The 72,089-nt window shown below is 38.7% G+C and overlaps 2 protein-coding genes and 2 long non-coding RNA genes across 5 annotated transcripts; 3 read left to right on the plus strand and 1 right to left on the minus strand.

Moving 5' to 3' along the window:
- Positions 1-17,652: 17,652 nt before the first annotated feature.
- On the plus strand, positions 17,653-18,342 carry LOC141629705 (uncharacterized). Its single transcript, XR_012537329.1, has 2 exons — positions 17,653-18,075; positions 18,162-18,342. It is a non-coding gene; the product is annotated as an uncharacterized LOC141629705 (long non-coding RNA).
- Positions 17,653-19,896, minus strand: LOC141629706 (uncharacterized). The gene is made up of 2 exons (XR_012537330.1): positions 18,621-19,896; positions 17,653-18,482 (listed from the first exon to the last, which is right to left on the minus strand). It is a non-coding gene; the product is annotated as an uncharacterized LOC141629706 (long non-coding RNA).
- Positions 19,897-20,654: 758 nt separating this feature from the next.
- On the plus strand, positions 20,655-23,811 carry LOC141642778 (uncharacterized). The gene is made up of 2 exons (XM_074451707.1): positions 20,655-22,133; positions 22,404-23,811. Exons 1-2 carry the CDS (start codon positions 21,947-21,949, stop codon positions 23,528-23,530), a joined length of 1,314 nt encoding a protein of 437 aa, XP_074307808.1. The 5' UTR covers positions 20,655-21,946; the 3' UTR covers positions 23,531-23,811.
- An 8,705-nt stretch (positions 23,812-32,516) lies between these two features.
- LOC141642779 (uncharacterized) lies at positions 32,517-35,204 on the plus strand. Of its 2 annotated transcripts, XR_012543421.1 has the most exons (3): positions 32,517-33,550; positions 33,645-34,378; positions 34,456-35,204. XR_012543421.1 is itself a non-coding variant. In XM_074451708.1 (2 exons), exons 1-2 carry the CDS (start codon positions 34,340-34,342, stop codon positions 34,819-34,821), a joined length of 405 nt encoding a protein of 134 aa, XP_074307809.1. In that variant the 5' UTR covers positions 33,971-34,339; the 3' UTR covers positions 34,822-35,204. The 2 variants fall into 2 exon arrangements, 1 of the variants encoding a protein (XP_074307809.1); XM_074451708.1 differs by lacking the exon at positions 32,517-33,550 and having other exon boundaries at positions 33,971-34,378.
- The last annotated feature ends 36,885 nt before the right edge of the window (positions 35,205-72,089 follow it).

A 72,089-nucleotide genomic window follows, 5' to 3' on the forward strand; every position in this document is an offset into this window, starting at 1 on the left:
TACTTGTTTGTTTTGGAATGCAAATTCCCAAAATTGAGTTCAACAACTGAAACCGACTCATATTAGTTTGATCTTATGGGTAGTGACACTACGTCATAATCCATATTTAATAAATCAAATTCATTACTTAGATCTTTGCCACTACGATCAGATCGTAATGCTTTAGTACTTTGTTCAATTGGTTCTCTACATCATTTAGAAATTTCTCAAATTTCACAAATGCTTCACTTTATATTTGATTAAGTAAATATACCCATATCTACTTAAATAATCGGTAAAAGTGATGAAGTAGTCATAAATTCCCCTTGCGGTGATGCTTATTATGACACATACATCGACATGTATTAGTCCCAACAAATTACTTGCTCATGTCCCTTTACCACTAAAGAGAGTACAAATCGTTTTGCAAAGGAGACAAGATTCGCATATTCCATATGATTGAAAATCAAATGGTTCATTAAATCTAGTCGACACTAGCCTTTAATGCATTTCTCATTTATGTGACCTAATCGAAAAAGCTAAATGTACAAATCATTTGGATTATTAGTTATGAGTCTTTTGGATTGTATTATGAAGATATCTTTGCTTGAATTGGAAGTGTCTAAAACTTGTATATCATAAAGATAAGTGACATAGCTCATAGCCATGTCTATTTTCAACAAAATACAAATCCTTTCATGTCTGACATAGAAATGGAAATAATGTTTTAGACAAAATGGGTACATAATCACCATTATGTTGATTACAACTCAAAGTTATTAGCTAAAACAAGTACACAAGTCCCTCTTGAAGTGGCGGCTACCCTAGCTCCATTTCCTTGTCGGGGATTTATGTCACTCTTGTTTAGCTTTTCCACATTTCCAAGTCCCACTTGGAGTAATAAGTCCAACTTTCATATCTCCCAAATACTTGGGGCAATTTCGCTTCCAATGCCCCATGACATTACAATAATGACATTCTTCATAAGATCGGGCACCCTTCTTGGTCTTGGTTGTAGTAGTCCCACTATCCATTTCCAATTCATTATCAGGTTGGGTTTCTCACCCATCTTTGCCTTTTCTTTATTAATACCAATACTCCTTTCAGTTGCAAGGACACTCTTGCTAGAACTCCCACTGAATTTAATATTTCTCCTTGTTTCTTCAAACAAGGATGCCTTGGGTTTAGTGAGATTTTCTTCACAAGATTTTCTTACCAAGGTGGTGGGCATTAATATTGGAGTGGGTGGTGTGGAGGTGGTAAAGAAGCAAAAATTTCCATCCTGACCAATGCCAACGCGTAATTCTCTAATCGTATCATTGTCCTACTCGGAGCGCTTTTCATCGAATGATTGGAGCTATGAATCAATGGTTATTGGTGTAGGAGTATTAGATGAATTCATTGCAAATAAATAACTACAAAAACGGAAATGAAGGAAATAATTAACATGTATCGTTTTAATAATACTTTTAAACAAGTATTGCATTTATATAGTGACCTCTACCCAACTCTTATAAATGATTCCGAGATCCAAATTCATATTAATACGGGTACGGTGAGCCGAGTCATCCCTTATTAATATAACTCGGTGGATTAACCTCTTAAACGATTCTACTTCTAGAACTCTCAGTCGACAAAAATTACTCTAATTTTCATCTTTAGCCCGAAACACATGCGACTACGGTCATGAATACTTCCGTTGACCTCAATCCAAATTTTGATTTAATAACATTTTATTACCCACTTACCCAACGTAACAAGTTTAGTACCCCGGTGAGTCGAATCTACTTCCTTATGAAATTGGGATTCATGGTTTCTACTATTTGGTAAGGCTAATTCTCAATTATTGTAAGTGAATGGTCTTGTCAATTTATTATCTATCACGTTTTAAGTGAACTAAAGCGGTGAACTATGATAATTATAATTGACACGGTCGATGACTCGATATGAAATGCATGTGTTGTTATGGCGATTTTGGCAATGCATGTAACATATTAAAAGAAATGCAAAGCAATAATAATAAATTCCTAGTATGGCCTTCCTAAAAATAGAAAATAAACTAATCTATTAGATATTCAAAAACCAACTCCTTTGGTCCCTTGAATCTTCAAGTGGCATGCTTCCCAAGAACACCGTCTTCGTCGGATCACCTTTCCGAATGGCACCGTCTTGAAGCAATTCCATAATTACAAATAAAATACAAAACTATTCCTATTATACATTTGTAAAATGGAAAAACTAATGAAATAAAATAAAAGTGATACGAGATCACATTAAATTACAACCGAATCAATATTCCCTTTCATTACGGGTAATATCGATTAAAACTAAGGCCATACTAAGATAAAATTACATAATTCAAAATTATATAAATAAAAAGGACATTCAACAATTAAAATATGCAGCATTATAATATGTATCTATCATGACAAATTATGTGCCAAATCGCCCTATTTAACTTATATCGTTTATATTACCCGGTTTTATGGAAATGTGTGATAATAACTTCTTAAAATCACAAATTAACACTTAAATCACATATAAGCTCAAGTTAATTATCCTAACACTCTTAGGACTCAAAAATTAGTCATCACTCAATTTTTGACAATAATTCAACTTGATTTAATTTTTATGCTCATATTTGACCTTAAAATCATCATTTATATGAAATAAATCCAAATTAAATGACAATAATTTGAAATTTTGAATTTTAAATTTTTGAACATTCTGGAATAATTCCATGACACTTATAATGTCAAAAATCATGGTTAAAATTTTGGGATTAATTTTAAGAAAATATAGTTACATTTTATCGGTTTTATCTCATAAAATATCTAAAGTACCCAAAAATTAATCCAATCAATTTTATAACCTTAGATTTGATTAGTGGGATATTTATGCAACCTAAAATAATTTTCTCATGCCATGCAAATTGTTTTAGCAATTTATGCTAAAATAGTCACTATTTATGCCATTTTTACACTAAAAATTCATAAATCGTGCAAAATGAGATCATTTAATCTCGAAATTTACATACACTCTGTAAATTATTAATTTGACAACATATTAAAGTTTCATAGCCCAATTCGAAATTTAACTATTTTTAACAATTTTTCCTCTTTTAATCCATTTTTATCTCATACAAATCATAAATCATGCAATATTAATCCAATTAATACGAAATTTTACATACAATTTTTAAAATATTAATGTGAGGTCATATAAAATTTTCAAGGTCATAGAGTAATTTTAACCATTTTTAGTCATTTTAACCTACATTTATGCCATTTTTACACTAAAAATTCATAAATCATGAAATATTAATCACATTAATATGATATTTTACATGCAATACATAAAATATTCATATGAGGTCATACTAAAATACCATGGCCAGTAGTAAAGGTTAACTTATTTTAGTGAATAAAGTTCATTTTAATCATAAAAATGTAATAAAATCACTAAAAATCATTAAAATGAGCAATAAATTTCCATAAATCATAAAAATGACCTAAAAATATTTTAGGACCAGAATATATAACATGCAAAAATTTTCGTGGCTTTATCTTCATAAAACACAAATTTTTAGTTTTATATGTTAACATTTTAACTCAGAAAAACAATAACCGATTATGCATGCAACATCCTATGCTCTGATACCACTTGTTAAGTTCATATACCTATTATTAGACTCCCCTAATAGTGAACTAATTAACTTTTTAGTTATTTGTTCTTTAGATCTAGTGCATGCATAACAAAATAAAAGATTTATAAGAAAATAATGTCCCTTACATTGTTATTTTCGGACTTATGGGCACAAGTAAGGTCTCCTACTTTCACTTGTTCTTGAGCTATAATGAATATTAGGATGATCCTCCAAAATCCCAATGTAGAGATTATCCTCTTGATTTCACCCAAGATTAGCCCTTATCACTACTAAATAATATTTGCTAGATATTTAATTAGTAGTCTACCTTAAAATTGATTACCATTACTCATATATTACACTAATAATATTAGTAATTTCATTGAACAATTTGGATCATGGTTTCTCAAGTTTTTAGAGAAAGATGAATTGTTTTGTGAGAGATGAAGGTAGAGTAAAATAATAAGTAAAGAATGAATACTACACTAGTCAAAAATAGAGAACAACTTCTCTATTTAAGAAGGGTGTGTCGGCTCCATGGGGGGGCGGGGGGGAGACCAATGCATGGTGCTTCCCTGTTAGCTTTTGTTCTTCTCTAAACAATAGGTGTAAGACTAGGCAAGTCTACTCATCACATATGTCATACACTATGAACAAATACAAACAAACAAACAAAAGCCATTTGATACTACCCAAAACCGGTTTCTCCTCATAAAATGGACTACCATTTTATTTTGTCAATTTGTCATTTGTCACATAATATGTCACATGTAGTATGATACATGTTATTAATTAATTTAATGCATATTTATCAAATAAATATCATTTTATAAAATCACTTAAATTAGATTCAACAAATTGACTAGTGATACTTGATCACATAAATAAAATGGGTCATATAATTATAATTCACAACATCTTGTAATTATAATTAACCATTCATTCTTATCTCTATTGTTTCTCAAACAATAAATAATTTTAGTAATAAAGCATTTTAATTACTAAAATAAATCTTATTTAATCCCATTACAATAAGATATCAATATTCTCTCTCACAAATTGAATTGTTCAATTTTAAGGAATTGATTAACTTGTATCGTCATACAATTAATCAACTTTACTGATTAGGGCATCATCCTTTAGGTGTGACCTTAAGGGATCAACTGATCACCATCGTCCTACGATAGTAACGTCAAACTCTAGCAAGCCAATCGTTACCGATTAATGTTGATCAGTTGACTATATAAATGAATCATCCCTTACGTATTCTTAACATGAGATTTAATTGTGATATTAAATCATGTGATCGCACTATTGTTGAGGACACATATTCCAACAGAAATGTGTTCCTCCATCACTAATAATTGCTCTAGGGACTCCGAATCTTGGAAATATTACTTTCTTGAGAAGTTTAGTAACCGTTTTGGCGTCAACGGTCGGGGTAGCAATTGCTTCTACCCACTTTGATACATAATCGACAGCTACAAGAATGTACTTGTTTCCTTGAGATTATACAAACGGTCCTTGGTAGTCAATTCCCCATACATCGAAAATTTCTACCTCCAATATTCCTCATTGTGGCATCTCATTTCTCCAAGAAATATTTCCGGTTCTTTGGCAAGGGTCACAATGGAGAATAAATCCCCTAACATCTTCAAACATGGTAGGCCAAAAGAAGCCCGATTGAAGGACTTTAACAATTGTTCTTCGTGCTCCATGATGTCCTCCATATGGTGATGAATGGCATCCCTCTAAAACACATTGAACTTCCCATTGGGGTATGCATCTTCGATAAAGTCCATCATTACATTCTTTGTAAAGATTGGGATCGTCCCAAAAGTATCTCTTCACTTCAAACAAGAATCTTTTTCTTTGATTGTAGTTCAAATTTGGGGGAGGAACGCCTCCCACAATGTAATTAGGATAGTCGGCGAACCATGGTGTTGTGTGTTTCTCGAGTTGTGAATGGATGGCCATTAAAATATCATCGGGGAAAGAGTCATTGATGGGTGTCTCTCCCTCATCATCATGGAATCGAATTCTTGACAAGTGATCCGCTACCACATTCTCGGCTCCCTTCTTATCCCTTATCTCCAAATCAAATTCTTGGAGTAGCAAAATCCACCTCAACAATCTTGGTTTTCCTTCTTTCTTTATCAATATATGTCTAAGAGCACGGTGGTCCGAGAAAACAATCACTTTTGATCCAAGCAAATGGGAACGGAATTTGTCTAATGCATTGACAATGGCAAGAAGCTCCTTCTCTGTGGTGTCATAGTTTACTTGGGTGACATCAAGAGTCTTGCTTATGTAATAGATAGCATGCAAAGCCTTTCCTACCCGTTGGCCAAGAACCGCTCCAATGGCGTAGTTACTTGCATCGCACAAGATCTCAAATGGTAATTCCCAATTTGGTGGTTGGATGATTGGTGCCGAGATTAGTGCCTCTTTGATTCTATCAAAAGCTTCAACACACTCATTAGTGAATTGGAATTGGGCAACCTTAAGCAAAATTTGAGTAAGGGGTTTCCCGATTTTGGAAAAATCTTTTATAAAACGGCGATAGAACCCCGCATGACCGAGAAAGCTCTGCACCTCTCTAACATTAACGGGAGGTGGGAGTTTCTTTATCACCTCAACCTTGGCCTTGTCAACTTCGATGCCCTTTTCCGAGATTAAATGACCCAAGACAATACCTTCATTGACCATAAAATGACACTTTTCCCAATTCAAGACAAGGCTAACATCCTCACACTTTTGTAATACAAGAGAAAGGTTATGCAAACAAGAATCAAAGTCTTTTCCGTAAATGCTAAAATCATCCATAAAAACCTCCATTATGGTTTCTAGATAATAGCGATAAAACACTCATCATGCATCGTTGGAAAGTAGCGGGGGCATTACATAGCCCGAAAGGCATTCTCCTATATGCAAAAGTATCGTAGGGGCATGTGAAAGTAGTCTTGTGTTGGTCATCCGGGTGTATCGGGATTTGGAAGAATCCTGAGTACCCGTCAAGGTAGCAAAATAATTTGTTAGAGGCTAACCTCTCAAGCATTTGGTCAATGAATGGTAGGGGAAATGATCCTTTCTTGTTGCGGAATTGAATTTACGATAATCGATACACATACGCCAACCGGTGATCTTCCTTCTTGTGGGTATTAGCTCGTTCTTATCATTTGTTACCACCGTGGTACCTCCTTTCTTATGTACCACTTGAACGGGGCTAACCCACAAAGAATCCGATATAGGATAAATGATTCCCGCATCAACTAATTTCATAACCTCCGTTTTTACAACTTCTTACATGTGAGGGTTTAGTCTTCTTTGTCCTTGGATGGTAGGCCTATGGTCTTCTTGTAGATGAATTCTATACATGCAAAAATTGGGCCTTATTCCCTTAAGATCATATAGACTATAGCCTATAGCTTTTTCATGTTCTTTTAGCACATCAAGCAAAATTTTCCAATTGGTTCTCATCAAATTTTTCATTAACAATCACGGGTTTGGTTTTAGACTCATCAACGTAAGCATACTTCAAATTTGGGGGAAGGGGTTTTAGAGTTGGAGTTTGTACCTCACTTTCTACCATTGAAGGTTCACTAGGGACATCTTCCACCTCCATTACACATTCTATCCTCATGGCATATTCGACTTGTTCTTCGAACTCCTCATACCCAATGTAGTCAAATTCCTCGACATATTCGTCTTGCTCCTCAACTTGCATGGTATGATCTTTAGTTGCTTGTTCTTCTTTAGTGGATTGTGATGCTTCATCAAGAATGTTATTTATCAATATGGATTGCTCATAGGTGAGTCTTTGTAAGCTAGAGCTGCTTCAAGGAGATCTACTTCCAATGCCCAATGCTTGTTTTTGGCCTCACTTGCTTCTAAGGCTTCCAATGCTTGCAAGGGGTCATTGATGAGATTAGTGCTCACATGGTCCTCTACACAACAATCTATAGGATCCATCTTGCAAAGTACACTAAGAGAAAATGGTGAGAAGTACCTTGAGGAAATGTTCTCCCTCAAGGTAAAGAAAGACACAACTAAAAATAATTAACGAAAATCAAATCAATTGAACACCGTCCCCGACAACGGCGCCTTTTTTGGTCCGGTTCAAACTCGTCGTCAGAAGCTACCAACCAAAACAATATTTATAACTTCACAAACTACTCTTAGTAAAGAGGTAAGTAAAGGTCGGATCTCAAGAGACGGGTATTGATGTAGGATTTTCAATTGCAAGTAGCTATGTCTTAGGGTGTCACAAATTGGGTTGAGATGAGATGTGGTCTAAACTAATCAACAAGATGAATGTACATTAAGTAAAGCGAATAAAGGGGTTGTAAACAATTGATTAAAATCACTAGGGTGTCATGGGTTCATAGGGGATTCATGGAAATAGATTATACAAACATGTTCTCAAATAGATGCAAGCACTTATTGTTGTGATGGGATCGAGTTAGTGTATATCTTACAATCCCTGGGAAGATTTAGGTCACGGAGCCGAGTCGTCTAGACTGTACAACACCTACAAGTCGACTTAGTCTCCTCCTATTCAACTCTATGCATGGTCTAATGAGGCTCGAGTTGGTTTATGTCTTACAAGCCTCATTGAAAATATAAGAGATGGGTAAAAAATGCAAGGATTCATAGGCTCGCATTTCATCAAACATCACATGTGCATAAGTTGAAATCACAACAAGCAAGCAATTTAATTATGAAAACATATTAGATTAAGCATAGATCAATCCCCATGTTTATTTCCCCTAATTCCCCATGAACCCTAGCTAAAGGACTACTCACTCATGATCAAGTTTAACATGCTAATAAGGTTGTCAATCATACTAACAAAGAAAAACATGATGAATAAATGATGTAATTAACAATAATTAAACAAGGGTAAAGAAGGATTATACCTATTTGAGATGATCCAAATAATAAAGCAAAGAATAATAGAAGTACTTGATGATTGATGGAAGGTTGTCAATCCTCCAATAAACCCCAATAATCTTCTAATTACCCAAATAAAACTATGAACAATTGAGAAATTAAGGAAAGATTAAGATCTAATTAATATTGAGATGTTTATTAAAACTAAAGTAAGACTAGATTAAGATATGTTTAAGGATTGATTAAAGCTTGATTAAGAATTCATCCAAATCTAGGTAGTACAATGGGGTATTTATACTAAAATTAAGTACAAGGATTAGGGTTACTAAGGGCTTAAATGACTATTAAGACCCTAAGAGAAGCTTGAGGAATTGCAACTCCCGAGGGACATGCGCGGATCATGCTGCAACTCCCACCAGGATCCGCTCGTCCTCACCTGATGCACGGCTAGTACTGTAAGAAGATCCGCTCGGGCTGATAGTCGGGACGCCCGGATCGTGCTCTGGTATGCTCGGATCATGCTCAGGGACGCTCGGATCGTTGCTCTGATCTGCTCATCCTGAACTCGGGCCGCTCGGATCGTGGCACAAGATTCTTCTCTTGTTTGGCTCCTTAACAATCTGCGAGGTTTGTGTTGGGGATGCAAGGATCTTTTCATCATTGCCCATTTCACTTTATTTATTTTCTTAGGCCTCTAGTGTCGGTATCCTCTTCGATTCTTGGTCATTAGATGCGATCCATTTAGCTCCATTTCGCTCCATAAATGCAAGGTTATCAATCCTCTCCTACCAAGGACACAAAACCTCAAAGAATATGCAAAATGGGAAACTAAAGATAAGAAAGGACCCTAATATATGCTAGTAAGCATGGGAACGAGGTTAATTCGGGGACTAAATATGCTCAAATATGAGTCACATCATATATACAATGACTCTTCCAAATATATTTTTCTTAATGGATCTAATACTCTAATAGTCTAAGTTTTATAACTTTCTCAAAATATTTTTTTGCGTAAATGTAAAACATTGTGAGACACTTACTTTAATCATCTCTACATATCAAAATAAATATTTCAATAAATATAATGAATGCTCAATTGAAAGTATTTTTCACAATGAACGTAATTATTTACATTTTATAATTTTTATCAAAATAACTTTTTAGTAAATTTAGAATCAAATCACCGTAATTATTTACTATAATTTTATAATAAAATTTATTAAACTATAATTAATATTTTGGTAAGATTTATACAACATTTATTATGTTTATATTTAATGTTCAGCTGTAATTAATACGTGTATTTAAGGCTGGGTTAACACGTGGCGCATCCACAACGTTTCAACCTAGTTATATATATATATATATATATATATATATAAGATAGAAACATACATGTACCTCAAACCTCAATGTTAATTGAGCTTATGTGTATTTTTTTCCGAGCTTTTTAAAATTTATAAGTTACATTTTAATTTTTTGTCGTCAAATCTCAAATTTAACTAAGATTATATGTAATGTTTTGTAGTTATATTGTAATTTTTTGAGTTTAACGTTTTAGTGAATGAACTTAGAAATTTTATAGTAAAACTCAGAAACTTTAAAACAAATCGAAATGTTTATTATAACGCTCAAAAACTAAAAAACTGGTGGTAGTATATTGGATGTATAATCCACATACTAGTGTTTTGTTTGATGTTGGTTTTTTACTACCTATAAAAGGACCCTTATACCCTTGGAACTAATACATTTGATGTATTATCCACTTATTGGAGGTAGCACGAACACTCCTCTTAACTAGTTGTCCGGTGTCCGACGCCTTGTCGGACACACGCCTAAACATCTTATAGTTTAGACGAGTCGTATGAGGTTGTTTCCAATACTCGGCGGCTTGATCAAACCGAGCGTCCGCAATTTCAGAATCTCATGGTCGGATGGCTTGTTCTCCCCGGTCGGAATAGGCGGGTCAATTCCTTCCCTTAGAACCGTACGTCCGTACATGAGACTTTCCTGCCTCATATGACTCCGTAGTCAATTCTTTTGGTGTCCTTTTTTTACATATCAAAAGGAAAACAAGGAATTAGATTTCTCATAGATCTTTCCCACTCTTCGAGATAACCAAAAGAGGTTAATCAGATGAGTTTCAAACTTTCATTTTTATTTAATCAAAAATATTTTATTTATTTATTGTTTAATAATAAGTTTTTTTTTTTAGTTTTATCTTTTCTCCTACTCGCAGAAGAATAAAGTATAGGTACTTACTCCTATTGTTAGTATTTTTGCCAAGGTAACAATCTCGATTTCATATCGGAATTTATATAGAAGATGGGTTTGGGTATGAAATGAGAATTAGTTATACTCTAGGTATTTTACATTCACTTATTTAAATTTAATATCAAATAAATTACAAAATAAAATCATAAATTATTTATAACCATAAAATATACAAGTATATTTTATTAAATTTAAATGGTGTGTCCCGTGTCTTAAATTTCATGGGATGTTGTATCACGTGTCCGTATCGTGTTCGTGTCCGTTTTGGTGCTACCTAAACAGTGATGCAATGTTAATGTTTTGGAATGAGTATATTTGCATTTTACACGTTTAATTTAATTTTATAATATTTATGTTTTTGAAAAGCACATCACCTTCAATATTTTCAAGGAAAATTCACGTGGTAACCTCGAACTTTGCAATTTTACACGTGGTACCCAACTTTTTAAATTTGTGCACATTATATCCTTGGGTTTTGATTTTCAAGTACAATGTGCCCTTTTCATCGTTCTTAAAATTTTTAATTGAGCATAAATCATAGACCAGAAATCGGAATTGACTAATTTTTTTTTTTAAATTGATTACCTCTTCGAGAACTATAAATTGCTTAAACAAAAATGGTCATTCGGAAATTTAAGATCGAAGATACGATTGGTTTGAGATTTTCTTTAAAAAAACCCTATAAAATGCCAGTCGACAATTTTTTTTTCTCAAATCGTAGATTATGACGAGATAATCATTTTAGAAAAAAAATTGGTCGATTCCGAATTCCGGTCTAGGAGTTATGCACAATTGAGTTTTTTTATAGCGACAAAAAGGGTATGTTGTGCATAAAAATCAAACATGGAGGGTATCATGTACAAAAACTTAAAAATTTGGGTACCACGTGCAAAATAGCAAAGTTCAAGGGTACCACGTGAATGTTCCGATATTTTCAAATATTGAGGGTATTATGTTTGCATATAACATTTCGAATAATACAACATGATCACGATAAGGGCCTTCCCATAAGATTTAGAATAGGGCCTCCACATTTCATTGGCCGGCCTGTAGACTTGTCATTCTATCAAATCCTGACCCGACCCGTTTTATCAGGGTCAAAACCCGAAAATTTTGAGCCAGTGACCTGTTTGACCCGAATTCGAAATGACCCGTTATTTTGTGGTCGACACTCGACTTGGATGGGTCGACCCGTTGTGTCAAAAGTAAATCAAGAGTTTTATTAAAATGATATATATATATACAGAGTATCATATTTGAAAAAATAGTTGAAAAATTATTAGTTTTATTCCTTCAAATTGCAAACACAATAAAAAAGTCAATTTTATATCACTTTTATAATATTTAATAATAAAATAATTATTTAAACAACTTTATTTTAATAATTATAACAATATAATTAATATAAACATGGAATATGTAAAATATTAATTTTAAATGTGTATGTTTTAAATTTTTTTAAAAAAATTTTTTTATCAAAAAAACGTTAAAAAAGGAGTTAGAAATTATTTCTGACCCGTATTCTGACCTTAACCCGACCCGTAACTCGTCGATCCGTATTAGAACTCAACCCGTTTGACAGGTCTACTCTTCTGTTAGTGACGAAAGAAAATGAAGAGGTTGATGGAAATGGTGGAAGAAGGATAGTTGGGTGAATTTATGAGCCAAAGTAAACTAGGCTCAGTTCTTTTGGGCTTTTCTTTACTTAATTTAAGTTAAGTTCAGCAAATATAAGTAAAGTTTAGAAAAGTTCAGCAAAAATAAGTTAAGTTAACTTAACCAAACATATCCAAAAAAACAGGGCCTAAACTCACTCGTTGACAATTTTCTCAACTTAGGCAATGATTTAGATTTCCGACTTTACAGGTGAATGAATACACCGTGTATTTCAGAAAAGGAAAAGATATAACATAAAAAATCGTATAACAGAGAGATATAACCCCGTTACAATATAATTCGGGGAAGTAGTGATTGACCCCTAACTTTGTATAATTGTGAAATTAACACCTATAACCATTAATTTGAGTAATTTGGACCCATAACTTACATAATAAGGGAAATTAAATCCGTTTATCAAAATCTCACCAAAATATCATTATATACCAACAATTATACCAACACTTATACTAAAATCATACTAAAATCATACGTATTAAATATGTATGTAATTCGGTATGATTTTTTGAAAAAAAATGAACAATTTTCTGCGAATTTTTATTGAAATGTTGAAAAATAGAAAAATTTGAATATTTTTTTACCCTTTTATTATATTTTTTATTTAATGAAAATATTTTTCTCGACTTCTGATTTTAACACAACTACCTAACAAAATATTTCGTAATTGAATTTTTTTTACGAAAATTGTAAAAAAGAGTTACAAAATCTGTACTTTATATATAAATTATAAATTACTTGATTTTTGTAAAATATTTTAATTTTTTTATCTAATTTATGCTATTTTTTTATTAATTTTTTTAACCTTTTATTTTGTATTTTTCATAAAGACATAAATATTTTTACTTTTATGATATGATAAATTGAATTTCTCGTGAGATTTTGATAAAGGGGTTTAATTTCACTTATTATGTAAGTTATGTGGCCTAATAACTTCAATTGAAAGTTATGGGCAGTTAATTTGACAATTGTACAAAGTTATTAGGGTCAATCACCACTTTTACGCAATATCAATACTATATATTAATTCTAGAAACCAAGGGACTTCAATGTAATTAAATAAATCTATACAAATTAATTATACTATATAGTTTTTAACCGCTAGCGCCGTGTGATGGACCTGAACAAGGGACTTAAATGTAAATATTATATAGTTTTGGTTGAAGTATAAATTTAGAGATCACCAGAATATGATGAGTTTCCTTAAATTAACAGGCCCTACTTATGGTATGAATTAGTATGAAGATGTTAATTATTTAACATACACAAATATAATATAAGTCGTTATATTTTGGGAACTCTTAAAAGGTAAATAAATCATTTTAGATTTCCAAAAAATATAATATTCCCATAATTCATTTGATTTGTAATTTAATTTGTAAATAATAATGATTGCTCTTAAATCATATTCTAATTTATTATATCAAATTTATTTAAGTACTAGGAAGAATCCCGCGCTTCGCGCGGTAAGTTTGTATATGAGATATGTATCTTTAACTTAAAGCTTATAATTTCTAAATTATTAAAATGATAATTTATTTTCACATTCGACTTACTTTACTAAATACCTAATTGTATATAGTTTCTCAAAAAAAACTTTGTTCTTTGTGTAATAAGTTTGGATATGAGATATGTATCTTTAACTTAAACATTGTTTTTATAACTTGTTGTATTCTATAATATTATTGTTATTCCTATTTTTACTTACAAATATATTTTAAATTATTAGAACATGATAAAGTATAAAACTGCATCTTTCCATTTTTTTCAAATTACTTGCATAAAAATAAACTTCAGTTTTTTTTGTATTTATATAGTAATTAATAAATCATTTTCTATTATATTGCACATAAGGTTCAATATGTCATGAGGCTACTGCGCAATATAAATACCCAACTTCTCAATTTAACTAATTATAAATTTAATAAATTTATCAAAAATAAATAAATGCAACATATTTTTATATTCTAAAAAGGCTAATTAATTGTTAAAATGTTGAATTGTTCAAAATATTCATAATCAATTGTGTAAGTTAAACTGTTTAAAATTCATTGTTCTGATTTTAGAAAGTGTCGAATCCTTAAAAAAACACCCTTACAAATAATATAAAAGATAAACAAATAAATGAGACGAAAAGAATACTGGTTATTAATATGACAAAAATGTTAAGACTTGCACATCATTTATTTTCGAACAATTGATTGCTAGTGCATCATTACAATGAATTTACTATGTACACAATATTTGAAACGGACCCTTCAAGCTAACATTTATACATGCATCATCTCGTTTTACATTTATTTTTACGGGAAAAATATTAAAACTAAGACATTTTAAATACTCTAATAATGTCATCTAGGTACCTCCTTGACTCCTATGTCTCAATCATATATTTATCTCGATATGACTAAAATACCACTTACAAAGAAAAATAAAGTTAAATTAATAATTTCGACGAATAAGAATATTTTCAACATAAATTATAAAATGACGGTCAACTCATTCTCATGATTATATAATTGTTCTAGCTTATTTCTTATGATTTATTATAAACAAATCTCATCATAATTAAATCTAAACTAAAACCAACTTTTGCAAGGATACTTAATAGCAACTATCAACCAACATATAGACCACTGAAATAATAACAATAGTACATCTCCCTGACGCTACCATATCAAAAAAAAAATCAAGAACATAGCCTTTGTATCTTATACTCTACCACATCATCTTTTAAACAACTAATCTCGCATTTGAACTCTACTGTTCTCGCTAATAATCGCAATCTTAATCACCCCATAACTCCTTTCACTTGTTGATGTAGGACATAGCCTTCCATCTCTTATACTCGCACTATTGTAATTTAAGGAAGGTTTGTTACCTTAATAGTACTTGCCAAAACTTATGCACATTATTTTTGTATTCTAAAACAAAAGTCATTTAAAATGAATTAGGAGCATGGTTTCATTGTGTTACTGTAAAAATTATCTACACTGTACTCCTTATTTCTTTATTTTATATGTACCTACCTATACCGCACAACCTTTTTTCCATTCGACAAAAACATGAGTGTTATCATTTCGTTCCACAACATCCCAAACTATTGATACTTGACCTCTCATCGATCTTCCGAATAGAGCGTATCTTTTATGTTTGTAAACAGAGCAGTTGAAAATTTTCTCAAATTTTTATATAGCTTATCTTTTGAAAGTGTGAAGAAGAAACTAAAGTGTTGTAAGATGGTGTGTAGGGTGGAAAGAATTCTATAAATTTATAGGGTGAATGCTTTGAGAAAGAATACACCAAACATTGAATGTGTACAAACTAGTATAAGACTATGAGGCGTTGAATACTCTAAAATCAATAGAGTCCACATACATACACCTTGTTTTATGTACTAATATTTCTTGGAAATTTAATTTGCACCCTATTTGATTTTTTCTGGGGAAGCATACATAGAATTGCATAGATACTCATACATGTATCGTTGACTAATGATTGAATTCAAGTTTTATTATCTATCATGGGAGCATGAGAATAATACAATCACATTGAAAAATTGTCAGTATAACATTTAGGAAATGTAAGGGAAAAAAAAGGTAAATATCACATGTTAAATCTACACTTTTTCAACCAAGTTTTATATATAAATATAAGATATAAGATAAGATATATAAGATTGTTTGTATTGTACTGTATACATGCATTTAAATTAAAAAGTGAAGTTTTAAAATATTTCATAACATTTCATCTTTTTTGTGCAATACAAATAATTTATCTACTTCAATTCTATAGGGAACACAGATTGAGTGAGTTTAATATTTTAATAACTCTAACGAAAATTATACTCATACGAAAGCATTTTTCGCTATAAATTTAAAAATTTTAGTTTCGAAATCTTCCTTGAAATATTTTTAAAATTAGCTATATTACTTATTTAATTTAATCTAATAAATAAGTTTATTAAATTATTGTTGATGTTGATATTCATGTTACATTAATGCATGCAATTAATGACTAAATTGTCATAAATGGCTGTATTTAAGGCCGGGTTGACACGTTTCGCATCCACAGCGTTTCAACCCAGCTTATATATATATATATATATATATATATATATATATATATATATATATATATATATATATATATATATATATATAGAGATTGGATGGTGATTTTGGTTCTTATGGTGAGTTGTGAGTTGGGGGAATCTCAAATTTCTTAGATTATATTAGAGATGAGTGGCCAAGATCAAATCTTACATGTCATATAAAATCATTGCCATTTACTTATTTTCTCTTTTTTCTAATGTTACTTTTTTTTTTACTTTAATTTTTTTTCTTTCTTTTTTTACCTCGTGTTATTATGCTTCTTTTTTACCACTTTGATTTTTGTTTTCTCTCATGTTTTTCTTTAATTTACTCATTATCTTACCTTTTTTTCTTTTTCTTTTTGTACCGGATTTTTTTTTACTTGAAATTTTTTTACTCTTATTTTTTTTTACCTCGTGTTATTATGCTATTATTGTACTTTTTTTACCTGGATTTTTTTTACGACTTTGATTTTTTTTTTTTTTTTTTTTTTTTCTGTTGTTATTGTCTTTGTTATTGTTATTCCATTTGTTATTGTGATGTTATTCTGCTGTTACTTTGAATTTTTTTACGTTTGAGTTTTTCTCTCTTTTTTTTTACCATATGTTATTGTGCCGTTATTGTTATTCCGATGTTATTGTGATGTTATTCTGCTGTTACTGTGAATTTTTTTACGACTTTGATTTTTTTTCCTTTTTTTTTACCACGTGTTATTGTGTTGTTATTCTGGTGGTATTGTTATTGTGATGTTATTCCGGTGTCACTTTGATTTTTTTTACTACTTTGATTTTTTTCTCTTTTTTACCACATGTTATTGTGCTGTTATTATGATGTTATTGTGATTCTGCTATTATTGTAGTGTTATTGTTATTTTAAAAAAAAAATTCTCATTTTGTTCCTTTTTTTTCCTTTACGTGTTGTTACTCCAGTGTTATTGTGCTGTTATTGTGCTATTATTGTAGTATTATTATTATTTTTTTAAAAAAATTCTCATTTTGTTACCTTTTTTTCTTTACGTGTTCTTACTCCAGTATTATTGTGCTGTTATTTTGTTATTATTGTTGTGTTATTGTTATTTTTTTTAAAAAAATCTCGACAAGTAACCTCATATTATGATAACTTTCTTTTGACACTCAATAGACAAGTAACTTAATTTTGTTCCTGGATGATGGACAAAATCCAACAAGCATTGCAACCAAAATTTGTATTTACGCTTCAATATGAACCTTGATCTGCTTTTTCATTGATCAACCATTTCACTTCAAACTTGTCTTATTTCCCAGGATCCTCAGCTTTCTTCTTTGACCGACTTAGATGCAGAAAAACTGGCAAGGTTGCTTCCGGATATACCTCTTTGGGTCAAAAATCCCGATTTTGATCGTGTAAGCCTCATTCTTTTTATCATTTTCTTATCTTCATTAACCTTGTTTATTTAATATCTCATTTCAATTTGCTTTTCTCAACGTTGACTGGCTTAACAAGTTCATAGAGCATATGTGGCCTTATCTCAACAAGGTGCTACTTGCTCTCACCTTATTTGTATTTTCAAACACTGTCCATTTCCGACTTCATTACGACTTGCTAATCTTTATCATTTGCAGGCAATTTGTAAAACTGCAACTGATATATCCAATCCCATCATCGCTGAGCAAATTCCAAAGTACAAAATCCAGTCACTAGATTTTCAAAAACTAACATATAGATTTTTTGTTTCCATAGCCACCAAGTCCAAACGCCAGCCACCAAGTCTCAATTTTCCCCCTCCCTAATCAATTTGATCGAACATAAATAACCCACACATTTTAACACTAAATCAACCACCTTCCCTAATCAATTTGATCGAACATAAATAGCCCAGATTTCTTAGATGAACAGCCGCTAGCTCCTCGTCGTAAACTCGGAATCGAAACCAATTGAAAATTCTGCAAATAATGCAATTAAATTAAACTAACAAGAATTTAGAGAAAGAATATTGAATCCAAGTGAGATATATCATAAATTTGGTTCATAACGAACAAATATCCTAAAAATTGAAACGATTAACAGCAAATCCTAATCACCTCATATCATTGTTTCCTCTATTCATTAAGGGTAAGATATATCAAGCAGCAAGATTCAGAATTACGGCTGAATTCAATTAATTCGGTTTGGGTGATGGATTTGTCTTAAGAAAAATGGATGACAAAATGTATGCGTGGAAAAATGGAAATCAAAGAGAGAGAAAATAACAGCAGTGAGTGGGTTTTGGGAATGAGATTATTGTTTTTGCGTGTTTGTTACTTTCCGCATGTTTTATTATATTAAATCTCAGGTGTTGGTTTCTTTTGATCTAATGGCTGAGATTTTCCAAACTCACAACTCACCGTAAGAACCAAACTCACGAGATCCCGCCTCTATATATATATATATATATATATATAAGATAAAACTTTAATACAACTATATAATCATCAACTAATATGATAGTAACCACTCATGTGACTAGTAAAAGCAACAATAGTAGCAACAGTAGTGAAAGTCATACTATCAGCAACGGAAGTAGTGAACTTAACAGTAATAAATGCGGGACTAGTGGAAAAAAAATAATGACGGCAGGAGTAGTGAAAGTAATAGTAGTCACAACATATGCAATGATGTAACAATAGAAACAACAGAGAGAGTATAAAAAATTAATTAACAATTCGATTTTAGAAAAAATATTAATTTATTTAAATATATGAGTTTGACAAAACTAACGGATTAATCGTAAAAATAGTGGGAGTAGTTAAAGAAACAAACGTAACCGAAAAAGTGGTAAACGTAATAGTATTAGCAGGGGATGTAGTGAAAGTAATAATATTAACTGCGGGAGTGGTGGACGTGACTCATAATTTGTTGATAATTTTACATCTCATCATAATTTCAAAATATAAACTGTAAATGTATATGATAAGCAAATTTAGCGAATCATATTTCATAAAAAAAAATTTTAAAAGGTAAATAAAGGTAGCCCGAACATAGTCGGGCATCAAACCTATTAATTTTCTTAATCTATGATCCGCCACCATGTGCTCATGTATGTACATAAAACAAAGGAACATTACAACCTAGAGACATAATTTGGACACACAAGTGACATTGTCATTACTTAATCACTAGGTCCTTCTTGTTCAAACCCGTGAGTATGCGAGAGAAGGTGGGGGACTTGCAAACCCGTGAAACTAAAAATAAATCACTACTTAGGTACGAACGAGTAGATTTCAGAAATCAGAATGAAACAGTAATTCTAATAAATCGATATTTGGCCCTGTTCTTTTGGATTGAAACTAATCTGATCTGAACTGAATTGAACTTATAGGATCTCGAATCAATCAATCGAATCAACTTATAGGATCTCGAATCGAATCGAACTTATAGAATCTGAATCGAATCAACTTATAGGATCTCGAATCGAACTTATAGGATCTCGAATCGAATCGAATCAACTTATAGGATATGAAGTGAACTTAAATTAAGTGAGGTATAGGATCTCGAATCGAACTTATAGGATCTCGAATCGAATCGAATCAACTTATAGGATCTCGAATCAACTTATAAAATCTGAATCAATCAACTTATAGGATCTCGAATCGAATCGAATCAACTTATAGGATTTGAAGTGAACTTAAATTAGGTGACTTTAAGTCGAAAAGAACAGGGTCTTAATCATTTGGGACTTTTTATAAATTAAACTAGGTGTCTAGGCAGCCTCCCCTTTCTAGCACCGATTCAACAAATGGTATTAGAGCCGACGGTAATAATTCATAGAGATGGTAATGCTTGATGGTTGCCTCTTCTTTCTCATCGTAACAGTGATTGGATAATTCATATGACATGTCTGTTAGTAGACTGACGAGTAAAAGTTCTGAAGATTACAGCAATTGCATTATGAGTCTAAGTGAGCCACATTTATATGCTACGATTGAGATTAGGTTACTATGAGCGATTATAAACTACGAGCTTTGCTTTTGTTAATGTAAATGGGGGGAAAGGATAAAATTTCCCGAAACGTTGTAAAGAACAGTAGCACCTGCTTTTGAGCTTCATGTACTTTAACATTGGTTTTCAATTGTTCTATGCGTGCAGAGTCAAACACTTATTACTCTTTTGTTGCCGGATAAAGCAAAATGCTCATTAAATTGGTTTTATTTTTCCGCGTAGTCGAATCTTAAATAGCGGTCACTCTCTGCAATTCTCGAAACAATTTTCACCCTGAATCATACTGAAGCAGCCGTTCCCTATTCTAAATACTGGGGTAAGCAGGTTTATTTGCAGGAGCCCTTAAAGCATTAATGTAATGTTGTAATATTTCAATGTTGTCGGTGCCGAATTAGATGGACTGGCCAAATTTCACTAAAATGTGAGACAGTAATTACTGACAACTTGAGTTGAGAATCTGCCATAGAAATTGATGAATTTTGGTTTCATTCACAACGTAGAATAATGCAACAAAAATTTAGGAACAGCTGTCTGGTTTGTAGTATAGGCACTATTCGTCCTGTGTTATGAAAGAAGATAAGAATGTTCTGATTGCATTTCACTGATCTAAACTCCGGTCTTATCCTCCTCATATTTCTACTTCTACCCTTGAGGAGGTTCTAATTCTATCAACAACTGCTGAATAGTGTTGTTCATTTGTTCTTTTCTGAATCATATTTCTATTTCTATCGACAATATTACAGCAACATTACCTCAGCGTCTTAAATGGATCCCTCCTATCAAAATAGCGTTGATTAAAAAACGTAGAAAAAAATACACGTAAGCACAGTTTCTAAAAGGTCTGATGGAATAAATCAGATGGGTGTTTCTTTTTTCCGATTAATGGCGTTAACGAACTGCTACTTCACACAATAAGAAGAAACACAAACAATTGAGTCATTTTTGCTTTATTTTTCATACATGTATTATAATGTCAACAGATAATGACTCTTTTGCCTAATGGAAATGATAAAGGATAATGCAATTTTCAAAGTTCAAAATAATTCACCGTAGGATTTACAGCTTTAAGTTTGCAAACTGAGTGCACGATTATAGTTATCGCCTGTAACATCGATTCACAAACTAGTTATCAAGGTTTTGGAGATTAGCGCAATTGCATTTTGCAGGGTCGCATCACCCGGGTTTCTACCAAAAACACCGGGATCAAGCTTCGACGACCCATTCTTAGATCAAGTCTCAAACCGAGATTTAAAACCATGGGCCAATGGCCTCAGCATGAATAACACATATAGAAACCATATTTCAGGATGGGGGTTGCTCATTACCTTTTAAGCTAAGAGTCTATATATAACGTTCATCATAACCTACATAGAAAGTACCTAAAACTCTCGGCTATCTTATCAGTTAGTGTGAGGAACAACTAACTCAAATGATGAGAGGGCTCAAAACCTGCAGCCCCTTTTCACTACTGATTCTCTCACTGTCATGTTTTTTCTGCAACCTTTCCGAGGCGAGGCTTCGCGTTCAGAGGCATTCTTCTGCAGTTGTTGTTGGCACAGTTTACTGTCACACTTGCTTCCAACATGACGTGTCTAAGGGCACTGACTACATCTCAGGTTCTTAACTTTAAACTTTTTTTGTTGTTTGAATAATGAGATCGTTCGCCTTTGAGGTTCATAACTCCCATTAATTGATAACAATATAGTATCTGCTGTTCACTTGAAACAATTTAGTATATGCATTTGATTCTCTGCATGTATGTTGGTTTATGCTAGCTAACCCCAAATAACTTTGCCATCAAATCGTGTTTGGTGGTGTTGCTATCTCTTATGGAGCTGAAAAACGAAAGTATACACGGTTACACTGTCAATTTTGGTTCATTTCAGGTGCAACAGTTGCAGTTGAATGTGTACAAGGCAGCACAAGACAATCTTTCTATCAGGAAGTTAACACGGACAAACAAGGTAATTTTAAAGTGGATCTGCCATTCTCAGTAAGCAAACATGTGAGAGATATACAAGGATGCACAGTCAAGCTCGTCAAGAGCAATGAACCATATTGTGCTGTGGCTTCTACTTCCACCTCATCACAGATCCATCTCAAAGAAAGAAAAGGTGGCCAACACATTTACTCTGCAGGATTCTTCACCTTTAAGCCGCTTAAACAACCCGGTCTATGCAACCAACAGTCTAGTGAGACTAATTCCAAGCTCAACTCTCTTGGAGATACTCTCCCTGGCCTTCCGATACCTCAAATCCCAAATCTTCTAACACTTCCAATGCCTGATATCCCAACACTTCCAGTCCCTGGAATTCCAACTCTTCCTATTACAAACCCATTGACACCAACAATACCTGGCGCACCTTCGTTACCAAACGTGCCGCTTCCACCACTGCCACCTCATTCTGAAAACCCTATTGTACCAACAAAAGATTCTAAGGTGGCAAATGGGTTGGTTTCGCGGCCACAAGGCTTGTTCCCACCACTAATCCCACCAGTAATATCACCCCCATCAAGTGGGTTACCAATTCCAGACCCATTGAGCCCAGCTCCTCTTTTGCCAAACCCGCTTCAACCCCCTCCTTCACCACTCATTCCTAACCCTTTGCAGCCCCCAACACCCCCAGCCGGTATAGTCCCACAACTGCCTCCATTACCTACCCTTCCATTAGTTCCTGGGGTGCCCGGTATTCCAGGGGTTCCTGGCTTTACTCCACCCACACCCTCGCCATCTCCCATTGGTATAGTGCCAACACTACCTCCGTTGCCTACCATTCCTGTAGTACCTGGAATTCCAGGAGTTCCTGCACTAACTCCACCTACACCCTCAACATCCCCAGTTGGTATAGTGCCAACATTACCTCCGTTGCCTACCATTCCTGAAATTCCCGGAGTACCCGCCCTAACTCCACCGACACCGACGCCTCAGCCACCTGCATCTCTCCTCCCTCCATTGTTGCCACCTGGTATCCCTGGTCTTCCACCAGCTAAGCTTAAAACAGCTAATCCTTGATCAGGATTAAACAGAACTATCTAGTAATAATGCAAGTTGTACTATTATTGTTTTATTATCAACCAGCTGCCGATATGATCGCTTCCATGCATTTCTTTTCTACTGTTTATCTTTGAAGTCTATAGTTCAGATTTGTCAACACTTTCTATGAATATATGTCTTGAGAGTCGAGTGTGCTAGCTTAGCCTACTGTACGTTTTGTGTCATGATTATATGGGTGAATTACATAAATCTGCTTGTAATAATGATGTTTTATATATATATATATATTTTCAAGTGTATTAAGATTCTGTTACCCTACCATGTTCAACATTCAACAACAATGCAAATGAAGTTCTAGAGCCAAATGGAAACATTCAGTTTTTACGGGAAAACGATTGAAAGAAAAATTTCAGAAGATTTGTGAGAGATATTCTGGTACGGTCAGCCAGACCTAGTTAGAATCTTGTTGGCGACTCTAGGATTTTTGGACAATAATGAAGAGGGTGAATACCAAAACTACGGCAGGAGCTGAAGGCAGGGCCGTCTTGGATATTAAGGGGCCCCTGTGCGAAATTTAAAAATGGGGCCCTATAACTGTTTAAAAGCGAATTTTTCTAATTTTTGTGTAAATCTAAATTTTAATTACCTATCAAAGATAAAGCTTAAAATTTAAACATATTTTAAAATAAAACCTAAATTTTATTATAAAGTCAATTTAGGATACTGAATGAAATAATAAATTAAATTCATGTAAAAATATAAATTTATTATTTATTTAAATTTCGTGAGCAATATTGAAAGTCGTCTCCCACCATTTTTGGGTCTTTTTAAAGTGAAATTCTACTTTTAATAAAGAGTATTTAAAATTTGGTTGAACTCTTGAGAGATAAAAAATATTGTGCTGATATGCTCTCAACTCTCAACTCTCAACTCTCAACTCTCAATCTCATTTGCTCGTTTGACCAAAAAAAAAACTCTCAATCTCATTTGCTAGAAGTAGGGAGATATGGAAATTAAAACAATTATGTGGGACCCACTATTAAATGCAAGCAAGGAAAAAAAAACTGAACATGAATAAGAATCGAACACGGGAGCTGCAGATGGAAAGCAGAAGGCAGACCACTAGGGCACAATGTTTTCAATGCTTTTAATATGCGCTAGCTTTTATTATACTCTTCTTACCTGGGTTTTTGGGCTCAAATTTTGGGGGCCCTGTGCAGCCGCACGGGCTGCACGGGCTCAAAGACGGGCCTGGCTGAAGGCCAGGCCAATGACAATTTGGAAGGGAGCCAGGGACAGCCTAGCCATGGCCTTACACTACTAAGCCACGGCCTAGGATTGCCAGGCACTGGCCAAGCCATAGCAAGCCATAAGCAGGCCAATGCCATCCACAACAAAGAATGGTCGCCACCACATCTATCGGTCCAACCGCAATGTCAAACCCCACGCTTGACACAATGACTCAACCTTTACTTTAAACAAGAGTTTCTGAATTCTTCAGAATGCAACAGAACTTTAAATATGATTAAAAATAACAAATGGGCTGCAAAAATCATGAAATTTGGTGACAGACTAGCTAGATGAATAAATTAACTCTGACAAAAATTTCAGGGGTTTTGAAGGAATCTAAGTAATTTTGATAAATTAATTAGAATTGCCTGACAGAAGGAAACCCAGAAAGCTTGACACAGGACTGATGTTTATGACTAATTAAGGACTCAGGGATATAATTATCAACTCAAATCCCACAGAATACTCATAAGGAAACAAGTTAACAAGTTAACAATTTGGACAACTTAACCTGGAAATTATCGCAGCCTAGCACAGATAAAATCCAACTCAAGTTAACAGCAAGATCAAACAACCCACAGTCTGAACACAGGATTGAATGAACCTCACCAACAGACTTTGTTCAACACCTACAGTCTAAGCACAAGATGTTAACATGCATGACTCTTAACTACAGACTAAGTACAAGTTATAGAGATTTAAATTTGAGAGAAAACTCAGGTTTAATATTCATCAAAAGTTGCCTGAATGCAGTTGGAGTAGAGGTCCTTATATAAGCCTCACTCTTGGAAATCCGTTACAAGTTTAACCTAGAAATCTCATCCAAAGGCCAGGATTCGTTCTTAGGATATAAATAAAGTAATGGAAATATTTTACATTGATGACAAAATAATTTAAAGGAAACTGCAATAAAACAACAGAAATCTTGCACTGATAGTGACATGCTGCTTCCTAGGCTGCTGTGCTGCTTTGGCTGGGAGTATAAGGACGAATGGGTGCAGTAGGCCTTGACTTTGGCAATTAGGTAGTATCTAAAATATGGAGAGACAAGCAAAAACACCCCATCATCAGCTTCTTCATTGTTTAGCCAGAAATGGCAATATGCTTTATGCTTTATGTCCCTTTCAGCAGCTTGAATTTCTTTTGGTTGCAGTGTGAATTTGACCTGGCTCCTTAGGACTTTTCTGGTCTTAGTTGGTTAATGTTTCAGCTGGCCAGGGTGGCAGCTGGTGGTTGAGCTTGTACTGGTACTTGAGATCTCCCAAAATAGGCCCGGCAGGGGTTGTTGATAGGGTGGTAGTGAGACTGAGACTGTTGCCTGCTGCCTGATTAGTGTTGCCCTGGTCCCTGGCTCCCGCTGCAGCCTCCCCTGGTTGAGCAGGGCTTGTCCTCAAGCTGTAGCCTCCTCATCATCTGGATCGTAGTAAGGACGGAGATCTCCCACATTGAAAGTACCATGTACTCCATAATCACCTGGCAAATCCACCTTGTAGGCATTTGATCTAATCTTTTCAACAATTTCAAATGGGCCATCAGCTCTTGGCATTAACTTGTTCTTTCTCCTGGCCGGGAACCTTTCTTTCCTTAGAAGAATCCAGACCAGATCACCTGGCATGAACTCCTTCTTCCTTTGAGGGACCTTAGACTGCTTCCCGTACCTTTTATTGGCTCTCTCAATCTGCTTCTTGACTGATTCATGAAGTTTTAGCATTTGTTCAGCTCTGGCCTTAGCATCAAAGTTCATTTCCTCTCTTGGAACACTAGACAAATCTAAGGGCATGAGTGGATTAATCCCATAGACTATCTCAAATGGACTATGACCAGTTGCAGCAGATGGTGCCCTATTGAATGCAAACTCAGCTTGTGACAGTTTCAAGTCCCAATCCCTTAAGGACTTTCTAACTATACACCTCAGTATCCTTCCCAATCTCTTGTTGGTGACTTCAGTTTGGCCATCAGTTTGAGGATGGTGAGATGTACTGAACAACAGTTTTGTTTTTAGAAGCCTCCACATGGTTTTCCAGAAATAACTCATGAATTTGGTGTCCCTATCAGACACTATGGTCTTTGGTACCCCATGTAGCCTCACAATTTCCTGTAAATAGAGCTCAACAATACTGGAAGCATCCTCAGTCTTCTTGCATGCCACAAAATGAGCCATCTTGCTAAACCTATCAACAACTACCATCACATAATCCTTGCCCCTCTGAGTCATGGGTAAGGCAACAATAAAATCCATGCTTACATCTTCCCATGGCTTATCAAGCACTGGTAAAGGAGTATAAGGATCAGCCTGGAAGGAGCTTTTTGCCTGCTGACAGACTGAGCACCTCCTGAGAATGATCCGGACATTTCCCATCATCTTAGGCCAATATAGAACTGATCCTGAAAAATGTCGTCTTTTGGACTCCAAAGTGACATCCTAAGCCTCCTGAGTGTACTTCCCTTATCAGCAGATCCCTGTAAGATCCTCTAGGCACACACAGCTTGTTGCCCTGGAATAAGAATCCTCCCTGCAAGAGATACTTGCTCCCTGGAACCCTTTGTCCTTCAGTTTGTGTTATCCACTCTTCAGAAAAATCAGGATCTTCCTTGTACAATTCTTTCATAAATTCAAACCCAAGGACTTTGTTCCCCATGACTGACAGTGAGGAGTGCCTCCTTGACAATGCATCTGCCACTACATTTTGCTTCCCCTCCTTGTATTTGCTGGAAAAAGTGAATGATTGTAAGAATTCTACCCACTTAGCATGCCCGTGACTCAATTTGTGTTGACCAGTGATATATTTTAGTGCCTCATGGTCTGAATGCAACACAAATGGTTTAGGCTTCAGGTAGTGATTCCAGTGCATCAGGGCTCTGATGATAGCATAAAACTCTTTATCATAGGTAGAGTATTTCAGTTTAGCTCCATTTAGCTTCTCACTGAAATAGGCTACTGGTTTCTGAGCCTGAATCAAGACTGCTCCAATGCCAACTCCACTGGCATCACACTCCACTTCAAATAGCCGATCAAAATCGCAGCTTCAGGGATAGGGGTTTCACACATCAACTTCTTAATTCTTTCAAAGGACTGCTGAGCATTGTCAGTCCATTGAAACTCTCCCTTCTTCATGCACTCAGTGATTGGTGCTACAATTGAGCTGAAGTTTTTAATGAATCTCCTATAGAAGGAAGCCAATCCATGGAATCCCCTAACTTCAGTGATTGTTTTAGGGACTGGCCAGGATTGGATTGCTGAGATTTTCTCCTGGTCCACTGATATTCCCCTTTCAGAGACAATGTACCCTAGAAAGGTCACCTCTTCAACCAGGAAGGTGCACTTTTCTAGCTTGCCAAACAGCTTCTACTGCCTGAGAATCTTAAAAACCACTTCAAGATGCCTGATATGTTCTTCCTTGCTGCTGCTGTACACCAGTATGTCATCAAAGTACACTATAACAAACTGACCTAGGCATGGCCTCAACACTTCAGTCATCAATCTCATGAAAGTGCTAGGTGCATTTGAGAGGCCAAATGGCATAACAAGCCACTCATATAACCCATGCTTTGTTTTGAAGGCAGTCTTCCATTCATCCCCCTATCTGATTCTCACCTGATGGTACCCTTGCCTGTGATCAATTTTGGAAAAAACTTTGGAACCACTCAGTTCATCAAGCATGTCATCTAACATTGGAATTGGGAATCTATACTTGACAGTAATATTGTTGATGGCTCTATTGTCAGTACACATTCTCCATGTTCCATCTTTCTTAAGAACAAGCAATGCAGGGACTGCACAAGGACTTAGAGACTCCCTAAGAAAGCCCTTGCTCATAAGCTCCTCAATTTGGTGTTGTAACTCCTTGGTGGCTGCTGGATCACTCCTGTAAGCAGGCCTGTTAGGCAGTACAATACCTGGTACAAGGTCAATATGGTGCTCAATTCCCCTCAAGGGCGGCAGTCCACTAGGTAGTTCCTTTGGGAAAACATCCCTGAACTTATGGATCAAATGTTCAATTTCTACAAGCAACTCTGAACCTTCTCTTTTAATCACTTCCTTGGACAGCAGGATCAACACAGGTTGTTCCTGTTTTATTTCCGAGATCATGGCAGCCTTAGATAAGAATAGTACACCACTGATCTCTTCTGGCATGCTTGGGCTCCCATAGTTCTTTGATTTGGTGGTAAGGGGGACAGGGTGACCTTATTACCTTCATGCTTGAAGCTGTAAACATTATCCTTTCCCTGATGAGTTTTATTCCTGTCAAACTCCCATGGCCTCCCTAATAGCAGGTGGCAAGCATCCATGGGTACAACATCACACAGTACCTCATCCTTGTACACTTTCCCAATGAAGAATGGAACTAGACATTGTTTGTCAACCTTATCCTCTGCTCCTTTGTTTAACCATCTGAGTTTGTAAGGATTTGGGTGATCGTGAGTCACCAGATTTAGCTTGTTGACCGTGGTGATGGAAGCCATATTGGTATAGCTCCCTCCATTTATGATCAAGTTACAAACCCTTCCCTGAATTGTGCATCTACTTCTGAAGATCAGGGATCTCTGGTCAGCTTCTAAGGGTGCCTGTTGTGAATGCATAACTCTCCACAAGACCAAGCTGTGCCCTGTGTCAGGGTGAGCTACAACCTAATCTTGGCCTGATTCCTCCTCAGCTTCCATTTTCTCCAACACTAGGCTCTCATCCTTCTCATACTCACCCAATCCTTCCCTTTCCCACTCTTCTACTTCCATTGTTTTCAGTGCCCTCTTAGAAGGACAATCCTTCCTGAAGTGGCCATATCCCTGACATTGAAAGCACTTGATCTTTCCCTCAGTCACAGGTGGGTTGATTTTCTGGTTCATGGGGGCTTTCCCTTTATCTAGTGTAGGTGGTGCAGCTGGTTTTGGTGTACTACCAATCCTGACACCAGTAAATGGTCTGAATACAGGTCTAGTGGTAGTTTTAGACACTACAGGCTTAGCCTTTCCCATTTTTTCAACTCTTAAGGACATGTTAACCACATCATCATAAGACTACAGGGGTTGCATCCTAACCTTTGTAGCAATATTCTTTTCAAGACCCTCCAGAAACATAGCTATCCTCTGCTCAGTTTTTTCATTAATCTCACATTGCAGGGTTAACTGTTCAAACTCCCTCGGGTAGGTCTCAACTGGTCTCTCATCTTGCATAAGTTTGGACAGTTTAATAAAGAGATCTTGAGTGTAATCCTTAGCGACAAATTTACTCAACATCTTTTTTCTTAAGCTTAGACCAAGACCTAAGTGGTTCTTTTCCTTCTCTAATCCTTTGGTGTTTCAGGTTATCATACCAAAGAGAAGCATATCCTTTTAGTTTCCAGATAGCAACTTTAAAGGCTTTAACATCAGTGTAACCTTTATACTCAAAAATTTTCTCAACATCCCTAATCCATTCTAACAGATCATCAGGATTTAGGCTACCAGAAAATTCAGGGATTTCTACCTTTAAATGCTTGTCTGTGTGCTCAGGAACCTCTTCTTGTGTTCTAATGTTTTCCTCAGAGTCTAATTCGTACTCAGGTGGTCGTTGTCCTCTCCCTGCTCCCACAAAGAAGCCTCTGCCTCTACCTCTTCCTCTGGGAGGCGGTTGTCTTCTTGGATCATGGTTTAGAAACCTCTCCATCACTACATGGACATCATTGAGTAGTGTGTCCACATTTCCAGCAAGAGTTTCTGTTAGGATTCATTAATTCCATTTCTATACATTTCATACAAATGTGATTATTTAGTCATAAAATAATAACTAGATCTTATGCATGCAAACTAAAAACAAGATTAGAGAAGAAATCGTCAATCTTACTTTGGGATTTCGGATCAAAGGGCACCAACAAATTCACCTATTTGTTAGTTCTTGAGCTTCCTTATAATGGATGAACAAAGGTTCAAATTAGAACCTCTCCCAAAATCTTATACCCAAGGTGTTACTCTTAATAATTAATAATATTATGAACTAGTAATATTATTAATCTAGCTTAAAAATGACCCAAAATATTATTTTTGTCTCTCTTGTTTCGATAAGGAGAGGGAGGAATTATAGAGTATTTTCTCTCTTAAACTTCTCTAAGTTTTTATGTGTATGGAATGAATAATAATGCACTACATTATAGTGGTATATTTAGGAAGAATAAGAGTGAAAACCCTTGGCTTCCTCTCTTGTCCAAAACCGGGTGGTGTGGGAATCACAAGGCCAATGCATGACCATTGCTTCTACCAACAAAATGTAGGCATGTAAGGCTATATAAAAATGTAATCATTGTGTTTGATTTAAAATAAAACACAATAAAACCCTACTACTCACCTATTATTTCGGTACACTTATATAAAATGGAGGAGTCCATTTTATTTTGTAATTTTGTCAATATGTCACATGTAACATATTACATGACATCATATATATAAAATGTATTTTTAACAATTAAAAATCAACATATTAATAAAAATATGTCATATACAAAAATCGACTAGTAATTCGTAATTACTTGTACCAAAACGGTTTATCAATTATAAATCACAACATCTTGTATTTATAATAAAATATTCATTCAGTTTCAATTGTTTCGTAAACAATAATTTAATCTAAGTAATGAAACAATTTGATTACTTAGACCGTATCTTATTTAATCGAATTATAATAAGACACGTCAGTTATACTCACAAAATCGTCCGTCAATTTTAAGCAATTTAATCAACCCGTATCGACATAAGATTTATTAAATAATCAATTAAGAGCGTCACCCTTTAGGTATGACCTAAGGGGATCAACTGATAACCACCGTTGCACGACAGTAATGTCAAACTCTAGTAAGCCAATTATTACAGATATGTGTGGACCAGTTGACTGTAAAATATTACTTCCCACATGTATTCTTAAATATGAGATTGAAACATGTGATCATTATGATCGACAGTTGTGATCGCATTATTGTCGGAGGACACTTATTCCAACAGTTTCTGTTTTAGCAGGATTTTCCCTGAAAGGATCCAGCTTATTTATTACGTGATCAGGGTATCTAGTTCTATAAATTAGAAGTAAAAGTATGAACGGATGATGGAAGAGAATATAATATAAATTGTGTTATTGTGTTTTTAATATAGGCTAAATACAAACAATGTGTATAAACTCAAATACTAGAGAGAAGACAGAGAGTAATTTGTGATATATATTAATTAATTTGTAAAAATTGGATGATCCTTTACAATTGTTTTATCATTCTATTTATACTCCTCAAATGATAACGTTGGATGCTGTCCAACGTTCCTCTTAGCCGTTGGCAGCTACTTCTTGATAAATAGCGCACACCTCCTATTAATCCGCTTGACTAAGTCCTCTTCAATGAACATTGGCTCCTTCTCTTTTAGACGATCAGTTATGTGGGAATAAGATGCTTTTGGAATTGGACTTGGTCTTCCATGAAAATAGGGCATGATCATTTCCCTTTATATAACAATCACATTGTCTGGTAATTCAATACAGCCCGCCCGAGAGCTCTGCCAGGCTATTCTATGCTTTCCTTCCTTACCAGCAGGCTTTTCTTCCAAGGTTTAATAGATTGCTTGCCCCGGAGTATGCTTTACCTGTCAAACAATTGTTAGATTTGCCCGGACCTTGGTTGCCCCAATCAGCCTAATTTTGTCAGGCTAGACTAAGGTCCGTCCAGGCTAATTTGGGCTCAACAATTGCCCCTTGACATTTCATCCATGCTGGATCCGGCCAGGGGTGAGATGTCAATTTACGGGGTTAAAAAATAAAAAAGAATCATGGTTATTTGATGACTCTTGGACTTCTTGTGACCGTTAAACACGACAACGGCTAGCTTAGTGATGTCATGCTGACAGTTTTGCAATTTCTAGGGTTTTTAAACCGTTGAACCTCTCCTCCCTTTCTATAAATACGCGGTTGAGGATGAGTTCAACAATTACTAAAATTCTTCTTCCTTATTTGCTATATTATCTCTAAAGATTCTTCCCAATTTCTCAGAAATAAACCCTAATTTATTTCCTGTAATTCTACATAGAACTTCTCTCAATTATAAACATATTTACTTAAGAAATTTGAATAATATGGGAGCCAAAAAATGTCCTGCTTCTCAGAGAGCTGCAGCCAGTCCTGAACCGACAGAAGCCCATGAGGAGGAGGTAGTTGAGGTAGATCCTCCTGCCCGCGCTATAGCTTTTAGGTACCAAGATTCTACCTTTACAGCTCTCCGATCACTTGAGTCTTCTTTTTCTGAGGAGAATCAATTAAAGATAAATTATGATGGGATTTTAAGAGAGAAAAAATTAATCCCTGATTCGGCTGAAGTTTGGATCTCTGAGTCTTATCCTATTGAGCCAATTGGACATCACCAGGCTGGTTCTGCATTTATGAATGGGCTTTCAAGGCTGGTTGGAGTTTGCCCTTCACTCCTCTGATGATTGACACCATTTGGGCCATGGAGGTGTCTCCTTTCCAGATTATGCCGATGGTTTGGAAGCTGGTTCATTCTGTTGAGAATTTATGTGCCAAGCATAATCTTACAATTACTGTGAATGATATCAAGGTTGTGTATCATTTAAAAAATCTTTCTGTTGGTCGCTTTAATTTGCGGATCAGATCAAAGATGTCTCAGTTAATCACCAACCTGGACTCGGGCGATGATAAAGGCTGGGCGAAAACTTACCTTTTCATCCGGACCGAGAGTTTGGGGTCTGGCTTGGACTACTTAAGATATCCTGCCTTGGAGAGTGGTAAGTGTCCTACATATTTTGATTTATATGTACTTTATTTTGCGTAAATTTGAAGTATGTAAATTTTACCTGAGTGTTTTGGGGGTATTTGCAGCTCCTGACTGGAGTTTTGATCCTCTTGATGAGGAGTCTATTACTAGGATAAATGCTTTCCTGGCTCTTCCTAAAAAAGAGAGAACTTGGCCTGGCAGTTTTGGCAGGGACTTACTGTCCCGGTACATGAGGCCCAAGCTGAGTGGTATTAAGGCGCCTAAAGGCAAGCTTACCTCTTCTGCTCTTTCCTGTATGTCTTCTTTATTCTCTCATGCTGATGATTTCCTTTCTCTTGTTGGTCCCCTGCAATTTATACATGTTTGTTTTGTTTATCTAGTATATAGATCTTCTGCTAGGCTGGCTAACTTTAGTGCTGCTGATTTGAAGGTTGGGGTTGCCAAAATTTCCGAGCAGTCTAGGATTCAGGAGGCTACTGCTAGTGGGAGTGATAAAACTCTCAATATTCTGGTCTCTAATGCTCAGGTTCAAAGAGATCCGACTTAACTTGCGTCTCCTAAGGTCCTTCAGGCGGCCAAAAGGATAAGAGAGGCTGTCGTGGCCGAAAAGGTAGGGGGAGATGAGGAGCCTATTCAGGCCCAGACAATTAGGAGCGTCATGGGAGTGTCTGCCCAGTTTAGCGACATAGAAGCTGCTTGAGCACGGATAAATGATTTTTCTGCTAACATCGACAGCCAGCTGTTAACTGGTGATGCTGTTGACTCTTCTACCAGGGTTGTGGCTCTCCTGACCTCTCTTATGACGAGTGCTGCTGCCGTTGCCTCCCAAGCCAAAGAGGTTGGTTATAATGGAGTTTTCTTTCTATTGACTTTTGCTTAAGATTTAGTAAATAAGCTTTCCTTTCTTCTTTTCAGGGTTTGGATGCTCGGTTGATTAGTGCTTGCCAGCTGAGAGACGCCCGGGCCAAGATTAGAAGCTTGGAAGAAAGGTTGGATAGGGTTAACCACGAGTTACATTTGTCCAGGGGTAATGAAATGGTACTTCAGTCCCAACTTGGATCAATCAGGGAAGCGTGCAAGGCTGCACAGGTTTATGAGGTGGCAGCCAAAAATGCTGAGAAAGCGGCCGGGAAAGAGCTTGAAGCCGTGAGAGGGGAGCTTGAAGCTGTAAAATGTGAGCTGGTTGTTGAACGACAGGCTATGCAGTATCAGTTGAAGAAAAGTGAAGAACTTGGTGCTGAAAAGGAATTGGTTGAGGCGCGGTTTGCTGATGCTGCCTAATATTTCTTTGGCAAAGGTCGGGTTGATGCCATGAGAGATCCTGAGTTTGATAGGGCTAGGTGGGAACCAGATCGGGACGAGACAGCTCTGGACGCCAAATACCCTGACTTGGCTAACTTGGAACAGGAAGAGGAAGTGGACTCTCCTCCTTCCAAGGAGAGGTCTCCTGCTCAGGAAATGGTAGAAGGCTGTGGGTCAGTTTCTAACTCGAAACCAGTTTAGATTTTTCCTTTGGTTTGACCCATCCAGGGGGGATGTCCTTGGAATGAATATTTATTTTTCCTTTTTAATGTAGTTTGGTAAGTAGATCTCGTCCAGGGGGAAGTCCCTGGTTTGAATATTTTGGTGATTGGTTTTGAATAATTAATGTTTTTATTTTTTGTTGTTTTTGGGATGTGTTTGGGTGAGGTCATAATTTTTGTAATGTTTGTATTCATACTGGATCAGGCCAGTTAGTCTACTGGATCGGGCCAGTCTCTTTGCGCTAGATCTGACCAGACTTTCGTGGTGGATCTGGCCAGGGTTTTGTGTTATAGGTAAGGTATTTTCCTATCTGGAGGGCTTACAACTCATGCCTGTCTGGAGGGCTTATGACCCATTTATGACAAGCGAATCAGGGAGAGTATCCCCTAGCCTATTTATTTAGACTGAGCTCAGTATTTTTAAAGCCTGTATTGAGAATTTTGCAAATAAAAGTTGGATAATTTTCATTTATGTGTAGTGTGAATGCTAGTGGAGTGGCCCTCAATCTTAAAAATTTGTTTAAGTAGAGTGTGTACTAAATGAATGCACTGTGTAAGTAAACAAGTATTTAAGATTTAGTAAAAGTTAAAGAGTAAAGAGAATAATCAGTTATATAGCAAGACAAAAGACATGTAGGATATATTTATTCACGTAACACCAAGTATCATACACGTAGTTGGATATCCGGCCAGGCAAAAAAAGGTAAAATGAAGATTTTTACCTGGGCTGAGGAGTACATTTTATATGTGAAATCATTTTAAGTGTGTAACGTTCCAGGCTCTGGGAATCATCTCACCATCTAGGGTCTATAGCCTGTAGACGCCCTGACCGACGATTGAGCCAATCAGGTAAGGACCTTCCCAGGTTGGAGCCAGTTTGCCTGCATTTTCCTCTTTAGTGTTTAGGAAAACTCTTCTGAGAACAAGGTCTCCTATTCTGAATACTCTGGCCTTGAAACTTTTATTGTAACTTTTGGCCACTGTTTGCTGGTAGGGTGCTAATCTGATGTTGGCTGCATCTCTTAATCCTTCAGTTAAGTCCAGACTGTCCTCCATCAGGGGAGTGTTGTCTGCTCCTGTATTCAGGCTACATCTGGCTGATGGAATATCAATTTCTGCTAGAATCACTGCTTCACATCCGTAGACCAGGGAATACAGGGTTTGGCCTGTGGCCGTTTTGGGCGTAGTCCGGTCAGCCTAGAGGACTAATGGTAGTTCTTCAGCCCATTTGCCTTTTCTTCTTTTTAGCTTTCTCTTCAGGCAACTAATTATTACTTTGTTGCTGGATTCCGCCTGACCGTTGGCTTTTGAATAGCCTGGCGTGGATGTTACCAGGTTGATATTCCATTGTGCGCAGAAAGATGTTGTTCTTTTTCCCACGAACTGCGTGCCATTGTTACAAACTATTTCTGAAGGTATCCCATATCTACATATGATGTTGCGTTTTATGAATGATATGACATCATTCTCTTTGACTTGCTTCTATGAATCTGCTTCTATCCATTTTGAGAAGTAGTCAGTCATTGCTAGCATGAAGACTTTCTATCCAGATGCTTGAGGTAATTTGCCTACTATATCCATGCTCCATTTCATGAACGGCCAGGGGGCAGAGATTGAATGTAGTTCCTCAGACGGCTGATGGATGTATGGTCCATGAATTTGGCAGGCTTTGTACTTAGAGCTGAATTCCAGGCAGTCGGCCCTCAGTGTAGGCAAAAAGTAGCCTGTCCTGAGTACCTTGCTTGCTAGACTTCTGCCGCCTTTATGATTGCCACAGTGTCCTTCATGGATTTCTGATAGTATATGTTCGGCTTCTTGTGGCTCCAGGCATTAGAGGTACGGTCCAGCCTGTGATCTCTTGAAAATCACATTATAAATAATGGTGTATGAAGCAGCTTTGATTTTAAGTGCTTTGGCATCCTGTTTGTTCAGGGGTAAAATTCCCTTCTGGAGCCAATCGTAATAAGGTTTTGTCCATGAATTAGCAACATATATTGGAAAGGTTTCTTCTTGTTTATTTATTGCAGGTTCCAATAAATGTATAATGGGGATTTTATCAAAATCAGGGGGACTGAAATTAGATCCTAGGCCGGCTAGGGCGTCGGCCTGGGTATTCAAGTCCCTAGGTATTTGATCAATATTAAAATTGCGAAATTTACATTTTAAATTTTGCACAACTTCTAGGTAGAGCATCATTTTTGAATCTTTTGCAGTATAAACTCCATTAACTTGATTTGAAATGAGGAGGGAATCAATACGTACCTTTAGATTTTGTACACCAAGGTCAATATATACCTTTAACCCAGCTATTAGGGCTTCATATTCAGCTTCATTATTGGTAGCTTCAAATGCACAACTTATAGCCTGTACTATCTTATCCCCCCCTGTGGCGATTTTAGTACTACACCTAAGCCAGTGCCCCTCATATTAGCTGCACCATCAACAAACAAGGTCCATTCTAGGTTTGTCTACTCGTTGGTCAGTCTATTTACTTCTTTAATTAGGTCAGGCTCAAGGATAGGACTGAAATCAGCCATAAAATCTTCTAATGCCTGCGATTTAATTGCTGTCCTGGGTTCAAAGGTTATGTTATATGTGCTAAGCTGGACTGACCATTTGCACATTCATCCGGACAGTTCAGGTTTTCTAAGGACAGACTTAATAGGTAGGTTGGTCCTAACTATTATAGGGCGGCTTTCAAAATAAGATCTTAATTTAGTGCAACTCATAATTAAAGCCAAAACATACTTTTCAAGTAAACCATACCTCATTTCTGCATCTAATAGACTTTTACTTACGTAGTAAACAAGGTGTTGTTGTCTATCCATTTATTTGACCAGGACTTCACTGACCGCAGTCTCTGTGACTGATAGATATACCGTCAGGGGTTCATCCTTGACTGGCTTGGCCAGCAAAGGAGGTGAGGATAGATATGCTTTCAGGTCTTCAAAGGCTGACTGGTGGTCAGGAGTCCACTGGAAGTCTTTGTTTTTCCTGATCAGATTATAAAATGACTTGCACCTCTTCGATGACCTGGAAATGAATCTATTCAGGGCGGCTACTCTTCCTGTCAACTTTTGTATATCCTTGATACTTTTTGGTGGTTCCAGCTCCAGGATAGCTTTGATCTGTTCAGGACTGGCTTTGATCCCTCTTTTTGTCACCATATAGCCCAAGAACTTGCCTGTTGAGACTCCGAAGTGACACTTGGACGGATTTAACTTCATGTTGAATTTTTCCAGTATTTGGAATGCCACTTCCACGTCTTTGACATGGTCCTCTGATTTCTTTCATTTAACCACCATGTCATCAATGTAGACTTCCATGGTGTCTCCAATTTGATCTTTAAACATTATGTTAACTAGCCTTTGGTAAGTTGCCCCTGCATTTTGCAATCCAAAAGGCATGGCAGTATAGCAATATACTCCTCTTTCGGTAATGAAGGTTGTACTCTCCTGGTCCGGAGGGTGCATTTTTATTTGATTGAACCCACTTGAGGCATCCATGAATGTTAGCATCTCGTGGCCTACGGTGGCATCTACCATTGCATCAATATGTGGCAGGGGGAATGGATCCTTTGGACATGCTTTGTTTAGGTCGGTGTAATCCACACAGACTCTCCATTTGCCATTCTTCTTCTAGACGACTACCACATTGGCTAACCATTCAGGGTACATCACTTCCCTGATCATTCCCATGTCTAGTAGCTTGTCGACTTCTTGGTTGATGATCTCATTTCTTTCTACAGCAAATTTTCTTCTTTTTTGCTGTACGGGCTTAAACGACTTGTAAATATTTAATTTATGAGTTATAATGTCAGGATCTACACCAGTCATGTCAAAATGCGACCAAGCAAAACAAGACATCTTAGTTTTAAGAAAGCTGACCAGCTTGGGCCTGACCGAGTCAGGTGCATCGGAGCCCACAAGTACTTTCCTGTTAGGATATTCTTGGTCTAGGATGACCTCTCCTGTCTCCATCTGTGATTGGGCTATATATTCACTCATGACAGGGGACTTTAATTGCTATGCAAGGGACTTACCTGACTTTGAAGGTTTCAAAGCCTGAGTATAACATTCCTGAGCTGCTTTCTGTTCTCCTCTGATGGTGGTTATCCCCCATTCAGTTGGTATCTTTACACATTGGTGATATGTTGATGGGATAGCTTTGACGTTGTGGATCCATGGTCTGCCCTGGATTACGTTGTACGAGGATAGACAATCCATTACTCCGAATCTTTCATAGGAAGCTACGCCTTCTGCATAAGTTGGCAAGTTGATTTCTCCGAGGGTGTTCTTCGTTTCTCCGCTGAACCCAACCAGGACACTGGACTTCCTGGTGATTTTTTCTTCATCTATCTTCATGGATTTAAGGATGTCCAACATCACTAAGTTGATTGAGCTGCCTCCCTCTATTAGGATTCTTGACACCTTAGCTGTACCAATTTGCATAGTAATCACTAGGCTATCATGGTGTAGGTTTGGTATTCCCTGCAAGTCTGAGTCATTAAAGGTAACAACGGGTAATAATTTAGATCTAGAAGGAGGTTGAAGTTTGGACTCCCTGGCAATTCTCTTAGCGGCCGAACTGGACAAGCCACAGATTTGTAAGCCTCCGTTTATGAATTTGACTTCGTAGATGGGGGGAGGAGGAGGAGGAAGATTCTTGTAGTTCCCCGGATCTCTTTTGCCCGCTCCTTCTTCTTTGCCTCTGGGCTGCTGGATTAGGTCTTTCAGATAGCCTTTCTTTAGGAGGTAAGACACCTGTTTCCTGAGCTGAATGCATTCTTCTGTGGTGTGTCCAATGCCTTGGTGAAAGTCACACCATCTTGAAGGATCTTTCCTGGGATTGTCCGACTTCTTGGGCCATCTGACTGTGTCTCCCAGGCATTTGATTAACCCTGCAGTATTTATAGATAAGTTATATTCAGGAATAGTCAATAGGCTAGAAAGGTTACCTTTTCATTCCTGTGCCATGTTGACTTCAGACCGGTCAGGTCTAGAATAAGGTGCTGATCTGGAGTTGTTTCCTTTTTGGTAGGAACTTTTCATGTTGGTGTGGCCATAGCTTTGCTTTCCTCCGGATGAGTTCGTTCTGAAATTGAGGTCTTCTTCTAGTCTGACATGCTCTAGGGCAATAGACTGAACGGTAGCAAAGGTTGGGCAGGCCTTCTTGGTTAGATCCGCGTAGATGTCATTGTCAAGTAAGACTCCTTGCCTGAAGGCTTCCACTGCTGTTTCCTCGTCGCATCTGAGGATGGCCACTTTGTCTGTGACAAATCTGGCCAGGAATTCTTTGAGCGACTCATCTGGAAGCTGCTTTACTCTGACTAGGTTGCTAGGTCTCTTAGCCATGTCCCTGCTGCTTGCGAACTGCTGGTTGAAGGCATTGACCAAGTCTGTGAAGTTCTTGATACTTCCATTTGGGAGGTTGATGAACCACTGTAGAGCTGCTCCAGTCAAGGTAGTGCCAAAGCCTTTACACATGAAAACCTGCCTCAGCTCACTGGGTATTGAGGCTGCTAACATTTTCTGCTTGAATATGGCAACATGGTTTTGTGAATCAGAGGTCCCATCATATGTTCTCATAGATGGAACGGTGAATTTTTTGGGGAGATCAATCTTTGCAATTTCATCCGCAAAGGGTGAATCAGCAAAGCTATCAATTTCCACTTCAGCTACAAGATCTGGCACTCAGGGTATATTCTCTATCTTGCTGTGGAGTTTCTGGATTTCCTGAAGCATGGCCATCATTATTGCTGCCTCAGTTTTGTCCGATCCATTGTTAGGGGTGGTGTGTGGATCAGAGGAGGCATCTTTCTCCGGGGTTCCAAAATTGGAGAAGTCTATCTGTCTGATGATGGATGAAAACGGAGTTCCTGGCTCAAATATGGTTCCGGAGCCCGAAGCCTAATTCTCCAATTTCTTCATCAGGCTGGATTCTGATTCTTTGAGCCTAGTGATCTCGGCCTCTGCCTGGGCTGCTTTTTCTTGTATTATTTCCAGTTCCTTGATTTTAGCCAAGGCAGCGGCTAATTGTTGTTCTGGGTGAATCCCACCATATTCTTGTAAGAATATTGAATGGAAGATGATAAAGAATTTTTTTTTGAGGATTAATGAACTAGATGCCCCACGGTGGGCGCCAATTGTTTTAGCAGGATTTTCCCTGAAAGGATTCGGCTTATTTATTACGTGATCAGGGTATCTAGTTCTATAAATTAGAAGTAAAAGTATGAACGGATAATAGAAGAGAATATAATATAAATTGTGTTATTGTGTTTTTAATATGGGCTAAATACAAACAATGCGTATAAACTCAAATACTAGAGAGAAGACAGAGAGTAATTTGTGATATATATTGATTAATTAGTAAAAATTGGATGATCCTTTACATTTGTTTTATCATTCTATTTATACTCCTCAAATGATAACGTTGGATGCTGTCCAACGTTCCTCTTAGCCGTTGGCAGCTACTTCCTGAAAAATAGCGCACACCTCCTATTAATTCGCTTGACTAAGTCTTCTTCAACGAACATTGGCTCCTTCTCTTTTACACGATCAGTTATGTGGGAATAAGATGCTTTTGGAATTGGACTTGGTCTTCTATGAAAATAGGGCATGATCATTTCCCTTTATGTAACAGTCACATTGCCTGGTAATTCAATACAGCCTGCCCGAGAGCTCTGCCAGGCTATTCTATGCTTTCCTTCCTTACCAGCAGGCTTTTCTTCCAAGGTTTAATAGATTGCTTGCCCTGGAGTATGCTTTACCTGTCAAACAATTGTTAGATTTGCCCGGACCTTAGTTGCCCCAGCCAGCCTAATTATGTCAGGCTAGACTAAGGTCGGTCCAGGCTAATTTGGGCTATGGTTACAATACCAGCAAGTCTCTCTTCACTCATGGTTGTTTTTTGTGTTTTTGTTGTAGGTAGGGATAATGAACTCACAGTTTCTCTCAACACAAGACTAACACAAAGGTGGAATTGTGTTAAACCTTGCTCTGATACCAAATTGCAATGTCAAACCCCAGGCTTGACACAAAGACTCAACCTTTACTTTAAACAAGAGTTTCCTGAATTCTTCAGGAATGCAACAGACTTCAGAATATGATTAAAAATACCAAATAGCCTGCAAAAATCATGAAATTTGGTGACAGGCTAGTTAAATGAATAAAATAACTCAGACAAAAATTTAAGGGGTTTTGAAGGACTCTAAGTAATTTTGATAAATTAATTAGAATTGCCTGACAGAAGGAAACCCAGATAGCTTGACACAGAACTGGTGTTTATGACTAATTAAGGACCCAGGGATATAATTATCAACTCAAATCCCATAGAATACTCACAGGGAAACAAGTTAACAATTTGGACAACTTAACCTGGAAATTAGCACAGCCTAGCATAGATAAAATCCAACTCAAGTGAACAGCAAAATCAAACAGCCCACAGTCTGAGCACAGGATTGAATGAACCTCACCAATAGACTTTGTTCAACACCTACAGTCTAAGCACAAGATGTTTACAGGCATGAATCTTAACTACAGACTAAGCACAAGGTATAGAGATTTAAATTTGAGTGAAAACTCTGGTTTAATATTCATCAAAAGCTGCCTGAATGCAGTTGGAGTAGAGGTCCTTATATAGGCCTCACTCTTGGAAATCTGTTACAAGTTTAAACTAGAAATCTCATCCAAGGGCCAGGATTCGTTCTTAGGACATAAATAAAGTATTGGAAATATTTTACAATGATGACAAAATGATTTAAAGGAAACTGTAATAAAACAACAGAAATCCTGCACTGATAGTGACATGCGGCTTCCTAGGCTGCTGTGCTGCTTTGGCTGGGAGTATAAGGACGAATGGGTGCAGTAGGCCTTGACTTTGGCAATTAGGTAGTATCTGAAATGTGGAGAGACAAGCGAAAATACCCCATCATCAGCTTCTTCATTGTTTAGCTAGAAATGGCAATACGCTTTATGCTTCATGTCCCTTTCAGTAGCTTGACTTTCAGCTTGAATTTCTTTTGGTTGTAGTGTGAATTTGGCCTGGCTTCTTAGGACTTTTCTGGTCTTAGTTGGTTAATGTTTCAGCTGGTCAGGGTGGCAGCTAGTGGTTGAGCTTGTACTAGTACTTGAGATCTCCCAAAGCAGGCCTGTCATGGGTTGTTGATAAGGTAGTGTGACTGGGACTGTTGCCTGCTGCCTGATTAGTGTTGCCCTGGTCCCTGGCTCCCGCTGCACCAACTTACCAGGCCAAAAAAACAAGTTCAAGGCTAACCATCAGCTGCCACCCTGGCCAGATTCACTATTTAACTAAGTCCTAACAAAGCCTAAGGAGTCAGGCCAGCACACCTCACATAAAGTTTATTAACATTTCAGGCTAAACATTTGGAAAACTGCTTTGAAGACCTTTTGCCTTGTTCCTCCCATAATCAGATAACACCTTGAGCTCAAGATGCAACCTAGAACAAGCCTTAGACTTTCACAAGCCAAGCCAAAGGAGAAGTCAGAACCTGTCACTATCACAGTTGTCTTTTGTTTTTTTTCATCTTTCAGTTTGTCACACTACAAGAAACACGCGATTTTGAGACCGCCTAAAGTGGTCTCAAAGATGTGAATAACGGTCTCAAATCCAATTTTGAGACCAATTTTTCAAATTTAAGACCACCTGCCGTCGGTCCAAAAAACTGGTAACAAATTTAAAAATTAGAATCCGCTATATATCGGTCGCTAATTTGAGACCGCCACATTGTAGTCCCAAATTATCGATGCAGTCGCAAATTTGAGATCGTGTTCGGTCTCAAACTAGTAGAGAGCAGGCCCATGACACTTTTTTGAGACGGCTGGCGGTCTCAAAATTTAAATAGCGGTCCCAAAGTTTCTATTCACAAACCCCAGCGTTTCCATTTTAGTTTTACCCGCTTAGTAAATTAAAGGATTAATTGATAATAATACTCTAAACTATTATTGTACCGCTCAAAATACTCTGACCTATGTTTTAACTATCAATAAACCAAACAAGTATACCTATTTGTTTATTTTATAACAGGCTGACTGGTGACCTAATAAGCAGGTCACCTTCCCTTTTAAACCTCCTTTAACCTGTTCTCTTCTTCATTTGTCCTGTAAATTACCTTTCTCCCCTAATCTCCACTAATACATCAACCACTCCAAGATGCCATTGATAGATCTTACCATTATTCCTCATTGTTCACTTCTTAAATTCATCTTCTAATCTTTTAGTATGTCTAATTAATTGATTGGTTCTCTTGTTTCTTTTTTTTTCCTCATAAAAAATTGGGACTTTTATTGTTTTTGCTTGAATTGAAGGTTCATCATCATCTTTGAACCAAGTAAGATATGATTAAAATGGGTAGGAAAAATTACATGTTTGTGCGTTATACATCTTAGAAAAATCAGTGGTTAGTTTGCTCAATTTTTAATCAAATTTCAATGTGTTCTTCGTTCTAGCCATTGTTAATTGGGTAAGTTTGCTCAATTTTTAATCAAATTTCAGTGGTTAGTTTGCTCAATTTTTAATCAAATTTCAGTTGAATTCACATTTGATAACATGTAGGCCTGAATTTAGCGCAAATTTGCTGGGTTAATATGGTTTTCACATGGATGAAATTTATTAAGATATGGGTTCAGATATAGGTTCTGGTAGTTTGTAGATTATGGTATATTATAGGCCCTGTACTGTGAAATCTTGGCAAAAGTGATGTATGCAACAAAATTCTGTAAATTGACTGGGTAGGAGTGTAGGTGATCATTGGCATTCCTAGTTTTGGTCTTCGTTTTCAATTCGGACGACTTGATTCTTCCTTTGGATCATCCTCCATGTGTGTATTCTAGGTTTGTTGGAAGAAGATGAAGTATGTAGGGATAAGAGTGGTCTAAACTAAAATAACCTACTGCAACAGGTTTAAGAGACGTCGATTCTATTCAAAGCGAATGAGTATAATTGTTGGTTTTATTGGTAGTTAAAACATAGTTTAGAGTATTTTGAGCAACACACTCATAGTTTAGAGTATTCCTATCAATTAATTCTAAATTAAATGTGCAAATAAGCGAAATATCATGCCGTCAACAAAAAATTGAGCGAACCAAATAAATATCAAATCTCCATTTACAACTAAAACCAAGTAATCATCCATACACTCCAACATTTAGGTATTAAATTCAAACAATATTACAAATTCAACACTTAAAATTTACAAACTAACTCTTCCCTTGATGCCACCAAACGTTGCTCAAAGAGTAAGCAGCCATCTTCCCGTGCTCTCTAATACTTCATGCGCCTTCTCTGCTTGTTTTACTCGTTCCTCTAGTTGTCTCACCACTCTAAGACAAATGAAAGTAGTATTCGATTTGACGCGCTGTTGGGCATGTTCACTAACATTTCTGCATTTTAGGATTTAAACTATATTAGTCAGAGAGGTAGGTTTCAACTTTCAAGTAAAACACTTCAATGTATCACCACAAAATATTCAAAAAGCAAGATACTTCTATCCTCTGCTCAAAACGGAGATAGCAAGAATCCAAGAACAGACGGCAAAAGTTGTTGTCAATAATATTACAACAAATAAGTCGCCAAACAAATTGACCACCACAACTAGGCACACTTTTAACATACTGTTTTAAGGTCCACACCACACCACAGCATCTACATTTGGTAGAAGATCTATTTCAGCTGAAAATAGATTGTATAGAGCCACTCCCCTTCATCAAGAAGCCTAACCTACAAATAGCTATTAAGACTTAAGACTAACTGTGTATTCTAGACAATAAATAACCACACTCTATTTCAACCCAATGTCATTTATATGTGATTTTCACCCTCTACGACCGTTCAATATCTCATTATTCTTTGCCCATCAACCCTAGTAAATACATTAGAAAATAGGCCATTCACTTCAAATGTTGAACAAATGATTCATAGAATTAATCTTTAAGGTAAACAGTATCTATACAAAGCAACTGAATAACTCTTTTTCGAGCAACAAGATAATACGGAGTACTACCTATATAACAGATAGCCCCACCATCCAGGCCATAAATCATAAATCTCATGGGAGTTCAAGTAACTGAACCTAGCTATAAGACTATCATGGCTAAACAGGTAGTTGATATCCAATGACTGCACCTAATTTTAAACCTAAACAAATTTTATACAACATGCTTTCACACAACATTTTTTCATAGAGAACTTGTTTGAGTTCAAGCATAATATCAGTAAATCAAAAAGTAAGCAGCATAGAAAGCAATACATACGCTGAAGTTGTCGAACCAAGTATCTCGTACATGTTACAGAGTCTCTGTATAGCAATACACAAGTTGCTCTTTTGTTTTTTTCACCTTTCAGCTTGTCCTTTTTACCTTGTATCCGTTGTATAATATCCATCTTTATTTTTTTTCATGTAAGATTCCATCCTGTCCCTTAGATGAGGATCTTTTAGGGTTTTGTTGTGCTGAAACTTTACCAGGAAGGCCTATATAAGTCCCGTTCCTCAATCTGTATTATTCAGACTTGATTAATGAAAAAACCTCGACATTTCTCTCAAAATTCCAAATCTTACTAATTTTGCTGAGTTTTAGTTATACGTCAGACTTAATATCTAAGACTTAATATCGTCTTGTGCTTCCTTAGAAGGTGATTAAGGATCTATGGTGTGTCTTAGAACAGGTCTGTGCTTTCTTGAACTGTTTTGAGTCACATTATTTGTTTAAATTAGATTTGGCATTATACTTGCTTGAGTTGGTCTAGTTTAAGCTTTTAAATTAGCATATTATTTTTCTATGCTTGTTTGGAAAATAGTTTGTTAATTATAACCCCTTGCCACTTACAAAATATCACAAAACCAATTACTACAACTCTGCTGAGGAAAATGTCTGAAATTCCTTAGTTTCAGTCTGGTTTTTAATTTATTAAAAATACTTAGAGAGATTATAACATTCTGATTTTGCATAAAGATTTAGTTTACCATCTTAACTAGATTATCACCAAATTTCACGATTTGTTAAGGTCATTTGCTATTTTTATAAAATCCCTGAAGTATATTGCATTCCCTGAATTTGTCCCTTGTCTGTTTGTCAGGGTTTGTCAATTTCTGAGAGTCCTTTCATATTACACTGTAAATTCTAGTAATCAGAGCCCAGGTTATAACACAATCCCACCTTGTGTTAGTCTTGAGTGAGAGAAAAGTCCTTTCCTAATTACCTTCAAAAACACAAAAACAACCCAATGAGTGAGGAAAGACTAGAAAGGATTGAAACAAAAATAGATCAGTTGAACAACCTGGTTAATGTGACTCTTAAAGCTGTGAATGCAGTCATGGCAAACATTCCCACTCCAGAAAGAGGAAGACCACCCCACAATAGAGGAAGAGGCAGAGGCATGGGGCTCTTTGGAGTAGGGACATGCCAACCACAGCATGAGATGGAGGAAGAGGTCAACTTAGAATCAGATGAGTTCATGATGGAAGAAGGTAACTACTTAGTTAGGAATAAAGATGTCAAGGTAGAAATCCCTGATTTCCATGGTAGTTTAAATCCTGAGGATTTATTAGACTAGCTTAGATCTGTTGAAAGAGTATTTGAGTTTAAGGGATACAATGATAGGAAAGCCTTTAAGGTTTCCATTTTAAAACTCAAAGGATATGCATATCTTTGGTATGAAAACATGAAATACCAAAGAATTAGAAATGGCAAAGAACCAGTTAGGTCTTGGGCTAAACTGAAAAAGAAATTAAAAGAGAAGTTTATAACCAAATACTACACCCAGGATATGTTTATCAGACTGACACAGTTGAGACAAGACCAACAATCTGTTGAGAACTATCTTAGAAACTTTGAGCAATTGACCCCGCAATGTGAAATTACTGAGAAGTCGGAGTAAAAGATTGCTAGGTCTGTTGAGGGTCTAGATCCTAATATTTCTAGCAGAGTAAAGATGAAGCAAGTATGGGCATTTCATGAAGCTGTCAATCTGGCTTTGAGGATTGAGAAACTGGGAAAGGTAAAACCTGTGATACCTAATTTCCCACCAAACCAGCATTCAAACCTTATACTGGTGTTAGAATCACTAAGATACCAAAACCAACAACCCAACCTACAGGAGACAAGGGAAAGAAACCCATGTACCCTAAGGCTAACCCACCTCTATCCAGGGACAAAATCAAGTGTTTCCAGTGCCAAGGTTTTGGCCATTTCAAGAAGGATTGTCCTTCTAACAGAGCTCTCACAGCTATGGAGATTGAAGAGTGGGAAAGGGAAGGGCTAGTTGAGTATGAGGAAGATGAAACTCTAGTCCTAGAGGAAGTGGAAACTGAGGAGGGGACAGACCAGGGACATATTGTAGCACACCCTGACACAGAGCACAGTTTGGTGCTATGGAGGTTCATGCACTCTCAGCTAGCTCGTCTAGAAGCTGATCAAAGATCCCTAATCTTCAGGAGTAGATGCATTCTCCAAGGGATAGTGTGCAATATGATCATTGATGGAGGTAGTTGTACCAATGTAGCTTCCACCACTATGATCAGCAAACTAAGCTTACCCACCCAAGATCATCCAACTCCATACAGATTAAGGTGGTTGAGGAAGGGCTCTGAGGTAAAGGTTGATAAGCAATGCATTGTTTTCTTTTCAATTAGAAATGTATAAAAAGATAAAGTGTTGTGTGATGTGGTTCCTATGGATCCATGCCACCGACTGCTAGGGAGGCCATGGGAGTTTGATAGGAACACCACTCGCCAGGGCAAGGATACTATTTATGGTTTCAAGCATATTGACAAGAAAGTCACCCTGACTCCCTTGCCACCTAATAAAAGAGGCTATGGAAGCCCTAACATGCCTTAAGAAGTTAATGAGGTACTGTTTTTATTTAAAGCAGCCATGATCAAAGAAATAAGGCAAGAATAACCTATAATAATTATGCTGGCAAGAGAAATCAACATTGAGGAGAGCATTGGTGTGCCTCTAGAGGTTGATCCTCTGATTTAGAGATACAAGGAGGTTTTTCTAGAAGAGTTACCTAGTGGACTACCACCTCTGAGAGGAATTGAGCACTTCATAGATCTTGTACCTGAAGTACTGCCAAACAGGCCAGCTTACAGATGTGATCCCACAGCAACCAAGGAACTGCAGCACCAAATTGAGGAATTGATGACAAAGGGCGTTGTGAGGGAGTCACTTAGTCCATGTGCAGTGCCTGCTTTGTTGGTTCCAAAGAAAGATGGAACTTGGAGGACGTGTAATGATAACAGGGCTATAAATAACATCACAATTAAGTATAGGTTCCCCATTCTATGACTGGATGACATGCTAGATGAGCTCAGTGGAGCCATGATACTCTCTAATGGGTTGTTTGGTTGCCATAAGGGAAGTTAAATTCACATGAACTCCAATTTCACATGAAATGGAAATTCATGTGAATTGTACAAAAAGTGTTTGGTTGGCATATGGGTAATGAATTAATGTGGGAATTGCCGCTTACCTAGGGGGGCTAGGTAAGTTACTTTCTCCATAATGGAGGAACTTAAATTCCATGAGAAGTTCCACTTCCCATGATTTTGGCAACCAAACAAGTCCATAATATTGCAATTCATGGGATTTTCAAAATCCCATGAATTTAAAGGGTAACCAAACATGTCCTAAGATGGATCTCAGGCAAGGATATCATCAAGTAAGGATAAGAGAAGGTGATGAATGGAAAATACCTTTCAAAACCAAGCATATTCTGTATGAATGACTTGTCATGCCATTTGGTCTATCCAATGCTCCAAGCACTTTAATGAGGCTATTGACTGAAGTGCCGAGGCCTTGCCTTGGAGGGTTTGTTGTAGTATACTTTGATGACATACTCATCTACAGCAGCAGTCCAATTGAGCATCTGTCACACTTGGAAGCAGTTTTTAAAATTCTCAGGCAACAGAAGTTGTATGGAAAGCTTGAGAAATTTACTTTCATGGTCAATGAGGTAGCATTTCTAGGGTACATAATATCTGGGAGAGGAATATCAGTTGATCAGGAGAAGATCAAGGCAATGCAGACATGGTAAATTCCACAAATAATCACAAAAGGGGAGTCCATGGTCTAACATCTTTTTACAAAAGGTTTAGCTCAGTTATTGCACCTATCACTGAGTGCATGGGGAAAGGAGATTTCCATTGCATTGAAGCTGCCCAACAGTCCTTTGAGAAAATCAAGAAAGTAATGTGTGAGACTCTAATTCTGAAGTTGCCAAACTTTGATCATTTTTTTTTTTGGTGAAATGTGAGTAGATAGTATATATCAAAACTTTGCAAGTATACAACCAAAGTTCAAGAGTATCAGCCTAAACATGCTAATAATACTCCTACAAAGAAGTAAGGAAACCAATACAAACAAGAGAACCTAGCTAGTATCTTGGCAAACAGTAGGGACCAAACCGCATCTCCTAAGCCATTCTATGTCGACTCAGGTCCTTGCCAATCATGAGACGTATCCTTCGCTTAGCTTCCTCCCTAACACACTCAGCTACCTTGTCAGGCCTTATTAGAGTTGCATTTTGTTGAGCATTGTTCCTTTGGTACCAGATATATTAATAACAGGTTGTCCATAGCATCGAATGAACTCCTGATTTCAGACCTGTTCTACCCGAGCTTATCATAGGCACATCAATTCTTAAACCACACCAGTTTTCAATACACCGCAGCACATTTCTACTGTAATCACATTTGAAGAACATATGCTCAATTGTTTCAGCTGCACATTCACAATTGCAGCGGTTGCTTTCCTGGCAATAACCAATTATGAAAAGCTTCTCCCTGACATTGAGCCCATTATTTATAGCAATCCAAGTGATAACAGCATACTTGGAAACATTCCACTTATTCCATACCACTGTATACTAGTCTTGCTTATTTTGCATATGCCTGAGCCAATCATATTCATGTTTTATAGAGTACCCATCTGAGTCAGGAGTCCATTGATCATTCACATAGGCCAGTTTCATCTTTTCCTTGACTTTACATATTGATTTCTGTGCCCAAGCAGCATCTACAAGTGGTCTGTAATCGTGCCAGCTTCATTCTTTAGATAGATATGAATTATCCACCTAACCCAGAGTCTATCAGCCTTGTCATATATCCAATCTACCAGTTTGGCCACGGTGGCAACATTCCAGGTCTCAGCTTTTTTGATTCCCAGACCTCCTTCCTCTTTTGGTAAAGTTATTTTATCCCAAGCAATTAGAGGGACCCTGTGATAATCAGAACTCCCATCCTATAAGAAATTCCTACAAATTGCTTCAATCCTCTTAATCATAGCTTTAGGAATAAGAAAAATGCCTGGCCAATATGAATAAAGAGTATTCAACACGGAGTTGATTAGGACTATCCTGCCAGCATAAGACAGTTTCTTGGCTCCTAGACTCCTGATCCTATTAACCATATTTTCAGTCAAGATATTACAATCGATTTTGGTTAATTTCCCTTCCTGAATATGTACCCCAAGGTAGCTAAAAGGCATGCTTCCCTCTACAAAACCAATGACTTGATGTATATCATTCTTCAATTCTGATGCAACCCCATTGAAATAGACCTCTGATTTTGTATTTTTCATCTTCAAGCCATAAGCTTTTGAGAATGAAGAGAAAGCTCTGATCAGCAACATAATAGATTGGGCATTGCCCTTGCAGATTATTAAGAGATCATCTGCAAACATCAAGTGATTTAACTTTATACCCTTGCACAATGGTTGATATTTAAATTGCCATCTGTCAATGGAATATTTGATCATTCTAATGAGATATTCCATACACATTGTAAAGATTACAGGAGATATAGGGTCTCCTTGCATGAGCCCTCGTTTACCTCTGAAGTACCCAAAGCTGCTACCATTTAGACACAAAGTTGGAAATAACTTTGTATATCATATTGCAACATGCAATTGGTCTAAACTGCTTGACTGAGGAAGGTCTATCACACTTAGGAATAAGGGTGATATTGGTTGCATTGATTTGAGTAAGCAGTTGGCCCGTGTGAAAAAAATCTTGTATAACAGCACACATATCATCACCAACAATTTGTCGACTATCTTTAAAGACACCACTAGTGAACCCATCAGTTCCAGGAGATTTATCAATTGGAATGGCAAGAAAATATGTTTAATCTCACGGTGAGTAACATGGGCATTCAAAATATCAATATGAGACTGAGTGAAACATTTCTCTGTGTTAATAGCTTGATCTCTTACCATCTCAGTAGGTGTACTACTGCCTAGCAGCACCTCATAATAATCCAGGAAGGCATTTTGAATTCCTTGGCTGTCATTGCAGGTGTGCCCATATTGATCATCAATTTGTATCACCTTGTTCTGATTACATCGTTGCTTAATAATTCCATGAAAGTAAGCAGTATTTCTATCCCCTTGCTCAAGCCACTTTGTCTTAGCTTTTTGAATAAGAAAACTATTTCTCATGTCATATGAGCTCTTCAGTGACTTAGAAGTGGATATATCCTTCTGAATTAAACCAGCATTCTGAGGATCCTGTTCCAGTTGTATTTGCACATCATAGAGATCCTTCTCAACAAAGTAGTAGTATTTTCAATGACGGAGAAACACTCTCTATTTAGCTCCTTCAAGACCAATTTCAAAGCTTTTAGCTTCTTAACCACATTAAACATTTTATGACCTGGAAAGTCTTGTTGCCAAATCATCTACACTCTCTGAATAAATGAAGGAGCTTTGCCTCACAAGTTAAAATATTTAAAGCTAGCTCTCCTCAGTCATCCCAACTGCTTATGGCTAACAATGCAAGGATTATGAACAAACAGGCGAGTAGGATAGAAGTGGGCAGCCATATCAGGAAACTAATTACTCCATTCCTAATTAATCAAGAACCTGTCAAGCCTACAAAACATCATAGTCCGAGGCTCCTACTTATTAGTCCAAGTGTAATAAGCCGCAGAGGCAGGAATATTAGTCATTCCACAGTTTTCAAGACATCCAATAAACTCATCCATGTCACTTTGTTTGGTGTTCCCTCCCAACCTCTCAGCAGGATTAATAACAAGATTAAAGTATCCTGTCAGAGCCCAAGGACCCTGACATTGGCTCTGAATAATCTCCAAATTTTTTCATAAATCCCTTTTATCCTTCCCATCATTGAAAGCATAGATTAAGGTCAAGTAGAACTGCTGCTGAGTAATCCTAGAAGTTACACTGGCATGTATAAATTGGGCATCATAAGCTTGTATCTGAACATCAAACAAGCTAGGCTTCCATAGCATCCACACTTTGCCCCCTTTGTGACAACCACTATTTGTAGTAACACTCCATCCATCTAACATAGAGGACGATATATTATTCACATTCTTCCCATTTATTTTAGTTTCAAGCAAACCAAACAATCCTACATCGTTATTATGAAGAAAACATTTGATAAAGTTTTGCTTATTTACATTGTTCAACCCTCTAACATTCCAAAAGCCTAAGCTATGCATTTATATCAGGAGAAGTAGGAGGAGGGTTACCAGTTTGCCCAATACCAGCTTTAGAGGTCACCTCAGTTTCAACACCTTCCCTATAAGATTTCTTAGGAGATCTGAGTACATTAGAGCCACTACTGCTATCTCTCTAAAGGTCAGAAGCAGTTGCAGATGATGACACCTGAGTACCATCCCCACTAGCTGCATTCCTGCTACTTTTAGATTGTTGGACAACTTTAATAAGAACAGGTTTCCATACCTTCCTAACCTGTGGTGGGCTCTTACCAGTATTAGGGATCTCCTTTCTGCAGCTTTGACTTCCATGGCCAATTCCATTGCATTTACCACATACAGAAGGTGTCCATTCATATTCAACATTCAAAGATATCACTTTACCATCTTCATTAAGGAACTTCACTTTATTGGGGAAATTGTTGCCTACAATCAACTCCACCATGACCCTGACAAACCCCAGTCTAGTCTTATCTGTGGTGTCTTGATCAACTTTTTAAAATTTACCCACCAACCCAGCTATAACGGGCAAGCATTTACCCCAAAATATGAGGGGTAACTCATGAATTCGAATCCATGCTTGCACATTCTTAACATCCTCTTTAGTGAGCTCGATATCAGCATCTCAAGGCCTCTCTTTCAGAGGTTTGTTATCAAATATAAAATGACAAACATAAATAACATCCTCTCTATCCTTGGCTTCCTTAAATATTACAAGAAATATCCCATTTGGCATGAATGAGACTTTGCCAATATTGTGCTTTTGCCAAATACAATGAACAAAACCATTCAAGACTTCCCAAGGAGGATTTGATCCCAATACAAAGCAATAAACTGCATTGTTCCAGTGTACAATCTCATCATGTGTGTCCTCCTTAGTAAACTGAATAAGGTTTGCAGTGTTCTCCACATCTTCCTCTACAACCACATTCCTTTTCCCATGCTTGGTAATCCATATGTTATTTTCAGCAGGAGTCTCCTCTTCATCATTGTTAGGCCTGGAAATCCGCAGACCTTCCTGGTCAGTATCTCACCTGAACCTGACTACCAGGCTGTCAGGCTATTAGGGCACTTGAAGATAGGCGCCAGGCCATGGAGAGGACAACGGTCAAAATATCAGGACGATATTAGACCATATACGCGTATAATAAAGGAATTATATACGCGGCACTAAATGTGAAGATTACGCAGTAAAAGCAGTAATTAAGGGAGGAATAATTAGCAATTACTACTGGCAATTATGGAGAATATTCTGCCTTTAATGACCAGATCAAGCAGCCGTTCAAGATGGAAGACTATATAAGGAACACTTTGAAGATATAGGAGGCATCTCATTCATACGCAAGAAGAAGCGTATAAAACACTTAGAGAGATACAAAGATTGTTATTATCATATAATTATTCTCCCAAATTACATAGTGAAATCCTCTCCTGGCTTGGTGCCCGTGGTTTTTTCCCATTCAAGGGTTTTTCACGTACAAAATTGCTTATCTTGTTATTATTGTTATTTCATTTACGTCTTGTTATTGCACCCTGACGACCTGACCAACGACTACCTAAAGCTAGTTAACCCTACACGTTTCACCGACCGATTTCGCCTTGCGCAAAATCCACACAAAACAATTGGCGCCCACCGTGGGGCATCTAGCTCTTTAAATCCTTTTTTCTTATCTTACAAAAACTCAAAAATCCCATAAAAATGGCCCAACCCACCGTTGAAGAACAATTGAATGCGGCTCTCAAAAAATCGCCGAGTTGGAAAGCCGAAAGAAAAAGTGGCCCAAATCAAGCAAAATCCGGCAATTGAAAGAATCTGAGTCCGCCCTGAAGCAAAAATTAGAAAAAACCCAAGGGGCGGCTCTAGATTCCAACCATAACCCGTTTTCATCAATCATTAAGAACATTGATTTTTCCGACTTTAGGAGCCCAAGTACTCCTAAAGTCATTAACGTAGATGGTGATGATGAACCAAAAGATAATGATAAAGAGAAACTTGATGAATCTGCAGCCCATCATGATGGCGATAGTTCAGAGATCAAGAAACTCAACGAAAAATTCGATAAGATACCAAGAGTACCGCCAAAGATGGAAGAAGTCGCCGATAGTTATCTTTGATTCGCCTTTCATAGACGAAATAGCAAAAGTAGACCTACCAAAAAAGTTCACAATTCCATCCATGAGGGTCTGTGATGGAACCACGGATCCACAAAATCATGTGGCTCTTTACAAGCAGAAGATGTTGGCTGCATCTATTCCCAGCGAGTTCAGACAAGTTGGCATGTGCAAGGGATTTGGAACGACCCCGACCCCCCGCCCGCAATGGTACATCAACTTTGCCAACCGGCAAGATCCATTCCTTTGCCTACCTGATCAATAGTTTCAACCAGCAGTTTGCAAGTAGCAGGGAGTTGGAAAAGCGATCCAGTGACCTTTACCGAGTTACACAGAAGCCCGATGAAACTCTCAGGACATTCCTTGCAAGATTCAACAAAGAGAAAGTGTCTATACCCAGGTGTGACGTTAGAACAGCAGTGGAGGCATTCAGACAGGGGTTACTACCATACAGTGACTTATACAACGAACTCACTAACTATCCCTACCACACCTTCGAAGATGTTCAGGCCAAGACTCTTGCTTTCATCAGGCTGGAAGAAGATAAAAGCTACAAACTTGGATCACCCAGCAGATCGAAGGACCATGAAAGAGGCAATAGGAAAAGCAACAGAGGGAACATCTACAGACCTACCCCATATTCCAAGCCAGACCAGTCAGAAGTTAACCTGGCCCATGAGTACCAAGGTAAGGTTAAAGTTTATCCACCTATCTCCGAACATAACTTCAGTGTTGATATTGCAGGACTAATCCAGAGACTCGACAACATGGGATCAGCTGTTAGATGGCCCAAGAAGTCAGAGAATCCAAATCCCAGAAGAGACAACTCAAAATGGTGCGAATTTCACATGGATATTGGACACACCACGGATGATTGTTTCACCCTGAGAAAGGAGGTAGCCTACCTGTTAAAGTGAGGGTACTTAAAATACCTGATCAAGACTAAGGGTAGGAACGCAAAACAGGATAAAGAAAACAAGGAGCACAAGCAGGATCGTAGTCTCCCTCCACCACCACCAATCTATGAAGTAAAATTCATATCTGAAGGTTCGTAAATTTGCGGCCTGACAAGTTCAGCAGCAAAGAAGATAGCCAGGACACCAAGGACTGTGTCACCCTGCAAGCCGGATCTAGTCCCTACAATCACTTTAAATGATTGTGACCTGGTGGGCATCCTTGATGTTCATCATGATGGCCTGGTCATTTCTATGCAGATTGGAACAGCCACGGTCAGAAGGATCCTGGTAGATGGAGGCCGCTCAGTGAACCTGATCATGCTTGACGTACTGAAAGCCATGAACATAAACGAGGATCAAATCACCAAAAGATCCCGCGTCCTAGTAGGATTTAGCGGTGAAACCAGGAGCACCTTAGGAGAAATCCACCTCCCAACCTACGTGGAAGGAGTCTCATCCTATGAGAAGTTTGGAGTCCTTGACTGCCTGTCATCCTACAATGCCATCCTGGGCAGACCCTGGATTCACAATGTCAAGGCCGTACCATCAACCTATCACCAGTGCATCAAGATACCAACAGACTGGGGCATAGGCACAATCAAAGGGGATCACAAGATAGCCCAGGAATGCTACAGAGCAGCTTTGAAGCCTTCCAAGGCAGGTAAGTCCCTGGCATAGCAATTACGATGCCACGTCGGGAGCACTTATGTGGCACCTCCCGAATGGAAACAGATCGGGTAATCCTAGACCCTGAGCACCCTGACAGGTATGTTTTGATAGGATCTGACGCACCAGATAGTGTCAGGCCCGAACTGGTAAAATTCCTTAAAAATAAATCATCTTGGTTTGCTTGGTCACATTTTGATATGACTGGAATTAGCGCTGATGTTATTACTCATAAGCTCAATGTTGACCCATCTTTTAAGCCTGTCTGTTAAAAGGCACAAATTTGCGGTTTGAAAGAAACAACATAATAAATAAGGAAGTAGAAAAACTCTTGGATATGGGGATGATCAGGGAAGTAATGTACCTTGAATGGCTGGCTAACGTGGTTGTTGTGCAGAAAAAGAATGAGAAGTGGAGAGTCTGTGTATACTACACTGACCTAAACAAAGCCTGTCCTAAAGATCCATTCCCCCTGCCTCATATTGATGCCATGGTAGACGCCACATCAGGCCATGAGATGCTAACATTCATGGATGCTTCCAGCGGATTCAATCAGATAAAGATGCACCGTGCTGACCAGGAGAGTCTTTGCATTCATTACGAGACCAAGAGGCATATCTTTGTTACACTACCATGCCTTTCGGCCTGAAGAATGCAGGGGCAATGTACCAGCGCTTGGTCAACATGATGTTTAAAGACCAGATAGGTGACATCATGGAAGTATACATAGACGACATGGTGGGGAAATACAAGAATGCAGAAGATCATGTAAAGCATCTAGAAATAGCATTTGAGATATTAGAAAAGTATAACATGAAGTTAAACCCCGCAAAGTGCCACTTTGGAGTCTCTGCAGGCAAATTTCTTGGATATATGGTCACAAAGAGAGGCATAGAAGCCAGCCCTAAACAGATAAAGGCTATCTTGGAACTACAATCACCCAAGTCTGTCAAGGATATCCAAAAGTTGACAGGCCGGGTGGCTGCCCTGAACCGCTTTATATCAAGATCCTCTGAAAGATGCAAAACATTCTATAATCTCTTCAGGAAAAATAAACAATTCCAGTGGACGGATGGACATGAGGCAGCTTTTCACGATCTAAAATCCTATTTATCATCTCCACCCTTACTGGCTAAGCCAGAAAAAGGAGAGCCTTTGTCAGTATACCTATCTCATCATCGACACAACAGCATCGATCGCAGATCCTGGTGAAAGAACAGACGACGGGCGGAACATCCGATCTACTATGTAAGTAAAAGCCTGCTAGATGCTGAGTTGAGGTACGGACTACTTGAAAAATATGTTTTAGCTTTAATTATGTCATGTACCAAGTTGAGACCTTATTTTAAAAGTCACCCCATTATAGTCAGGACCAACCTACCCATAAAATCTGTCCTGCGCAAACCTGAACTTTCAGGCAGGATGTCCAAATGGTCAGTACAGATTATCCACATATGATATCTCTTTTGAACCCAGGGAAGCGATCAAATCGCAAGCCCCAGCAGACTTTGTGGCTGATTTTAGCCCTAACCTGGAACCAGGCCTAATAAAAGAAGTCAATCAACTAGAAAATAAAACCCCAGACCAAGAATGGACCCTATTCATAGATGGGGCATCCAACGCCAGGGGGACAGGGTTAGGACTAGTACTTAAATCACCACAGGGAGACGTAATAGCTCAGGCTGTGAGTTGTGAATTCAAAGCTACCAACAATGAAGCAGAATATGAAGCCCTGATAGCAGGCTTAAAGGTATGTCTAGACCTCGGTGTTCAAAACATAAAGGTAAAAACTGATTCACTCTTAATTGCCAATCAAATAAAGGGAATTTATACGGCTAGGGATGCAAAAATGATTTCGTATTTAGAATATGCAAAAAACCTTACCGTTAAATTTGCTTTATTTGACATAGATCAAATATCAAGAGACCTGAATACCCAGGCTGATGCTCTGGCCAGCCTAGGCTCAAATTTCACCCCCACTGTTTTCAACAAAATACCAATTGTGCACTTATGAGAGCCAACTATCAACAAACTTGAACAGGTCAATCCTGTCAATCAGGACAGTAACTCTTGGACTAAACCCTATTATGATTGGTTTCTCCAAGGAATATTGCCTCAGGGAAGACATGAGGCAAGGGCTTTTAAAATTAGAGCTTCTACTTATGCCATCATCAATAACACCTTGTTCAAGAGATCGCAGGCTGGACCCTACCTGAGATGCTTGGAGCCTGACGAAGCCAAACTAGTACTTCAAGAAACACATGATGGACACTGTGGCAACCATAAAGGAGGAAAGAGCCTGGCAAGCAAAGTTCTCAGGACAGGCTACTACTGGCCTACACTAAGGGTTGACTGCCTAGAATACTCTTCAAAATGCGAAGCCTACCAAATTCATGCACCAATCATACATCAGCCATCTGAACTCCTTCATTCAATCTCCGCACCCTGGCCATTTATAAAGTGGGGCATGGATATTGTGGGAAAGTCTGCACCGTAGCTCCAGGACAAAAAGTCTTCATGTTAGCCATGACTGATTACTTCTCCAAATGGATTGAGGCTGACTCTTTCAGGCAAGTAACCGAAAAAGAAGTGATATCCTTCATCAGGACAAACATTATTTGCAGATATGGAGTCCCATCAGAAATAGTATGTGACAACGGAACTCAGTTCGTGGGGAAAAGGACCCAAGCATTTTGCCAAGAATGGAATATCAACCTGGTAACATTGACCCCTGGATATCCAAAAGCTAATGGCCAGGCGGAGTCAAGCAACAAGGTAGTCATAAGTTTGCCTAAAAAGAAGCCGAAAAGAAGACGAGGCGGATGGGTCAAGAACTTCCATTAGTACTATGGGCAGACATGACAACTCCAAAAACTGCAATAGGCCAAACACCTTACTCCCTGGTGTATGGCTGTGAAGCTGTCATTCCTATGGAAGTATGAGTACCGACATCCAGATACAGCCTGAAAAACGTTGAAGCAAACAAAGATCTGATGCAAGACAACTTGGTCCTGGCGGAAGAATTAAGAGACGCTGCCAAAATCAGGATGGCATCATATCAACAAGCAGTCGCCAGGACTTACAATAAAAACGTCAGGGTTAGGGTCTTTAAAGAAGGAGACCTTGTCCTACGCAAAGTATTTCCAAATAAAAAAGAAAAGTCAGCAGGGAACCTGGCTCCCACATGGGAAGGCCCTTACTTAATTGATTCAATTGTTGGACAATGAGCATACAGGCTCCAAACATTAGAAAGGGAAATGATCCCAAGATCCTAGAATGTAACTCATTTAAAACTATTCCATATGTAAAGATCAGGCTACAATCAGGTATAAATTCAATCACTACTCAACCCAACATACTATGTGACGAACTACATGTTTTACATGCCTTGTCTGTATTTTATATCTGATCAACTAACCCATCTATTTACTTTTTGAATCCTGAACAATTATACATAATAAAAGATTATATGCGTAAATATTCAGGACTGAGGGCTACTCTACTGTATATTCTTGAAACAAAAATTTTTTGCACTTAACTGTGCCTGACGAGTTGGTAACCACCACCAGATACAGTAAAGAGTCAGGACCAATCAGGCATGAAATAATTGCCGACCGACTAGGTTTACTGCCACTTATTACAACCGGCTGGACGCAGCAAGACAGGTGCAAGGGTGTTTTATCCCGACCATCAGTCTAAATGCCCTCCTGACAGGCCGAATACCAAGCCCTCCAGCTAGGCAGGGGACATAAGCCCTCCTGACAGGCCGGATTTCCCACCCCTTCAACCATTATAGCAAAAAACTATACTTGGTTGAAATACTCATGACAAATTAAAACGAAAATAATGTGCAGGTTATTCAAGCAGAATAAATGTGCTGATCATACAAACGAAATACTTGACAGGCCCAACAGGATGAAACTCACAAGAAGTATTTTGAAATGATAAATACTTTCTTTCTTAACTCGGAGTACGTAAATGTAACTCGTTGTTCAAACAACTATTCAGAGTTCCCCTTCACTCACTCTTTCTCTTAAAGGTTGTTTTGCCAAAAAAGGGCCATATATGGTATGGAAGCGGAGATCGCACTGATTGATTCTTCGTCAATCAAGTCGAGAGGCGTAATTCCTCCTAGACAATAAAAAATGTTTAAGCAACAACGAGAAAATACGCTCTTGGACGCTGTTTTTGATATCTCTGTCTTTGACGGACTTTCGCGAATTAATCAAGGCTTGAGTCTACTTTCAATTAAAGTTTCGATCGGAGGATTCGCGGCATGTCAAGCCCTGGTAAGGTTCTTCGCGGTTGATTTGAACCTTTTGCATCGGACGAGTTAGGACGAGTAAGGGACGAGGAGTGGGAAGCTCTCGAAACCAAATTTAGTAGCTGAATAGAGACGTTTCTTTCCTCCCGGTCGAAAGGACCTCTACTCTAGATAGAGAGTTCTAAAAATAGCCCAACTTCTTATTCTAGCAATCAAGAGTCCTTAGATGATTGGATATCCATGTGTTAAGCATATAGGCGAGCTAATCATTAGATGGTTTTTCTTGTTAAGACCCTATGAATTGATTGAAACCCTTCATAATGCTCTTCGCCAACGATCCGAGGATCTCAAGCAAAGACAAAAGTGAAATCAGCCAAAAGAAGGCCATCATGCCTATATTAATAAAAACCTTTACCCTCTGGGGGAAAGGCGTCAAAATATTCATAAAGGTCAGGGAGAGTCCCCCTGACCCAAAACAGGAAAATAAAAATAATGTTTGTCCAGAGACATCCCCCCTGGATGGGCCAAAATACCAACTGAGAAATAAAATATACTACTGCTTCTCCTTAGAAGCAGCAGCATCAGCAACCTGCTCCCCACTCTTGGCCGGCTCAGCTTCAATGTCCTGCTCCCCTGGGGAGTCGACCTCCTGTTCATTCTCCAAATTGTGCAGGTCAGGATACTTTGAAGCAGCGAAAGCCATCTCAGCTGCAGGGTCCCATTTGGCCCTGGCCTCGACAAGCTCTGACATAGCAGCCGCCCTTCCTTTGATATAGAAATAGAGGGAAGCATCATCCAGCTTGAACTCCAAGTCATCCCTCTCTTGCCTAAGCTCCTCATTCCTATCCAAGGCCTCCTGCAACAGTCGCTTGCTTGAAACCGTCTCGATCTTAGCAAAGATCCCTCTCGGCCGCACCCGGTCAAGTCGGCGACTTTAGCGACCATGTCGGCCGTGCAAAATCCAGCTCAGATTTTAGCCTATCATAATCTGATCTCATCAGATCAATTCTGGCTACCAAAGAAGTAGCCTGATAGGCATTTTGGAGACACGTTGCAACACCCTGACAAAAAACAGAGAAAAATATGAGTAATTTATACCAACAATAGAAAACTACCAAAACAAAACACACATAGAAATTATTCCAGCTTACCTCCCTCACAGCAGCCAGGGCACCAGCCAAGAGGCTGACTGAATGATCTATTGAAGCAACTGCCTGAGTAGCAGTTTCAACAGGGTCAAGGGTAAGCATGACATCCGATTTAGAAGCCGCATAGTCCCTGATCTTCACCCTAGCAGCCTCCATATTATCCAACCTGGCTCTCACCTCCCTGACCGGGGCAGAAACATCAACATCTTCAATTCTCCTTTTTTGGGCTGCTGAACTTATCTCAGCAGGGGCGGCGGTGCGAGTGACCTTGGCGACATCGATCGCTCGGTCAAGTCAATAACAGGTTCAGTATCCCCGCTTCCCTGGGGACCTTCCTCCTTAATCTGCCAGCCTGGCTGAGAGGTCATCCATACCAAACCTGGCAAGGCGAATAGACGACCTGGTGGCTGCAACACGAAATGCTGTATCAGCAATACAAACCAAACATTATCAGGAAGGCCAGGTAAAAAGAAAGGAAAGATCAAGATGGACTTACTGCCTGAAGTAGTGGCGCTAGCAGCCCCTGAAGCTTTAGTCGCTCTGGGAGCACCGTCAGCCTTCAAACAGCGTGGAAGGTGACCAACCCCGCAACAGAGAGGCCAGGACCTCTCCAAAGGAGGAATAGCAAGGAAAGCAGAAACATTAGGAGTGGGATACTCGGTTTGATAGAACCGATCATCAACTCGCACACATAGGAGGTATGATTTATTATAAATTTCATTTAATTTTCACTAACAGATAAAACATGCAGGGCAAAGAAAGAAACCAAAAGACTCACCAGCCACGCAGGCCTCATGATTTAAATACGCCAGGTTAGGACCCACAGAGGAGTAGTAGACGCCCTGACCTTAAAACTTATACGGCCAGGACTGTTTATTTTAACAACATAACAGGTCTTCAAATCGTCAAGAGAAAAAGAAATATTGTGTTTTTTTACAGAGGTTCTCAATAGAACATACAACCTTCCACACCATTAGCATTAATTGATAAGATAGAACACCGATTTCTTTAATAACCTCAACCATAAGAGGAGAAAAAGGAAACTTACAGCCTGCCCTGAAGGCCCAGTCATGGATACAGAACCAACTAGGACAAGCCCAGTCAGCCCTGATAGGAGAATCCTCAGGGATCTAGACTTCAGCATCAGCAGGGATTATCCCCTTATCCTTCAAAATATTCTCGAACTCAGGCTTCAAACGGTTTGCAGGAGACTGATCCTCATTTAAAGCCTTCGTAGGCTTGAATTGAAAAGCACCATGAGATATTGAGATCATCTCCAATGGAGGATCACTCGGCTTATCTACTATGGGAGATGGAGCAGCAGAAGAAGCAGGCAAGGTCTCAGAAGAAATTTCCTCAGGATTCCGAGGAGGAGGAGTTACAGGAACCGCTGCCCTGGTATATTTTTTCTTTGCAGCCATTATTTAAAAGATTATGGAAGATTGATTGAAGATTGAGGGAGTTGGGAATTAAGAAAACTGAAGAAAAAGATTGTTAAAAGAAGATAAGAAAAAATTGCGTTGATGAGTTCGAATTAATGAAGCACACTGATACGTGCCTAATGTATAGTCTTTTTGGCCTATTTCAGCACGTATTTCTATGCATTTCTATACTGTTTTTATAGTATTTCGCCCCGAATTGGCTACTTTGGTATATTTGGTCCTTTTTGTAGGAATGATCGCGGAAGTAGCGGAACCATACTCCTTTTCGTCCTTTTTGCATGCATTTAGAGGAGACGGGATTGTCCCAGAGTAAGACATTGCACTTGGAAGTGTCGTTGCACGTATTACGAGGCGTTTGGGTGGAGACGTGAGCTGAATTGAAGATACAAGTGCTTGATCGAGCTGTTTGGTGGTCGATCGAGTGGTTCCTAGGCTCCCTGATGCTCGATCGAGCTACCCTTCAGTCGATCGAGTGAGCTGCATTGACCAAGTCCTCGATCGAGTACCCATTTGGTCGATCGAGGGACTTCTGCTGGGATGATGGTCGATCGAGTGGTTTAACCCACTCGATCGAGAGGCTTGCGACACTATGGGCTTTAATTAGTCCATGTTTTACTTTTCCGCATAAACTCTTAAGTTGTTTGGCTATATAACCTATGTTTTACTAGGTTATTAGATATCTTTTTTTACCTATCTTTTTACTATCCTTCACAGTAGAACATTGTTACGTTACTTAAACCTTCGACTGCTACTCTTGTTTCCGGAATTTCTTCATTGGATTTCGTGTCTTTACGCCGGAATTTTCTTGGATTGTAATTCCTTCTTTCTCCTTATTAATAAGAATTACTTGTTGCTTTAATTTCTCGTATTTGTTATCTTTTCTCCTTGCCCTAATTTCCGTTATTGCGTTTTATTATTATTTCATTATGCCTTCTGAAATTTATGTCTTTATTAGTTTAACAATCGACATGAGTAGCTAAACTCCCTTCATGTTGGGATTAGGGAATCTGCGGTAGAATAATGACGACGTAGTGAATGAATTGGACAAATTGATTAAGAGACTCTGTCACTATAGCAATTTAACTGTAATTCCCGACCTAGTTGAGTGCACGCTTCTATGTCACCCATTAAACTGGCTACAATTAATCCTGGATCGAAAGATTGGACTAAATAGGCCTGCTATAAACAGTAGACTACCCTAATGAGGACGAAAGTTAAGTTAGTGGTATTTTAGGGTGGGAAGTGGACCGAAAGGACCTTCTAATATCCGTCTCGCATTAGTTAAATCCGAGTCATTTCTTTGCTAAGTTGTTGAACTACCGTAGTGAACCGAATTCCCGACATGTCCCTCTCTTCTTGATAGTTAAATCGTGTTTTACCGCTTATTTACTCCTAGTTTAGAATCAAATTTAATCAACCCCCCATTTGTTACCATAGGATTAGAAATAGACAGCTTAGTTGCGTTACCTCCCTGTGGATTCGATACTCGACTGCCTCTACTACATTTTAGTTGAGACCGTTAGGTTTTATTTTTGACAGGTACGCGACAGACGTGTCAAATTTTGGCGCCGTTGCCGGGGAGGCAATTGTTCAATTTACTAGCTGTTTTATTTTTAATTCTTCTTTTAGTTTAAGGAACATCGTTCCTTAGACTATTCTTATATCTTGTCTGTAGTTTCTTCTTATGCGCAGGTCGCAAGGTGGTCCACTACTACCTTTTGATCCCGAGATTGAGAGATCTCTGCACGTAAAAAGGAGACTATTTCAAGAACAACAGGCAGAGGAAGAGCCTAGTTCTCGTGGTAGCTTTTACGAGAACGAGCTTTTCGAAGACAATCCACCGTCTTCTCCAGTTTCCAATTCATCAGTTGAATCTATTACTTTCCCAGATTTTCCCGAAATGGCTGAGGAAGCAACCATTGCTAGTCACTCCGAGCCCACGGCTGACAATCTCTATAAGGGGTTCGAATTACCGGGAGATGCTAGGAAGTTCGAGCCCAAGCCTGCATACATCAATATGGTCGAGAAAAATCAGTTCGGGGACTCAGAATCAAGATGCAAAAAGATATGGAGACCTTTATTGATTACTGCTTCTCCATACCCCCACCTAACGGCGTGACAGCTGATCAGATAAAAGAAACCATGTTCATCTTCTCACTCCGCGATGCTGCAAGGGAGTGGTACAGGGATTTAGACCGAGCTGCTCACGGCATAACAGATTGGAATTCGCTAGCTTTGGCGTTTTACAAGAAGTACTTCTCTGCTTCGAGAACCATCGCCATTAGAGCTCAGATAACAAGTTTCAAACAAGGGCCTGACGAGAACTTCCACGAGGCATGGCTTCGTTTTAAGAAATTAGTGCGGACCATACCACATCATGGTTTCGAAAAATGGAGTTTGTGCAACCATTTTTACAATGGTTTATATGATGATCGAGGGGCTATCTTAGATGCGGCAGACCAATGGTCGATTTGTTTGACAACTTGGGGCGACCAAGGGATGGAAAATCATAGATGATTTAGCCACTCATAGGGCTGAATATGGGAATTCAAGAGGAAACCAAAGGAGAGCCGCTGAATCCTCTTCAGTAGCCGCATTAGAAGCCCTTACCGCAAGGTTTGACAAGTATGAATTAGGGGGAGCTCTCAAGGGAGGGATGTACCAGGTTAATGCTATGACAGACGGTCCTTTCGTCTGTACAAGGTGTGGGGGTAGATGGACATGTCTCTGATTATTGTCCTAGTCCTTATGAGCAATGTGCTGCCTTTCAACATTACAGGCAAAACAACACTCATTACGAGCCGAATATCCACCCCAATTTGAGGTGGAGTAACCAGAACGTACTCAACCCCACCGCCCCTCCAAATCGCCCGCAATGACCCTATATTCCTCCACACCAGAAGCAACAAGGCTATCAGAAGCATCCGTCTTTCAACCCTCCTAACCAAGGTGCTTCGTCATCTAGTGGGGTGAGTGAGATAGGTGAGTTAAAGTCCATGATGCAGTCCATTGCAAAGCAATTACAACAGAAGGACACGGCATTCAAGGCACTTGAGACTCAAGTTGCCCAACTGGCTGAAAATCAATCTTCAAGGAAGCCCGGTCATTTACCGACTCAAAATGACAAGAACCCAAATGAGACGGTACATCTGATAGAGTTGAGAAGCGATCTTTCTTATGAGGGACCGGAAGTACAAAATCGACCCGAGGAAGTCTGTCGCTGATGATGAACAGTGTTCTGTTAAGAGAAAAGGACTCACGACAAATGAGTTACTCGATCGACTGAAGTCTGATGCTCGATCGAGTGGAAATGGTGAAGAATCTGGTCGATCGAGTAGAGTTCCTGCTCGATCGAGTGAAGCAGAAGATGAGGTTGGTCGATCGAGTGGTAAGTTTGCTCGATCGACTGACGCTGGTGAAGAAACTGCTCGATCGAGTGAGCACATTGCTCGATCGAGTGATATTGATGACGGGAAGCTTATTCGAGAGCCTGCTAGTGCTCGTTTAAGCGAGGAATTACCAGAAAGGCCTCGTTTGAGAGGTAAGAAGCGTCCAAAGGATACCGAACTTGCTCCGGAAGACACTTTGGAAGCGAGAAACAAGGGGCTCGAAATACCAATTACGGTTCCCTTCCCGAGGCGGCTGCAGAATACCAAAGTTAATCAACAGTTTGGCAAATTTGTTGAACTTTTGAAGAGTTTGGAAGTTTCCGTGCCGTTCACTGAATTGCTGACCAAGGTACCCTCTTATTTAAAATTTATGAAAGAAATTTTAGCACGTAAGAGGACTATTAATGATAATGAGACCGTAGCTTTGACGGAGGTGGGGTCAGCCCTATCTCAAAATAAGCTACCTCCTAAGCAATCGACCGGGTAGTTTTTCGATCCCTTGTCACATCGGTATGCAATTGATTGATAATGCGCTATGCGATTTAGGCGCTAGCGTAAGTGTTTTACCCTTGTCTCTAGCTAAGAGACTTGGTGTGACAAAGCTGAGTTGCACCAACATGACTGTCCAGATGGCCGACCGTAGTTTATCACGGCCACTAGGTGTAGCAGAAGACGTACCTGTTCAGATCGGGAAGTTCTTTATTCCCGTTGATTTTGTCGTCTTAGATATCCCCGAAGATGTGCACACCCCTATCATTTTAGGGAGACCATTTTTGTCCACTGCCCGTGCGGTAAATAGACGTCGGGGAAGACTTTGACCTTTCGGTAGGGGACGAGGAGCCGACTTTTCATCGGTCAAGTTCCGGAGGGCTCCCATGCAAGCTCAACCTTGCAATGCCCTCTCTTCTGTTGACCCTATTATTGACACTCCAGATGAAAATTTGGAGAATATTGCTGTTATTGCTAACCCTCCGCCTCATACTGAGAGCAAAAAGGAGGAAAATTCGTCTGTTTTCCTTCTGCAGTACGGATGAAAGCAAGAAAGGAGCTGTCAAGGGACATGGTGCAACCATTATCAATCAAACTAGAGCCAAGGATGCCAAAGAAGATGACAGAGGGGCGAGAACAAAGACAAATTCGAACCTACATAGATTGGAACTATGTTCCTCCTCCTCTTGCAAACAAAAGAATTCAAGCTCATGGAAATCAAAGAGGAGGGTCGATCGGCAAGTGACGTCCTCCAGTCAGAAGCCCACGAAGGGGCTACTGAAAGCTGATGGGAATTAAACGGGGAAATACCCCGTGTAACAAATTGTAATAGATATTCGTTCGAATTTCTTTTGAATTTCCTTTTTACGTTTTTAATTAGGACAATTAGTTTAGACAATTCTTTAGCTTAGACTAAGACTATAGACCGTTTTGCTGCGTATTTGGTATTTTGGGATGTGTTTGGATGTATTCTATGCAGGTTTGGGAAATGTCACGCATTTCGAGGAAGTAAAGACGGAAATCAAGGAGCCCACAAGAGGAAGCCCTCGATCGAGTACTTATTGTACTCGATCGAGTGGAAGTTGGTTCGATCGAGCTGTCTGGTTACTCGATCGAGAAAGGCCAAAGAGGAACATGTCGATCGAGGGGATGTCTACTCGATCGAGCAGAGGGATATCAAAAACCCTCGATCGAGTGATTTAAAAACCACTCGATCGAGTGGTATGAATAGGACGGGAGTTTTTCTATCTTAAAACTCTTAATTTTCCTAATTCTATTTTCATTCTACCCTAATTTCGTCTAAACCCCTCCTTAAGTGCGATTCCCATTTCCCCCAAATCCCCATTTTTTGCCCAAAATTATCAAATCCGTCACCTACATTCTATTGCTAGCACTTTAATCTTCAATAGCCCCTTATTTTCCCCCTCTTTTGTGCTCGTTTTCACGGTTTCTAAAGGGAATTAGGGTTTGCGGGTTTTTCGATCAAAATCCGCCTTTGTTGCTTGTTATTTGAAGTTTAATTGCTTATTGTAGGATAATCATCATCAAGTAAGTTTTCTTTCACACTCTTTGCATATTCTCTTCATTTAATTCGAATTTCTTGAGGTGATTTGAATTAGGGTTCGAAAATCCATGTCTAGTCGATTTTATTTCGATTTAATTGTGTTTATATACCCTTAAATAGCTTGTTGATGATCTTTCCGCAATTCTTCGCTGTTGTACATGTTTAATTCGAATTTTGCGCGAGATTCCGCGATTAGGGTTCCTGTAAGTCGAAATTTCGACTGTTAGACGGTCGTTTTGCTGCCATGCTTTGTTATTTGCAGTTATCGCCTACTTGTTACTGCCGTTAACTGTTTTTCCGTCCCCTATCGCCATTACATGCTGTGAATCATTGGGAATCTTGTTTTGTGAGTTGGAATTTTCGATTTGCTAGAGTCTTACGTGCTCCCTTATGTGGTTTTCATGCTGTGTTTGTCTCCTTTAGCAGTCACTATTTTGTCATTTTACCACCACTCACATGCTACCTTTCGAATTTATTGAGGATTGTTGGATTTTGTATGCTGGAAGTCGGATTTCTTGACTGATAGGGCCTTATATTTGTTGTCACATGTTGGTTAGCGGGTTGTTTTAACCACGGTAGCAGCATCTTCTCTTATTCATGCCCTTTGATACTTTGCAGGATGGACGCGAGCTCTCTGCCTTCTACCAGTACGTCCTCCAGCCCGTCCGGGAGCGAGTCAGTGGTCCCTGCTGTCACCACTACTTCTGCCTTGGTCACCACCATAGTTCCAGCTGCTGTCTCCGCCTCTACCAGACCTTTGTCCATGCTGGAACGAGGATTCATCCCTCGCTTTCCGTCTCCTGGCATGGCACCACCGAGGCCACATCAGCAGGCTAGCCAGTTAGCCATCACCTCCAGCCCATCAGGGGCTACAGCTACAGCTACAGGAGAGGGCGACGTCACACCTTTACAGCGGATGCCCACGGTACGTTTTACTTCCGCGGCTCACCGGACTCGGTTAGCCGCTTTACTTCGTTGCCCCCTCTCCTCCACCCGTTTCCTTGCACGGACCGACCTAGAGACCTTAGGCATTTATGAGGAGGTCTGTAGTTTGTTGAACGGGACGGGTATGTCGGGTCTGATCACCATGCAGGAAGCTACTATTCGTACCCCTACGTACGAGTTCTTTAGCTCCTATTCCTTTGACACCGACTCTTATGATGCTGACCACTCCAGCTCTTGCATTCACTTTCGACTCCGCAACGAGTCACACCACTGGACTTTGGCCAAGTTTGGGCAGGTTTTAGGCCTAGTTAGTGACGGTCCCACCGACCCACCTCGAGACCTCCTTCAGCCACTTTGGGCTGCACTTTCTCACACCCCCTTCCCCTCACGGAAGGGAGCTCACGTTCACTTACCTGCCCCCCGTTACTACTTGCGTCTGATAGGAGAGACCATCTTTGGGCGACCTGAGCCCAATAACGTGACCAACACTGAGCTAGCGATTCTCGCGGGGTACCTCAACATTGACTCCGGTACCCCGTTTGTTCTAAACATTGCCTATCCGGTAGCTCGGATTGGAACGGAATTGGGACTCGGGTCAAGACCGTTGTTGTCCGTGGGCGGGCTAGTGACTAGGATTGCCCGCCACCTTTACCCCTCTGACCCTTCACTTATTGCACCCGATAGGGAGGCTTACCTTGACCTGGGAGCCATGACCGACTTCGCCTGGTTCCCAAAGGTGAAGGGGAGCGCGAGGACGTGGAAGATTTGTGGTTCCACGTCTGTTACCTTGTCGTGCTCTACCCTTCCGCCACTTTTACCGCTCCCTACTGCTGCTAAGGGAGCGAGGCCACCTCCACCTACCTATCACCTTACACTTACCCCTCCTTCTTCTTCTAGGAAGAGGAAGCGCGAGGCCGGAGCATCTTCTAGCTCTCAGACTCCGGCTCGACCCGCACCCGCCTCGGACTCGATCGGACCCACACGACTCCCACACCTACACCTTCACTCACTCCACCTCCTTCTGATCCGGCCTTTCCGGCCAATTTTGTCTGCCCTCCTGTCTTAGAGGCGCCCGAGGTCATGGACCAAGGGCGTCGTGATGCCGTGCTTTTGGATATGTGCAGGTACATTACTGAGATGAGACGGGATATGGCTTTGGCTGTATTCCCGCTCTACGAGTTCCATATCCGAGCCCGGCGACCGATTCCAGAGGGGTGGCCGCATCCCTCCTTCTACCGATACCCAACGGACGGGTACCCTCCACTACCTTCTGACTCAGAGGAGGAGCCGGAGGAGACAGCGGTAGCACGAGAGGTGCGGTTACGGGCAGAGCAGGCGGCACAGCGAGCTGCCAGAGAGGAGGAGAGTGACCCTCCGTTCGTACCCGGTCCGGAGGATCACCGAGATGACGACCGAGTCTCCCCCTTGTTTGTTCTTTGGTTTGGGGAGACCGTTTTGTTGAGTCGAGTACAGGAGACGGCGGTGCCGATGACGAGTAGCTACTGGTCTACTCACTTCCCCAGTTTTCAGTCTGGTTTGGGGAAGTTCGCTTTTGTATGTACATTACTCTTTT

This window comes from Silene latifolia, chromosome 2 (assembly GCF_048544455.1).
Source record: "Silene latifolia isolate original U9 population chromosome 2, ASM4854445v1, whole genome shotgun sequence".
In the NCBI taxonomy this organism is placed as follows: Eukaryota; Viridiplantae; Streptophyta; class Magnoliopsida; order Caryophyllales; family Caryophyllaceae; genus Silene; species Silene latifolia.

Excerpts from the sequence above, each read along its gene's own strand:
- LOC141642778 (XM_074451707.1), top strand. The coding sequence starts at position 21,947 with ATGATGAGAGGGCTCAAAACCTGCAGCCCCTTTTCACTACTGATTCTC. Across the intron at positions 22,134-22,403 it reads GGGCACTGACTACATCTCAG|GTGCAACAGTTGCAGTTGAA; the intron begins GTTCTTAACTTT and ends GGTTCATTTCAG.
- LOC141642779 (XM_074451708.1), top strand. The coding sequence starts at position 34,340 with ATGACGAGTGCTGCTGCCGTTGCCTCCCAAGCCAAAGAG. Across the intron at positions 34,379-34,455 it reads TTGCCTCCCAAGCCAAAGAG|GGTTTGGATGCTCGGTTGAT; the intron begins GTTGGTTATAAT and ends TCTTCTTTTCAG.